The 72,089-nt window shown below is 38.0% G+C and overlaps 2 protein-coding genes across 2 annotated transcripts; one reads left to right on the top strand and one right to left on the bottom strand.

Annotated features, from left to right (window-relative positions):
• The first annotated feature begins 16,531 nt into the window (after nt 1–16,531).
• LOC306880274 (ankyrin repeat domain-containing protein 6-like) lies at nt 16,532–46,162 on the top strand. Its single transcript, XM_079433715.1, has 16 exons — nt 16,532–16,714; nt 24,100–24,366; nt 28,534–28,632; nt 32,974–33,072; nt 33,672–33,770; nt 34,209–34,307; nt 34,934–35,032; nt 35,126–35,224; nt 36,076–36,153; nt 36,658–36,756; nt 37,521–37,628; nt 37,778–37,939; nt 38,616–38,768; nt 42,029–42,142; nt 42,299–42,602; nt 43,964–46,162. Exons 2-16 carry the CDS (start codon nt 24,241–24,243, stop codon nt 44,437–44,439), a joined length of 2,214 nt encoding a protein of 737 aa, XP_079289841.1. The 5' UTR covers nt 16,532–16,714; nt 24,100–24,240; the 3' UTR covers nt 44,440–46,162.
• Nucleotides 46,163–48,848: 2,686 nt separating this feature from the next.
• Nucleotides 48,849–70,855, bottom strand: LOC306880543 (serine/threonine-protein kinase LATS1-like). The gene is made up of 8 exons (XM_079434138.1): nt 70,694–70,855; nt 69,864–70,299; nt 64,646–64,796; nt 58,080–59,476; nt 53,942–54,524; nt 52,709–52,891; nt 51,368–51,474; nt 48,849–51,078 (listed from the first exon to the last, which is right to left on the bottom strand). Exons 2-8 carry the CDS (start codon nt 70,206–70,208, stop codon nt 50,587–50,589), a joined length of 3,258 nt encoding a protein of 1,085 aa, XP_079290264.1. The 5' UTR covers nt 70,209–70,299; nt 70,694–70,855; the 3' UTR covers nt 48,849–50,586.
• Nucleotides 70,856–72,089: the final 1,234 nt, after the last annotated feature.

The raw sequence follows: 72,089 nt of genomic DNA, 5'->3' as shown, positions 1-72,089 counted from the left end.
TTAGTTTTTGGATCTGTTTTTAGTTGTTGTAATACCACAATTGATTGCGTCTGTTGTCCTCATTTGTAAGTCACTTTGGATAAAAGCGTCTACTAAATGACTAAATAATAATAATAATAATAATACTTAAAAAAAGCATGCAAACCGACTGCCTTAAAAAAAAGCATGCAAATCGATTGCCTTAAAAAAACTAAGTAAGGTGAAATAGGAATAGTAAGTTGTACTGACAAATGCTTACTATAGTTTACTTACATGAGAGTTCTAGTAACTAAAAAAAGAAGTGTAGGGCGTACTTGATCCTTTAATTTAGGTTTACTCATGACTTAGTATAGCTACTCACTGACTCCCAGAGTGCATTTCAGCAGAATAAATTATGCAATTGCTTTGTTTTACAGTTGTTTTTATTTGCCAATTTTATTTGCTGTCTTGTGTCAGTAGTAGCACAAAAAAATTGTAAATAAAATGGTTATTGTTACAATTAATAAAAATAAATGGAATTGAATTTTTACCATTGTTATGATTCGCATGCTGAATGTTGAAGTCCGTGTGTGACTTGAGCTTATTACCCCAATTATTTAAAGATGATATCAACCCCATTAAAAGCTTCTCAAGGTGTTTATGAAAAACAAAGAAACCGCAAAAGATCATTAATAAAAACACACAAAAAATACACTAATGACATAATTAGAAGATAGGTCGCCTTCTAAAAGCAATCTATTTATTACTTTTCTTCCCTTGAAATCAAATAACTCTGATTTCATGTTGCATTGCTGCATTAATAGGAAGACAATTTTAATAATATAAACAAAGTTCCAAGTGTGGGTGGTATCATAAGTTCATACCCCACTTTGCTGACATTGCTGCTCCATTGAACCACCTTAAAAAGAAAGGAGTTAAGTGGGATTGGACTCCAGAATGTCAAGGTAGCATGAATGCACTTAAACAAGCACTGCAAAACTCACCTGTGCTCATCCAACCAGACCTCAAAAAAGCCTTCCAAGTGCACACGGATGCGAGTGATATAGGACTGGGTGCTATCCTCACACAACACTCTGTGGAAGGAGAACAGGTGGTGGCGTATGCTTCACGGATTTTAACAGGGGCAGAAAGAAATGATAGTATGTCGGAAAAAGAATGTCTAGCTGTGGTTTGGGCTGTTGAAAAGTGGAGGCATTACCTCTTTAGCCCGGAGGACACGGCGTCCATGATTTCCAACAAGAATGTCAAATTTGGACTCGTCTGACCATAGAACACTTTTCCACTTTGAAACAGTCCATTTTAAATGAGCCTTGGCCCACAGGACACGACGGCGCTTCTGGACATGTTCACATTCCTTTTTGCATGATAGAGCTTTAGTTGAGAAAGATTGTGTTAACCAACAGTGGTTTCTGGAAGTATTCCTGGGCCCATTTAGTAATGGCAATGACAGAATCATGCCGATGAGTGGTGCAGTGTCGTCTGAGGGCCTGAAGACTACAGGCATCCAACAAAGATCTTCGGCCTTGTCCCTTACCCACAGAGATTTCTCCAGTTTCTTTGAAACTTTTGATGATATTATGCACTGTAGATGATGAGATTAGCAAAGCCTTAGCAATTTGACGTTGCGGAACGTTGTTTTTAACATATTCCACAATCTTTTTACGCACTCTTTCACAGATTTAAGAGCCTCTGCCCATATTTACTTGTGAGAGACTCTGCCTCTCTAAGATATCCTTTTTACAGCTATTCATGTTACAGACCTGATGTCAATTAACTTAATTAGTTGCTAGATGCTCTCCCAGCTGAATCTTTTCAAAATGTCTTGCTTTTTCAGCCCTTTGTTGCGCCCGTGCCAACTGTTTTTGAAACCTGTAGCAGGCATCAAATTTGAAATGAGCTCATTTAGTGGATAAGTGTAAAATTTCTCAGTTTAAACATTTGTTATGTTCTCAATGTTCTATTGTGAATAAAATATTGGTGAGTTTAAACGCTTGCGCGGTGCATTATGGGATTGAACGCGGCGAAGAGAAAGTATTAAGAGCGGCAAAAAGTTTGGGCATTCCTCAACGGGCGACAACCAATCGCTGTGGAAAGAAGATGAAACGCAAACAGGGTGTAAACATTGTTTTAAGAAGCCTGCTCTGCCCTAAATTTGACACGCCCCAAAGCAGTGGCGTTGTAGCATTGCCAGCGGCACTGAGCGCAGGTTTGACGCGGTAGTGGAAACGCACCATAAAACACCTCATTTACAGTGGCATTGACAGACAGAGAAACATTATCATACATTAAATAGTGTGGCCTTGCATTCCCACCGTCTCCTCTATTATGAGGTAAAACAAAAAAACAAAAATGAGCAATAGAGAATGAGGAGTTACCTCACATTCTCATTCTCTATTCTGGCTCCACCTGTCCTGTCAGGATGGCAGCTGTCATCTTGCACCGTTGCTCAGCGACAGGAGCGATATAATCGGGAACCTCTGATGGAGCAATTAGGAAATCCTGCGAAGGCGGAGCATCCTACAAAGTGTGCGCACTTAACTTTGGGATACAGCTTCTTTCCAGTTTTATCCATCCAGCATTTTGGTGCATTACCAAAATGCTCTGCTCCGGAGTGTGGATCAGATAATAGGTTATAATAAAACTTTGTCTATTCCCTTTCCTACACTTATATAGCATTCACTTAATCCCCTCAAATAAACGTTCACATAAATTTTTTAATATTAATGTCTATCTTAACTCTGAATCCTGTATTTGGAATAACCCAAAGTTACATATTAATAAACATTCCCTTCTATGGAAAGATTGGATAGAAAAAGGAATTATTACATTAGCAAATCTATATGACAGGGATAGTATGACGTCATTTGAAAGGTTGGTTGGTGAATATAATTTGCCCAGAAATAATTTCTGGAAGTATTTACAAATGCGTCACCTGTTAGTTACTGTCATAGGGAAAGGAATAGAACCTCAGCAGTCAAACCTTATCTGTCGGATTACGAAAATAATGGGTTTGGGACATGAAGCTGCGAGTTTTTATGCAATGTTATTCCAACAGACAGTTACTATATCTTATGCAACAATGCTAACTTGGTCGACAGACTTGAATATTGATGTCACATATAAAGAGTGGGATCGCATCTGTGAAAACATTAAGAGGGTTTCAAGAGATATTCAAATTAGATTAATCCAGTTTAAGATTCTTAATCGCTTTTATTGGACTCCGACCCGGCTGTTTAGGCTGAAGCTGAGGGATAATGCAGACTGCTGGAAGTGCTGCAGCTCGGTAGGGACCTTTTTTCATCTGATTTGGGAATGTCCCATGATTCAGAACTATTGGTTAAAGATTCATGATTGCATTGAAAATATTACCCGGTCTAGTTTGGAGTTCTGTCCGAGGCTGTATGTTTTAAATGATCCACTAATTACATCGAACTGTGGAGCAGCTGACTTTATCCAGACCAGTATAATGGTTGGAAAACAAATAATAATGAGAAATTGGAAGAACCCAGGGGAACCCTCTTTTCAAGAGTGGAGTATGGAATTGGCAAAAGTGGCATCATATGAAAAAATCTCTTTCAACATTAATGACAAGGTGGAAAAATATGTGGCTAAATGGGGAAAATATGTGCAATATATTGCTATTAGACGAGAGCATGGTGCTTGTTGTTGAAAAATGTACATTTGATTATTAATTTTTTATTATTTATTTATTTTATTTTTTCGTTTTTGGTTGTTATTTTATTTTATGTATTTTTTTTTTTGTTTGTTTGTTTTGTTGCTTTTGATTATTTTTGACTATTTTATTTTATTAGACATTACTATGGGATACATGTTAAGATTCAAATTGTAAAGTTGACTATAATGTTGACTATAATGTATCAGTGATGTTCAAAAACTCAATAAAATACTAATTATAAAAAAAATAATAATAATAAACGTTCACTCTCACACACACACACACAAAACAAACTTTAATTATGCATTAAATCCTGTTGAAAACTCCCGCCTCCCTTAAAAAAGACATCAATATTCTACTCTGTGTCCTATTTACTGTGCTTAATAACCCTTTTATTGTGATCTCCTGCACCCCAATCTCCCTCAGCTTATTCTTCATTTCCTGCCTCTCTGTTTCAGATCTCCTACAAGTCATAATTATGGGCTCCACTGACTCCTCTTCTAGACACCCCTCACACAACCCTGCCTGGTGCTTCCCTATCATCTTTAGTGTAGGACACAGCTTCTTCTTCTTATTATTCATTTTTTTATTGGCAGCTCGCAATCACACATTGAGCATTACCGCCATCTACTGTAGCAATGGATCAGAGACTTGAGTTCCCTTTTCTCCAGACCTTTCAGGACTCTAGCTTTCGATGTTGCTGCGTGTTCAGCTCCTCCATTTACAGCCCAAGTCCCTCCCAGCCCAGAGAAGAAGAATAACTATAATCATCATAATATTAATAATAATAATCTATATTCTATGAATTAACCGAGTTCTTTTTAGAAATTGTATTAAACAATCACCTCCAACTGGATTCAAAATCTCTTTTAACGTTAACTGCTGCTCACCATTCTTTTGAAGTTCATCGATTAGCTTTCTTCTCTCCTCCGTATATCCATTACACTGAATAAGTACATGTTCTACAGTTTCTCTGACTCCACACCAATCACACAGTCCTGTTGGATGTTTCCCTATTATGTGCAATGTTGACTTAAGTCCTGTATGTCCTAACCTTAGTCTTGAAAGAACACAATCTTCCTTCCTTCTCCCTCTCGAATTCCTTCCTCTACCTACCATTGGTTGTACTGAATATAGATGTCTGCCTTTTAACTCATTATCCCAAAACAATTGCCAATTTTTATTTATCCCCTTTTTAATTATTGACTTAAGTTCAGCTTTACTATACAGAATTTGCATATCTATTTTTTCCTTTGTCATTACTTGTTTAGCTAATTGATCTGCTTCCTCATTCCCTGCCACTCCTGCATGTGCCGGAACCCACAAGAACTGAACCATCCTATTCATCTGCTGCAACATATATAATACCTGCAGGATCTCCAAAACAATATCTTGTCTAGTTTCAGACTTTTGAGCTTCCAGGCATAATAAAGCTGAACTTGAATCGGAGCATAGTAATGTTTTGTTTATCCCCGTTTCATATATTTGATTCATTGCTAGCAAAATTGCTAGCAACTCTCCTGTAAACACTGACAGATGATTTGAAATTATTTTCCCTCCTGACACTTTCATCCTTGGAATAACATACGCTACTCCCACCTGACCATTCTGTGGATTCTTAGATGCATCTGTAAAAACTTGAACATACTGTTCATAATTAATCCCAATGTATTGTTTTGTGAATTCTGCCTCTAGCAACTGCTGATCTGTATCTTGTCTTGCTTCCAATAAGAATAAATCAATTTTTGGTTGTGGTAAAATCCATAAAGGTATCGTTGGTAAAATTACCGTTGGAATAACTCCCGTACTAACTCTTCAATGATCCAACCAAAACTATTAACTTTCCTTTTTCCATGCTCCCATCAAGTCTCAAGTAAACCTTTTATTGGATGATTATCCTGTTGGCCTTTTAAGCTTGCCCAATACGTCCATATCAGTTGTTTCCTCCTCAGGTGAACCGGCATTTCCCCCATCTCCACCTGTAATGCTGGAACTGGGGAAGAAGGATAAGCTCCACAACAAATTCTCAAAGCTTGTGATTGAATTCTTTTTAATTTTCTTAACTGTGACTTAGATGCTGAACCATATACCATACATCCATAGTCTAGTATTGCTCTAATCATTGTTGAAAAAATTGTTTTTAATGCCAATCTGTCAGCTCCCCACTCACGTCCAGAAATACACCTCATTACATTCAAAATCTTTTTACATTTTTCCTCCATCTTACTTATGTGATTATTCCATGTAACCTTTGTGTCAAACCACATACCTAGAAACCTTATCACTTTAACTTGTTCTAACTCTTTGTTATATGATTTTAGCTTTAAAAATATACTTATTTTATTTGTAAAGAAAATATATTTAGTTTTATCTACAGAAAATTTAAAACCCCATTTTATAAGACCATTTTTCAACATTTATTAAAACTGTTTGCATTTTATTAACAATATACTCAGCATTCCTACCTCTAAGCCACAAAGCTCCATCATCTGCAAACAAAGATTTATTTATATTTTCCCCTATTGTTGCAAATACATCATTAATCATAATTATAAATAACAAGGGACTTATGACACTTCCTTGTGGAGTACCATTCTCAATATTTCCTTGAAATATAATCTCCAACCTTTACTTTAATATTTCTTTCAATTAAAAACTCTTTAATCCAATTATATATTCTTCCACCTATTCCTATTTGATCTAATTTGATTAGCAAACCCTCTTTCCATAACATATCATAGGCTTTCTCAACATCAAAGAAAACTGCTATTATTGTTTCTTTATTGATTAAAGCTTTCCTAATATCTGATTCTAATTTGATAACTGAATCCATTGTTCCTCTTCCACATCTAAAACCACTTTGATATGGAGGGAAAAAGTAATTTTTCTCCATATTATACATCAATCGGTCAGTAATAATTTTTTCCATTAATTTACATAAATGTGAAGTTAACGCTATTGGTCTATAGTTTAGAGGCTTACTTGGATCTTTACCCGGTTTCTTAATAGGGATAATTAACGCTTCTTTCCAACCCTGGGGTAAAACCCCTTTCCTTCCATACCCTGTTATAAAATTCCAGAATTATACTCAGCGATTCATCACTTAACTTTTTTAACATAATATAGCTAATTTCGTCTTGTCCTTGGTTGAAGCCTTAGTGTTTTTCAATGCTCGCTTTAGCTCCGAAATTGAAAACAGAACATCTAATGGGCTATTTGTAGCTCTCTTTATTTCCCTTATATATGGATGCTCTATTAACACTTTCTCTCTTATATCCTTACTTTCCTTCGTCAGGTTATCTGAGCTATTAACTTTTGAAAATTCTTTCCTGAACATTTCTCCTTTGTCTTTATCACTTACTGCGATTTCTTCTCCAATATTTAATACTGGATAATTATATTCCCTCCTAATTCCACTCATCTTTTTAATCATATTCCACACTTCCTCAACTGGAGTATTTTTCCCAATTTTTTCACAAAACATTCTCCAATACTCTTTCTTCTCTTCCTTTATTATCTTCCTAGTTTCTGCCTGTGTTTTCTTATATATCATCATATTTTGCCAGTTGTGAGTCCTCTTCAGTTTTTTGAATGCCTTCCTTTTCCTTCTAACTGCTATTGAACATTTCTCATTCCACCATGGAACTATTTTTCCCACTCTTTTTCCTGTACTTTTTGGAATGCATTCACTTGCTCCATTAATTAGTTTGCACTACCTTGTTGATACTACCTCTGTATATATCCGCTCAATTCCTATATCTTCATTCACCTTTATCCAATTCAATCCTTCCTCACACAAGATTTTGAATTTTTCCCAATCAGCTTTCTCAAACTTCCATTTTCCTGTATTTCCTTGATTAACATTTCTTACCTCATTATTTACAATAGAACTAATTATAGGAAAATGATCACTCCCAATTGTACAATTCCTTAAAACCTCCCAATTTATTATTCCACCCAGCGAATTTGAAACAAATGTTAAATCTATTGCAGATTCCCTACCTGTATTTACATCCAAACGCGTGTAACTTCCATCATTTATGCAAACCAAGTTTTTCCTTTCTATCACCTCTTCAATAATTAATCCATTTGTATCTGTTGATAATCCACCCCATAAAGTATTATGAGCATTAAAATCACCGCACCATATTACTCTTTCTCCACTTAATCCTTTTATTTCTTCCATATTATTTTGTGCCAGTCTTTTACACGGATTATAAAAGTTAATTATGACAAAATTCTTCAATCCAGACCATATTTCTACAACTATATACTCCATAGTCACCCCTTTCTCCAAAACTCTATAAGGCATTCCTTCTTTTATAAACGTAACACATCCTCCACCTTTACCATCTTCCCAATCTCTTCTCACACTTACATACCCCTTTAACACAAAATCTAACCTAGAATTTAGCCATGACTCTTGTATACATATAACCTCTGTTTTTTCCTTCATTTGACTTAAATATCCTTTAAACTCTTGACCATTTGCACAAAGGCTATTCAATTTCATAAAATTGCAAAACACAACACACAATTCTTTATGTAACACACAAAAATCTAACTGGAAATATCTTGATTTCCTTTTTCAAACACAACCAATCAAAATGCCACACTATATTCATTAGTGCCTCACACTAACTCCTCACATGTGCTTTACTGAACACCAACCAATCATGACTTCAAACAGGCCTATAAACACACATCTACACAACTACGAATGCTTGATGTATTTATTTTCTTTCGTACTTTATGATACTGTATTCACAACCACAAATGCTAACAGTAAAAAAGCTTACAGTTTGCTTTCAATCTTGCTTTCGTGCTTACTGTGAATTTTTTAGCATCTCTCTGCATATACTTTCAGTCTTGTACAGAAATGTACATTGGAGCTCATGAAAGAGCTTTAGGTTTTGAATAAAGGTGTGTATATGAATGTGTATAAAATATAATATTATGGCAAAGGTGTTTGCGATGTAAGACAATTGTTTGCTTTTGAGATGTGTTTGTGATATTTTGAATGCAGTGCGTCATTTGGCAAATGATAAGATGCATTTTGGATTTGAGTGTAAATTTTGAAAAGAAAAAAAGGCAAAGTTTTAAAAATGTGTGTAAGCAGTTGAAAAAAGTAATGAAGTGTTTTGTTAGTTTTAGTGCAAGAGTTTTGAAAAAGCGACTTTAGTATTGAGAAATGTGTCCTAGCGATTGTTTAAAAAAAAAAAAAAACCCTGTAATGCAATGACTTGTGTTTGATGATGTTTGATGATATTTGTCTTTATTTGCTTTGATTTATGGAGTAATGTGAATGATGCATTTTATATAGCGCTTTGTGTATTGCTGTACACCCATAGCGCTTTACAATTATGTGGGGGGGTCTCTCCGCAACCAACACCAGCTACAGGTGGAGAGGAGGTACTCAACATTGTACCGTGACGGCAGCCACGGTACAATGGAGCCAGTGCGCTCACCACACACCAGCTACAGGTGGAGAGGAGAGAGAGTCATAGAGCCAATCAAGTGTATGGGGATTATTAGGAGGCCATGATTGACAAGGGCTAGTAGAGGGAATTTGGCCAGGACACCGGGGTTACACCCCTACTCTTTACGAGAAGTGCCATGGGATTTTTAATGACCACAGAGAGTCAGGACCTCGGTTTAACGTCTCATCCGAAAGACGGTGCTTTTTGACAGTATAGTGTCCCCGTCACTATACCGGGGCGTTAGGACCCACACAGACCACAGGGTGAGCACCCCCTGCTGGCCTCACTAACACCTCTACCAACAGCAACCTAGTTTTCACCGGAGGTCTCCAGTCCAGGTACTGACCAGGCTCAACCCTGCTTAGCTTCAGTGGGCAACCTTATATTAAAATAACACAGAGCAATAACATATATTTTTACATCTATGCAAATTAATATACTATATTTGCAACTTAAGTAATAATAAAATAAAGAGACAGTTATTTAACAAGACGTTAAGGATTACTACAGTCTTACAACTGTACAGTCTTACAGTTACAACTGGCCCTTTGAGGGCAGCCATAATGTTGAAATGACAAAAAAATATATATGTATGTTTGCTTTCACTGGCTGCAGGGTACAAGTCTCTGTTCAGATAAAGGGCTGCACCTTCTTGTAACCCAATGACTATTGATGCACTTGACTCATCTGTAACATTAAATGCGGAAACTTTGTTTGTTCCGTAGACTGTAAAAAAAAAAGAAAGAAAAACATTTTCTGCTCCCCTAGTGTTAGCTGTCTTACTGAGCCATTCTGTGTTTTTCTGTTTAGTTCCAGTATTGTTCTGCATTTATAACTCTCCTAGTTTTAGCTGCGATACGGAACCCTCTTGGTTGTCTTAGTCTTGCCTTGCCTTGTGGGTTTTCTAGTGCTCCGATTCTTGCCCGTGTTTTCCCCTTGCCTTGCCATTCGGACTCTGTTTTGCACCTCTTTTGGACCGCTGCTCGTTTACCTGGATTGTCTCTCGGCTCAGTAAGACAGCTAACACTAGGGGAGTGATAAACGCAGAACAATACTCGGCAGAGAGGAAGAGGAAGTCCATGGTTTAAGTAGGGTGTGTAATTGTGTGATAATTCTCAGGTGTGAGCGTGATTAGTGGAATCAGCTGTGTGTGTTGTCAGTGCAATGGATGATGGGAAATGCAGTCCAGTGTGATGTGTGGAGTGAGAGTCAATATGATGGAGAGGCGAGTGGCAGTCTTGTGGCAGTCGGACGGAAGGCCACGAACCGGATTCGTGACAACGTGTCACTGTAGAAAAGTGAAGCCAAAACATCTCAGTTTGCCATCTCAGTTTTACAAAACATCCCGCTGCCGTCTTGTGAAAATTACGTCCTTTGGAGCCAGAGTCTGCATAGTAATTATCCATCGTTTCATCACAATTTCACAATCCAGTTAGGCACATAAACCATAACTCTTCAAAAACTCCTTGGAGCCATGATTGATGATCAGCTGACTTTCTCAGACCACATTGCTAAAACTGCCCGGTCCTGCAGATTTGCTTTATTTAACATCAAGAAGATCAGGCCCTTTCTTTCGGAACATGCTTCACAACTCCTTGTTCAGGCTCTTGTTCTGTCCAGGCTAGACTATTGCAATGATCTCTTGGCAGGTCTTCCAGCCAATTCTATCAAACCTTTACAATTAATCCAGAACGCGGCAGCAAGATACATTTTTAATGAGCCGAAAAGAATGCACGTCACACCTTTGTTTATCAGTTTGCACTGGCTACCAATAGCTGCTCGCATAAAATTCAAGGCATTAATGTTGGCCTACAAAACCACCTCTGGCACTGCACCCCTTTACCTAAATTCATTACTTTAGACCTATGTGCCTATAGAAGCTTGTGTGTGAGTGAACGGCTATCTGAAGGGTGCTTACATTCCATCATGATTAACATTTGTATTAACATTATTATTTGATATTTATCAGTTCATTATGACATAATAACCTTTATTCTTTATTTCTTAGTGTCTGCATATCTTTATTTTATTACCGGGTTGATGTTTACTTGTTTGGTCTTATCTTGACTTCACAGTGCTATATGTTAAATGTAAATTTGCGTTGTTCCCCTCTAGTTTGACCTCATTTTGTTTTGTATGTAAGTTGGTTCTCTGTTTAGGTTCAAATAAAAACCCATTTGCAGTTGTTTGCTTTTGTCTCCTAACCCTCGGTCACTCACATAAGAAAACAGGCCAAAGGATGCCCATTTCCTGTAGTAGTGGACAATGGATTAAGGCAATTAGCCTCCCACTACAGGTTTGAATTGTGCTGATTTGTGTCTTTATTCCAGGAACACATATGTACTTGAGAATGTGAGCATCTAGGAAAGATGGATGTGCTCATTTCACATTTTTTTTATGGAATTATTGTCCAGGAACATTGAAGAGGTTGCCTTGAAGAGGCCAAGAATGAGCATATTTTGCAAAAGAACTACTGGAGAGGACATATTTCAGGTGATAAACTGCTTTTTCCAGGACAATCTGGATTGAAAAGTGTACCATTATTATGCACTGGTGGCAGGCAGACTGCAATGTACTATTTGGGTTTGCAATGAAAGTAATCCCAAGCATATGGAAACTAATATTATAAAATTCATCAAGGTCATGCCTTTCCATATCACAGACTCTTTCAAATCATCTGTTAGGATGGTGAATCACAGGAAGACAAGTGTCTGGTTCACACTAATATTTGATGGCAACATTATTGAGAAACTGCTTGAAATTCTCACTCAGGTAAGTGTCTTTCTAAAGGAGCACCTGCACTCTCTTGTGGCTCTGCTGGAGGACACACACTGGGTGTTTTGACCAATCTGAAAAACTGAATTAATCACTCCAAGGTAAACATATACAAATTTTGAACATGTATAACAAGGTGTAAGAATATGGGATAGGAGATAAGGATGGAAATGTGCTTCCCTTTGCTTGATGCTTATGTTTATCTTACCAACACTGACACAGACAGAGGGCATGAAAGTGGTGAACACACATATCCAAACTCAAAAGTGACCTGAACTCACACTTCAGTGACACTAAGACAAGATCTGCTAAAATGGAGTTGGTGAGGAACCCTTTGAGTGATTGATAGCAGCATAACCCTTCTAAACTGCAGGAACATCTGATGGGTGTGATGCGCAGGAGTCAATTATGTGTATTTTTTCAAATCTTTCACCCACAACATTGATTGTTTTGAGTGAATCATTGTAATAATGATCACTTAAAATAACTAAATACAATACAATTAAATAATATAATATAATTACGCATTTTATACAATTCTCGAGTATTTTGCTGAATGAAAATGGCAGATATCTATACTGTTACTCACTGATTATCTTCATATCTTTATTGGGGGGGGGGGGGGGGGGGGGGGGTTACTATATCTGTCATCACATCAATTTAATAATTTAACAATATGATAATTTTGATAGCCTGACTAAATATCTGTTAATACATCACAACATTGTCACAAGATAAGAGATAGGGTCAATATCCTAACACGGTTACTCAGAATGATGTGCATTGTGCCTGCTCCAATCATTTTAATAAACATGTAATCATTTGCTGGATATACCACAAGCTATTTTAACATTTTATTAAGCACGGCAAATGAAAGATAGATATCTACAATTGAACTGGAAATAAATGATTAAGATTAATTGTTTTCAAAGAAGATGCTTCATTCGCAAGAATTTGTGAATTTGTGGATGAAGGAAATTTATATTCTTGAACAGCTAGCCACATTAAAAAGTAAACGAATCAAATGTTGAATCTGTAAATTCTAAAATGCACTACTTATTCTTTTTCCACTTCATTTAGGCTAATTATCATTATAATCTTATTGTGACTCCGTATAGGGATATAATGCTGTAAATACAAATAGACTAAAAATACTCAGACTTGAGGAAAAAATGGCAAAAAAATATATTTTAGAATATATAGTTGAGAATATATATATATATATATATTCTCATCTTAATGGGTTAGAAGTAAGTAGGTTGCAGGCAGAGTTGGGTATAACGCGTTTTATTTAATTTCTTTATTTTTAAAATGTGTATAGGTAGTATTTATCAAATTTTAGCTTTTAGTTTTGGATCTGTTTTCAGTTATTTTAATACTACAATTGATTGCTTCTGTTGTCCTCATTTGTAAGTCGCTTTGGATAAAAGCATCTGCTAAATGACTAAATAATAATAATAATAATAATAATACTGTCAGGATCATGGACCTGCTTTTGTTGTGTTTTTGCTCCCCATGTGTTCTGTGACCCAGTTTCTCCCTCATGTTAATTGTTAATTGGATCCCAGGTGTGTCTCCTTAGTTCCCTCGTCATCCTGTCTTTAAAAGCCCCAGTCCTTTGAGTTAGTGTTTGTCGGATCTTGAATTGTCTTCCCTGCCTGTGATGTGTTATCTTCTGGCTATTAAAGACTTGCGTGTGAATTCCTCGTCTCCTGGCTTCCGTGTTCCATGCTTCCCGAGAATTGTGACAATTACTCAGTAACGCGTTACTGTAATCTAATTACTTTTCCTGGTAACGCAGTAAAGTAATGAGTTACATTTTAAATTTATGTAATTTGATTACAGTTACTTATGTCAATAAAATTACATTAGTTACAAATGCAGTGTATAAAAAAAAAAAAAAAAGTAAAAATCATGTTTTGCGCGTCAGTATGCCCTTTAATAAATCACTGGATAATGCGAGCTTACAACATTTAGATGCAATGAAAGCTTGCCTATCATATTTCAAAATGTTGCACTCGACATATTTTAGCATTATTGTTTGGGAAAAGTTCAACAAGTGAACGTGTTCAAGTTTATGTCACAGTAACACTAATAAAGTAAAAAATAAATGACTCATCGGAATGAGATCAACCGCTGGATTAAACCGCGTCGGCATCACAATTCAAGGTTTATTCCTCACAGCGCGTCTTCTTCCAAAAATGAAAAGTAGCCGAGATGAACTTGAGCCTTTCTACAGAGGTGAGGTGAACGTTTACATGTTCGAGTGTCTCAAGCTTCGCGTGGATGATTATCTGATTGATCAGGGATTGATCAGGGCTCAGACGGGAAAGACCTCGTGTTGGTTTCATACAAATTATTTTGTCAGAGAATATTTGTTTTCGACATGACTGACTTCATTTAATAATAGACACTTCAAGCTTTCTTTAGATATACTGTATTTCTCATGTCATTTTCCTTCATTCTAGTGACTCGTTTCAGGAAGATATTCACGGAGACTGGGAATGCAGAAAGCACACACTATTTGTTTTCTTTATTTTACAAAACCAAAAAAAACGAAACAAAAAAATACAGTTTTGTTGCTATTGGGAGTGAATCAGGGTACACAAATTATAGGCCTACTTATGTATTTTTTTCAGTCAATATGAAATTAATGAAAGAGCTATGAGTTTCTCTTTGTAGTGTATTGTTTAGGTTTCATAACTTGAAAAGTAAAGTAAACTTGAAAGTAGGGGTATGACTCAGAGGAAATGACATCATTGGACTGAGGTGAAGCTGACACTGATGAAGTTCTGTATTTGATCTGATTTGATTTTAAGCTTGTTTTTGTATGTTTTTTTGAGGAGGACGAGCTAAAGCGTCAGGCCCTGTCACGCTAAAACATCCCAGAAAATAATGAAAATGTTTTAAATCCAAAACATATCTAAAAAGGTTACTGAAATTGATTGCATGTTAACGGTTTTTATGCCAGCAGGCTGAGTAATAGCAGTTTAAAGTGGCCTTACAAATGAATGGCATTCTTCTTTTTTATTACCTTTATTACATATAATATGTATTTAAAGCATGACATTGTAAAACACCATTTGAATAAATAGACATTACACTGTAACTTTGAAGCTTTTTATGCTCATCGACAATTTTTTTTTAAATTTTGTACCTTTTTTACCTCGGCCTATATAGATATATAGATATAATTGTCATCCACATTAGCTTTGAGTTGATGACTGTAATTATTCCAATTAATACAGGTGGCAGTTACATGGCTCCAGCAATGTCGTGAACGACTAAATGCAGACCCTGAGAAAAAGGAAAAACATCTTCAAAAAGGAAGGGAGAGGTGGAGGCAGAAAAATTAAAGAAGGAAAAGTATTAATAAGTTCAATGAGCGAGACCAAATTATGGAGAGAGCAACAGAAAAAATCTAGAGAAAGGCCACAGTTCCAGGGCCAGGGCCTTCAAGGATAGAAAGGGCTGCCATCACAGTATCACAGCATGGTAATAACAGAGTGATACCATGGTAATAGCTACATTATTACCTAGGAAATGACATGCAATTTCTGCTATTACCATGTAATTTCCTAAGTAATAATGTACTTATTATTATAGTATAACCCTGTTGTTACTGAGCCGTACTATAATGTGGCACCACAGTTACTTTACATTGTTCTATTCAGTTATTGTCTACTGATTACATTTGCTGTATTATAGTAAACGTACTTCATATATTATGAAGTTATATTTCCATAGAAGTAGTGTAACCTTTTAATGACTGTTAACAGGTTGTGTGACAGTAACTTTACCAGTCTAATATTACATTAACATTAATATTATAATAATCATTTAAAATAGGAATGCTTATCAAAACTTTTTCTGCATCAAAGAAATCCAAAAAGTCAGTGCTGTCACACAGGAAATTATGATATAAAAATGTACTATTTGAGGAAATATTGATGAATTAATCTCTTTGACTGTGAGGATGAAGGTGGGGGTAAATATACACTCCTATGTTTTTGTAAAAATCTCTATATGAGTGCCTGGCAGGTATTCTGTGATTTTTCTGTACTACAGTTGACCGAAAAGTTGCTTATATTTCTTATAGGAATTACAAAACCATGTTAAATACAATCAGGGACATGTGACCAATGAGAAAATGCTATTTGTATCAAATAAATTTATTAGGTAACCATTCTAACATATACAAATTTGTCTGTGACAGGGCCTGTCATTTTAGGGGTGAAATGCGTATAAAAATTTATTTTATTCAATCATAAAAACATGCTGAGATGGCACATATGCGTTTCTCATAGTTTAACATGTCCTCCATATGACTCAATGTTCAGATTTAATAATAATAATAAAAAAAATGCACGTGAAAATGCACGTTTCTGGTAGATTGTAGCTTGTAGTGGATTACTTTTTTTTTTGTACCTTACCCAACACTGGTTGCGGGTAAACTGACTTATTAATGACAGCATGCCGCTTGGATCACGAGCTCAGAAATCCCTCAATTCATACGTTATGTGGTTGGAAGCTGCATCAAAGGTGACCTCTCTGCGTCACTGTCGCCTGATTAATATTCATATAAGCCAAGCCAAGTAGTGCACATGCTCAGTGAGGTTGTAGTGAAGTCTCATGAAGAACAGGTCCTCCTCCTCTTCCTCTCTTCAGTGCGCAGATCGGATCATGTTCATCAAGCGCTCTTCTTTTCTCGCGCGCCACTCTGCGGAGTTTGGCCTGTTTCGGGGGAAATCTTTATAGCAGCTTGTTCAAGGAAAAGTTCACGTGAATGTTCTCTGTGTGTGAGGTAGGTTTTAACGAGTATTAACAGAGTTTGTTTCGTTTTTGTTTCTGTGTTCAGCGCTGTTTAGTCCCTGTAATGGGATCATTCATTGCTCTCCTCTCTCACAAGCTTTGGAATAACAATCGGTCTGCCATGCTGTGGTTGCTGGGACAATCCTTCACAAGAATGTGCTGGACAGAGCATTCACACACACACACACACACACACACACACACACACACACACAGCGCGCGTTTACCTAATTATCTAAATGGAGACGTTAGGATATATATATTTATCCTGCTGAATAATAGAAACAATCACAGAATTAGTAATGGTTTTACTGGTTATGATGGGAATTGTATTGGTTTTATTGGTGGCTTGTTAATGCCACTAAATCCTAATGGAATATGTCCCCAAACACACTACGGGAAACCATTTTTTAATGGTTAAAAGTTGATGTTTTGTAATGTTTATAATGGTATTTGTAGTGGAAACCATTAGAATGTATGTGATGGTTTCTATTGTTTATTTTTCTTCAGCAGGGTAGCTAGTTCTATCTTTCTAGTTATCTATCAAATGATGACTTTTCCAAAAATAGGTTTTGGTTTTGTCAGATTTTAAGGTCTTCTTGGTACAATTATGCCCCCAAAGTATAGCTAATGATACAACCAGGACATTCACTGTGTAATTTACTATTGTGACCAGCGTTTCTGCCAAAACACTGTACTTGCTGTACCAAAATAATATACTTTTTCACAGCTTTGTATTAGCCACTAAGCCTATTTATTTATAAATCTAATTTATTTTAGATTTATTATGATTTATTTAGATTTATTTATTTTGAGAGGCTACATTATTTTACATATCTAATCTGAAGCATTATTAACGGGTGTTCGGTTATTTATGTGCATGAGTTTATTTCTGTGAGCTCAGTTAAGCACAGTTCATCCTCGCTGATACTGTATTGAGACATTTAGTGACTGTAATGTCTGAAATCATTTGAAGCAGCTCTATATTGCTTTTAAAATGCATCTTTATCACTATCAGATTGGTTTCTGTTGTTGGTCTCAAACCCTTTGTCTGATGGAGGGGTTTCTGGCTCAGATGTGTGTGATATCATTCAGACTTTCTATGTCTAGATTTTTTCTGGTATTGGTCATCCGATGTACAGATCATATAACAACTTCGGTCATATCTGAAACCCATTAAGTGAAGTGGTTTATAGATAATGCGTTGTAAAACTCACACAAATCTATGTTTTATTAAGTGGCAGAACTTGAAATCAATTTGATTGAGTTTCATAACAATATTGATAGTTCTTATTTAAAGAGTAATTTAAATGCAAAATGCTGTCTCACCATAGAAATCATGGTCAGATGTTAAATATGTTGCATAAATGAAATGAATTATTTTTTAACTTTAAATGAGGACGGAATGTGCTTGTCATAAAAATGTCAAAATATATTCCTATTTATTGACAATGAAATGTGAGTTTGACATGATCTTGACAGGTTTCGTGAGATTCACCCTTTATTTTGGATCAAACTCTGTATCATTTAATAGATCTGCTCTGAGCGTGTGCTCCAGACATATTCTGGCAAGAACATTTAGCAGAGATCCACCTCAAATCCTTTGAATAGAGCTGAAATATGAAACTCTTGCTGTACGTCGCCACAAGGAGAAAGGATTACGACGAACCGTCATAGGGATAAGGTTTCAAAGAGGGAAATAATCAAGTCCTCTTAGGAAAAGATTGCTAGTATAGCAGTCTATATGTTTTTACAAAAGCACTTAAATTAAATACTTGGCTCAAGTAGCACAACTACTTCCTCATTTTTCTAATTATGGCTCAGGCGTTTGCAGTATAGCAATGTCCAGCTGCCTTTTCTTTAATGATGTAACTAACCAGAAGGCAACAGTTCAAAGAGAGAGTGGGCAGTTTCTTAGCCCTTTTCCTCACTCTGGAGATGTAAAAATCTTGGAGGTTGGGCAGGGGGGCACAAATATTCCTCTCAGCACAGTCCTGACTGTCTGCTGTAGTCTCTTGATGTCTGATTTGGTAGCTGAACCAAACCAGACAGTCCTGGTCCAACTCCTCTCCCTAGTCCAACCAGTTCTTTTCCTCGTCCAACTCTCCCTCCTCCAAACATTTTCTTTCTTTTTATGCTTCTCTGTGTTGTTCTGTATTGTTTTGAACAAAACCAATCCAGAGAGTTTTATTGTGCATGGCCATGTACGGAAAGACTTGCTCTTTTAAGCTGCTTTTGTTGCAGAAGTAGAGGCTTTCCACTATATTTAAAGTTTGGAAGTTTGCTGTGCTTAAGCATTTGTAAAAAACATAAGAAAGATCCATGATTATTGGTATGGGTTAAGCTTGTGTGAAGAAAACATTTAAGCATTTTAGAAACGTGTTAATTGACTGAATATTGTGTGAAAACAACATGAATTGTGTTAATGGTATGGTCACAACAGACGGATGTTATGCTAATTGTGTCTAGAATTTTGAAAATGTGACTCCAGATTGGACAAAGGGATGTTAGCAATTGAAAAAAAACTGTAAAAACCAAAAAAAAAAGTCATTTTCATTACTTGACAAATTAAATGGTAACTGAAATAAAATAAAATATAAAATATTTTATTTCAGCTAGTTGCCAATAACAGTTCTCCTTCTAATTGAGTTGATGCACTAAAATAACTAAAACTAAAATAAAAATTATTTTATATATATATATATATATTGTGGCGGGAGGAGCAAACGACAGACACAGTGGGTGTGGCGTCAAGCCTCGGAGAGGTTTTTATTAAACAATAAAAAGGGAAATAAAGTGTCCAAAAGGGGAAAAGTGTCCAAATAAACAGGGAACCAGGTGTCCTCATTGTGCCGCGGGGCTTGTGAAGGAAGGCAGTGTTCGACAGGGAAGGGTCCAGGGAAGGGGCGGAGTCCGGTGGCCGCACACGCTCCCCTCTTGGGGCCGGGCGAGCGAGTGGCGGCGGCGTTTCTTGCGCGGCGACGTCCATCTCCTGAGCCTCCGGCGCTTCTGGGGGATTCGACGGCCCGGCATCCTGGCCCGTCAGCAGTCTCGCGGGTGCGGCAGTCCTCCTCGACGCACCCTTCCTGGACCCACGAGGACACCAGCGTGCATGCACGGGGAAGAGACCGGTCTCCCGAGGAGAGGCGCGCTCGGCGTTTAAACAGCGGCGGTGATGAGGCTCCATTCACATCAGGTGCGCCTCATCACACGCCGCCAGCCCTGCGTGTTCAGCGCCCCTCCTCTCTCACACACCCACTCCCGTCGGGAGCCTGGTGAAGGGCGGCGAATACGGGACGGGGTGGTGATGGACAGGGGGAGGCAGCCGACTCGTCACAATATATATATATTTTAAATGAAGAGTTAATTTGTTAATAAACGCCACTTTCAAAAAAAATGAGCTGATTGCTGTGCATTATTGTCCACATATAGCACGATCTGAACCCTAAACACATTTTGAAAAGAAACGCTAGCTGAGAGGAGTCCCGTCAAAGCTGACTAAAAGTGATCAAGGACGGATAATTTCGACGAACCTGTGATATCTTCTTCAGGGCGAAAAATAAAAATAAAGGCTGAAATGTTTTCATGGATCCTTGCGAAAGCAGCACGTTACAGTGGTGAGGGAAAAGCTCCGTGTATTGCGTATAATCACATCCATACAGTCTATGATCACAACGTTTGTCAGGCATCTACATTGTCATCGGAGGAGATTACAAAGATTAAACCAGTGGGTTTTTTAACTCTAACACATGAAATGTGGAGTTACCTGCTTTTGCCAAAAAACAACTGTTGGAGTTATCTGCTTTTGCTATAAAACAAACTTTTAATATGTAAAAAACAACAACAACATACTTTCTATTAACTTTAGTTTTGTAAATTGCCTGTATTTGTTTAGTTATTACTTAATCAAAACAACCCAACTGCAGTTTGACTGATATTACTTGGAGTTATCGGTTTTTGCAAACTAATTTTCATATATATATATATATATATATATAGAGAGAGAGAGATTTTAATTTATTTTATTAAAAATATAGAAATAAAAACTGATACAAAGTACAGATAAAATCTAATAATAATATCTCAATGTTATTAAAATAGCTATGGCTTAAACTGTTTTTTTTTTTTTTTTTATCCAAAAAGACAATATAATATAACATGTCAATCTTTAGAGTTAAATGGTTTTCGGGGGTTTTAGTTGTTGCACACCAGAAAATGATGTCATGAAAATTAAATTTCATAAGTGCACTTTTATGCCCTGAACCTTTCTCTGTATAACTCATGTTTCTCTCACACAGGACCATAACTAAATTAACTTGCAGCCAGATGCGTGTCTGATTTTTCTGTTCACATTATGATCAGTAATCTGATTAGCTGTATTGTCATGTTGGTGATGTGAAGATGAGCGAGGGCTCTGGGGATTGTTAATGGACAAACTGAGCATCAGGGCTTGTACAAATGCTGAAGAGATATTTACCGTTAGAGATGCCATATGCCATTTATATTCCATGAAATTTACAGATGATGTACATTGTAAGTTGTGATAAAATTACTTTTTACATATAAGATCAAAAGGTTGAACAATGCAGATTAATTTTCACAGCCTTCTTATTTTTGGCCATGACTGTAGAATTTAGTGTTTGATAACTTTATTAAATATTATTTTCTACTTGCTGTAGGGTACAGGTAAATATGACATTTAATGGGTTTGTGTGAAGATTAAGTTCACTTACATTAGTTATTTTTTTAAAGGCTAATAAATGTTAAATCGATAGCTCTCAATTATACTGTAATATTTTATTGTATTATAGTCAATGGTTATATATTAGGGGGGAAAAAGTCAGAGGCTTCAGTTGTTATCAGTGATACTTGCCTTCAGTCATAAAAAAGATGGCATTACACAAATATAAAAAAATATATTTTCATGTTTCTACATTAATTTAAAGATTTAGAAAATTTTTGTCCTGCATTCTCCTGAAATGGTGGGAATGTGTTTCTATTGTTTTGGGTAAACTATGAGACAGCTGAGACCATTCTTCAGGTTGCGAAGAGGCCAGAGTTTAAAGCTCACTAATGTGTGGGACCATAAAACATGAAAAGAGAGAATCCAGAGAATCCTTTAAAGACACACAGGGAGGCTGGAGGGGATATGCCTACACATGCTCATGTCAGCTGTCCTCTGAATTACTACCATAGTGCATCTCTTTCAGTGGTCATCATCATAAATACTACATGTCTGAAACTGACTTTGAAGTTCTGGGGGGTTAGACTGGTTAGTGCAGTAGCTTTGCGCATTCTAAAGCACAATATTCACAACAAACCATTATACCAATCACATTCAAACAAAAAGTGTATAATAGCAGTAGTCATTCTCTTCACACTTGGGGAACTTCTAGCCTGTCATGCTAGTGTAGTCTGTATATAACATGCCATTACGCAGTGAGATTTAATTGACCGATGGTCATGCTGTTTGCAGTGAACATAACTGCTGTTTAAAAAGAAATGCCTCTAGTACGTACATTATTTTTATGATCTACGGGTTCACGTTTAACAGATGTGATATCACAGTGCCTCACACGGTTTTGGGGTTAGACTTTTTTTTTTTTTTGGTTGCTGGTTGGGTTTAAGAGGGAGAGCATAACTGAGTTTGCTTTTCCACTGTTTGTGTCTGTCATCAGACTCTTGTCTCTACGTGTGGTGCTGTGCTTTGATGCAAAACGCAATGCATTTTAAGGAATAAGATCATTAAATGTGTTTTCCCTGTCAAGTTGAAACTATGTAACTTTTGTCATAAGCTCACCTTTGGTCATATGCTGTGTACATCAAGAGAAAGTTGCAAGAAATTTCACGGGCATCGGAGGAAACACATTGCATCTGACCCTTAGCCAAACTAAACATGATCAGATGACATAACTCAAGTCTTTGCTAATAGGTATAAACGGGGTCAGTGTAAGCATGATACATTAGAAAAACAAGATTCCTAATCATTTGCACCAGATAAGTTTGAGCGGCACATTTCAGAGCCGATTGCAATGACTCACACTAGTGATACTATGCAGCAAATCTTGGCTCCATGATTGTTTATATCATTACAACATGTAAACTGTGTTTTTGTAGACTTTATTAAACTCTTTATATAATGTTAGATGTATATTATACCTTTATCCACATGCTTACAGTACACTCACATAAAGCTATATATCTCGACTACCTGACATTATTTTGTTGCACAATGTAACCATATTATCACCCAGCTCTTTATATAAAGTTTTGATATATAACTCTGTCCAATTTAATCCACATACTGTATACTCACGTACAGACATATATACTAGACAGCAAAACTCAACTGCTTGATTGCTTGTATCATCGCAACATTTACAGCTGTAATAGGCCAAATGTGACTAAAAGGCATGAAGATGTAAAGATATTAGAAATATTTAAATCATGATTTTCTGGAAAGCTGATTTAATAGAATGTGTATTGTGAAAAGCACTATGTAAATAAATTTGAGTCGACAATGCAATAGAGTTTTACAAAGAGACTGATATTGAAGGGTGGTGCTGTTAAAAACTATTTTAGTAACAGCAAGCATTGTGTAGCTTTTTACTCAATTCATATGCAAGGAGGGACTTTATACAGTTTTTGTTATGTAAAAGAACATTTAATTTGATTGGGTCATCAAAAATGGTCACGAAAACATAAATTATAATTGTTTTGGCATGAAATCCCATCAGTAGCATTATACAGTGGTGTCCAAAATTAAAAGAACATTAGTATTTTCAGCAGCTTCAGTCAGTTATTTCTATCTTTTGCTGTAGTGTGTCAGTAGGAAATATATGTTTACATCTCCAAACATTCATTTAGCCATTAAATGTAAAAATCATTTTACAGCATTTTTACACAAGTGTCTTACATTTTTTGACAGTACTGTAGCTTTGCAGGTAGGTTTCATAAAGCGTCTTGGAGACGTTGCCACAGTTCTTCTGGATTTAGTCCGTCTCAGTTTGTTCTGTTTCTTCTTGTCATTGCAGACAGACTGATGATGATCAGATCACATCTCTGCGTGGAGCACTGGCTGCTATCAGACAAAAATCTCACTGGATTATTACAATTAATGCTGTTATTACCATTTTTTGTTTAACTGGTGAAAATACTAGTGTTCTAATAATTTTGGCCACCACTGTAGGTGAAACACATGGAACAAAATCAAAATGATTAATAAATGTATGATATGACCCCTTCAGTGACAAATCAGCTGATGTAGCGCTGACAACCGCACAAACCTCCCTCTCTTCAGTGTCTAGTCACATCCGTTTACTCTGGAAAACTATGGCTGCTGTTATGACAGTTGTGCCATTTCCTGTTTCCCTACAGGCTTCTCCAAACGACATGAGGGTTAGATCCCTCCAAGAGCTGGACATCTATGGTTCCTCTCTCCTCGCATCCCAAGGCAGAGGGACTCATCCCTGTTTCTGATCCCAGTCATTCCCCCCTCCCCAAGTCTTTCCCTAATTCATGAGCCAGCAGGATGCATCATCTGTGCGAGCCCTCTCTGAGCGTCTCCTCATAGCCTCGCACAAGGGCCAAGCTGAACATGTGGTTCAGCTCATCAACAAAGGGGCCAAGGTAGCCATTACCAAGGTGAGTAACATGCTTTAGTAAACTTAGTAATATACTGGGTTCAGAAGTCTGAAAAGTTGTTGGTCCACCCTTATGGTAGAGCGAATTACATTTCTGTACAGGTTTTGGAGCTTATTTGCATAAAAATATTGCATTTCAAGAACGTGGTCTTGTCCCAAATCGCACATCTGCCAATCAGTTTCCTCAAATTAAATGAGTGTTGGTATTATTACTCACTTACTGTAAATTATACAGTATATTACAATAAAGATCTGTGGTTTTACAGTACAGTTGTAATTGGTGATTTACGGTACTCTTGTTAATTTACAGGCTTGCTGGCAACTCAAATTGTTTTACAGTGAGTTACTGTATTATTATTTAATTTTTTTTTACAGTGTACTAATTAACGACCTGTATGCAGGCTAATATACAACTAGCTAATAAGCAAATAGTAAATTGGCCCATAAAATAAAGTGTTACCGATAACTGATGCACTGTGTTTTTCAGAGGGAAGTGTGGTACTGTGTTCAGTGTATATGTTGCCGGCTTATGATCCGGTGTATTCAGTGTCTCAGAGCAGCTCGGATGTAAAGGAAGGAATTTAGGAATTTTTAAAATGCTTTCTTTGTGAAAGTTGTGTTGGAATGCAATGCATAGTGTTGACTTGAAGACATGTCATTGCCACTAATGTAGCGTGAAGTGTTGTTGTTATTACTGTTACTAGAGATTAAATTGTAGACAAACATAATCTCTGGTGTCAGCTGATCTTTAAATGGACATGAGCGCACAAACCGCTTTAGTCTTACTGTCACCTCTAATGTTATTATTTGAAGTATACTTTTAAATGCATATGATAAAGATTCATCATGAAACAACAACTTGAGACTGGAGATGATTTGATTTGATTTGATTACAAAATAATTGTAAATGTATTAATAAAACATTATATGCATATTTACTTTTGAGTTGAAAACATTATTTATAAAAAAAACAGTAAAATATTAGAGTTACTCCCCCCACTCCCACCCAAAATACCACACCCGTGAATACCTGGGGTGTCGCATTCAAAGTTTCAGGTGTTTCGTCTCACCACAGGGTTTTATCTGATATGTGAAAGCCCCCAGGCCTACCTGCAGAGACCTCCACAGATCATTCAAGCACAGACAACACATGGCCTTCTCACCAGAACAATGGCGAGACCAGAGCACCTGCTGAGCAGAGCTCAAGCCGTGAAGATAAGAGACATGGCAGGAAAAGAACGAGTGAGACTTCTGACAGCCCAAAAGGAAAAGAGATCAGACCACCACTTTGAGTCAGATTCTGATTTAATTCATATTCATATTCTGCTAAATCTTGTAAATATCATAAATAATGCAAATTCAGAATTCGGTTCTGTGAGTATAGAAAACAACCACTTTGACAATTAAGGTTAAATAAACTATCAATATAATTTGTCAGTATATTTTCAAGGAGGTGAACACCAGGTGGTACAGACATAACCAAGCACATACGTCTGGTCTCTTCCCCTGCATTGTTACATAATCACTCCCACTAGTGCTGCACAATATATCCGATTTCAGAATATAAAAGGTTTTGAGCGGTTTTACGCTCACAGGTGTGACACACAGTCTTTAATTACTGCGTATTGTTTGTTGCTGCCTTTATACATCCTGGATGAATTGGACACTTTCTCGGTCTCTTCTAGGCGCTTCGCTCATCATGTGAGGGGATTTTAACATTAATCTAGACTACTGTAACACCCTTTTTTCACCCTCCAGTACTGATGACCTCCTTCACGTGTGTGACGTCACTTCTTGATCTCATGGTGCTGTTAAAAAGGATCTTTGGAGGCCTAAGATTACCCTACTGCACCTCTTCACTTTTTTTTTTTTTTGTATGTCTGCAACTACATCTGACATGAATTCCACCCTGTAATCAACACTTAATGCCCTCTGCCCTGCAGTAATAAAGATGTCTTCAGTTTAACCTGCCTATGGCAGCTTACTAGGTCATTTGGTTATTGCTCTCATACTGTAGTATACTTTGAATTCGGTAAAAAAAAAAAAACCTCTGTGGTGTAAATTAAGTATTTCTATAATAGCCTATACCAGGCTTGTTTTGAAATATGCTCTGATCAAACCCAGACACTTAAACTTTACCTCTTTAACTTACCATTTTTTGCACAATAACATCAAAATGAGCTGGATCTGTTAGTATGGCACCTAACAAGATGGAAATAGCAAGTTAGCCATTGCTGTGGAGGGTTTGAGAACTAGATTGAGTATATGTCAGCTTGGAGTTCTTTTAAAATATTGATATAATCAAACTGATTTTTTGTAGGATATAATGTTTTAGATTGACAATCCAAATAATACCACAGAACATCACAGAATTCATCAAATTGAATGCTAATACTTGATGTGTGTGCTGTTATTTTTCCCATAAAATGACATCACTTCCATTAAGGAAGTGTTAATAATAAAATGCAATATACATTTTTTTAAAAATATGAAAAGAATTTTCCAAAGAAGTCATGTCTTGTTTAAATCATTTTTATTACATAAATGAACAAATCAAAGTAATGAAACTGCATCTGGAAACATGACAAGAAAGATCATCCACTAAAACCAAACCAAAGTAGTGAAATTTGCTATTTGTGAGTTTAATATTTTGTCCATTGTGTTAATATGGGGACTTGAAAATGTACTACAAAATAGGAATGACCTATTGGATAACATGCCATTTGTTTGGAAGAATAGGATAAGGACCAGGAAAATATCACAGAAGGCCTACGAGACATAATTGAGGCCAGGCAGCTAAACAATCTTTATCTCGGAGTTAAAGAAAAATAATAATAAAAAAACTCCTAATATCTCACTGGCAGCTTTAAATCAATGTTTTTATCTTTTATCTTGTGCATTATTGTTTTATATTGTGCGGAATATATGCTAACATTACAGAATTAAAACTGTCTACACAGTTATCTTTGCAGTATACATATAGGTCATTCTGTGTCTGTCTATTCAACCACATTTCAGAAACATCACCGGCTTAAATGTTTCATTTTGGTAATTTTTTTTTTTCTTTCACATGTATAATGATGAAAGCCAAAATATGAAATTTCACTGAGCATTCCACTGTTTTGTAGAGGGGGGTCAAAATGATCATGTTCACCTGAGATTCAAATTACAGGAGGGTAAAAAATGACCAGAAAGATTCCAGGGTCATTGTTACTTTTACACAGAGATATGTCTAGTAAAGGGAATTTGATTTCAGCAATCTTTGTTTCATTATATGGTAGTGCTGACCATTCATAAAGCACTTTTCACTTTACTCCAAAGTTTGCATGCCAGTACCTCAAGAAGTATTAAAGATATCTTAATGACCTTTTAGATTATTCCTTTTTGCATCTTCATTTTTAAGGCCCTACTTGGTTCAGTTCCAGAGATATTATCTCAATGTGGCTCCAAGAAGAGTAAATTGTTAAACTGTACACATTTTCAGTGGTCAAAAACCAAATGTGGGTCGCTTTGCATACGGATGATACGTCATTTCTTTTAAAGAGGAATATCTGAAGATCAAAAAATGTTGAAACTCGTGAACTTCTTGAGTTATTGGCCTGCAAACTTTGTAGAAAAAATACTATTAACAAAATCTAAAATTTGAGACGGAATGAGTAGTATGATAAAACAGCTTAATCATTTCACCCATAATATTTCTAAGAGAGGACATTTACATCATATTATATCTAATATCTGTACTGATGCATGTTCCATCAACACTATAAATACAGCAGCTACAACACACCTTGTGAAATAGGCAGCCTGGCATGAGTGTCGTCTGTTACATAACGTCTGTTACAGCTCTGTGATTATTTCTCTTTGTGACATGGTTTCTTGGCTGAAGTAGCATAAGGCTGGTCTTCTGGGAGATTAGTCAATGTGCTAAACGGAGAACGGATGTTTATCCTGCTGGTTATTTCATGTATTGCATTTTATTTAGTCTCACTCGTTATGTAAATGGATGATTTGGATTCATAACAGACATCTGCAGAGTTTACTCTGAGCTTTGTGTCACGGTCACACATGGTTCGGTCATGTGTTTTGTCCCACACACATTCACTGGCTCCCAGATCAATTCAGCCTGTGTTTGTTCCCATGCCTGATTGTGTGTGTTGTTTGCTCACAGAACGGCAGAACCCCTCTGCATTTGGCTGCCTATAAGGGCCACATTGCAGTTGTGAGGATTCTCCTGGCCGCTGGGTGTGACCTGGATATTCAGGATGATGTGAGTATAACATATTTGCCGTATTTTCACTTTTGAGCAGAAAGCACATAGATCTGCTCTCGTAAAAATAATCACATCATTGGTGTTTTAATTTTCTCTCATATTTTTCATTTTGTTTGGTTAGTCACATTTTCTTATAAATGTGGCCAGTGCCAAATATGACTCTTCACACAGTCCTCAAATGAACGATAACAAAGACGGTATGCTGTGATACAGAAGTAAATATACAGGCCACTTAAGTCAGTGTTTAGACATTCATTTGTAAGAGGATGTGCCGTGGACGGCAGCGAATGTGTGCACAGGCAATCAGAAGGACAAGAATGAGGAGAAAGAGAGCAAAATCTTGTAAATATTTATGATAGGACCCTCAGGTTTTGCTTGTATAGAGCTGTCACCGTAATACTTATGAATTCAACATCTCCCTGTCCCTTCACGGACTACCTAATTCTGATTTGACTGTTCAGACTGAGGTCGCACTGCAAAACATCAGAGCTGTACCTCATTTAGGACCACATATGAAAGTGGCACAAATCAGAATGAAAAAGATCAGACTCCATGTGGTTTGTGCTGTTCAAACAGAGTCACATATGAGGAAAAATGCAACACTTTAGAATAGGGACCAATTCTCACTATTGCTTATTAGCATGCCTATTATTAGTATTTATAACACACATATTCTGCATGACCATATTCTAAATCCCTAATCCTACAACTACCTTACCAACTATTACAGTTTTTTTACGATCGCTATGACAATTTTTTCAAGACTTCTTCCAATTTTTCTAAACTCTTAATGCACCAACACACAATTGACAAAATGATTAATTTCATGCTCAAAATCACACATTGCAAACTAAACTCCAACACTAATTTATAAAATACAATAATACACTAACTGACATATCACTGACATCACTGAATACAATAATGAAATGTGTTTAATCTTGTCATTTTACATTCTTGACACACTATTTTCCTATTTTGATATTGTGCAGTTGCTTTGACACAATTTGTATAAAAGCGCTATATAAAGGTGACTTGACTAACACAATACACTACATCTACTAAAACACTGCAAACATGTCTCAAAATCTAATTATTATTCCAAAAACACTAACACATGTTCTCTTCCAACAGGAACATTTAGTCAATCATAGCACAATATCATAAAAACACTAACATCAAATGGAATTAGAGAAGCTGCGTTATTTTAGGTGTCAGGGCTGACCTTAATAGACAGTATATTGTATTGATCATAGATTGTGTCATCTGATCTGCCCAGTCTTCTACATTTGGCCACATGTGCTCATCCACATCACACCTGATATCTTCTCTGGCAAGGCATCTTGGGAAGAATCTTTTGGTATGCCTTATCCACCCCTGGTATCGTTCAGCTGTGATGTCTTGGCATGTAGCATCCATTGCATCCAGGAGGGGCATTTGGTCCTGTGGACAATGGTCAAAACCCTTCCATCTCCAGGCTCAGAAAAACTCCTCAATGTGGTTGAGGAAAGAGGAGTAAGGTGCAAGAAAAAGAGACATCATTCTCGAATGGGTGTCAAACCAGGCTCTGACTGCACTGGGAATGGTGGAATGCCACATTATCCCATGTGATCACATATATTGGCAAGTGGTCTCCCACCTGTCCCATTTCTCTGGCACCAGTCTTTGGTACAGATCTTCTAAAATCTCACATTTATGCAGGAGTGCATTTTTTCACACAAGATCAGCCCAGAAAGGTCCTCTTTTACTGTATATCATATGGTCATGCGATTGAAAGAACCTCAACACCTGAGTGTGTTTCCTAAATGGGAATCAGCTGTAATTTACACTCACCTAAAGGATTATTAGGAACACCATACTAATACTGTGTTTGACCCCCTTTCGCCTTCAGAACTGCCTTAATTCTACGTGGCATTGATTCAACAAGGTGCTGAAAGCATTCTTTAGAAATGTTGGCCCATATTGATAGGATAGCATCTTGCAGTTGATGGAGATTTGTGGGATGCACATCCAGGCACGAAGCTCCCGTTCCACCACATCCCAAAGATGCTCTATTGGGTTGAGATCTGGTGACTGTGGGGGCCATTTTAGTACAGTGAACTCATTGTCATGTTCAAGAAACCAATTTGAAATGATTCAAGCTTTGTGACATGGTGCATTATCCTGCTGGAAGTAGCCATCAGAGGATGGGTACATGGTGGTCATAAAGGGATGGACATGGTCAGAAACAATGCTCAGGTAGGCCGTGGCATTTAAGCGATGCCCAATTGGCACTAAGGGGCCTAAAGTGTGCCAAGAAAACATCCCCCACACCATTACACCACCACCACCAGCCTGCACAGTGGTAACAAGGCATGATGGATCCATGTTCTCATTCTGTTTACGCCAAATTCTGACTCTACCATCTGAATGTCTCAACAGAAATCGAGACTCATCAGACCAGGCAACATTTTTCCAGTCTTCAACCGTCCAATTTTGGTGAGCTCGTGCAAATTGTAGCCTCTTTTTCCTATTTGTAGTGGAGATGAATGGTACCCGGTGGGGTCTTCTGCTGTTGTAGCCCATCCGCCTCAAGGTTGTGCGTGTTGTGGCTTCACAAATGCTTTGCTGCATACCTCGGTTGTAACGAGTGGTTATTTCAGTCAAAGTTGCTCTTCTATCAGCTTGAATCAGTCGGCCCATTCTCCTCTGACCTCTAGCATCAACAAGGCATTTTCGCCCACAGGACTGCCGCATACTGGATGTTTTTCCCTTTTCACACCATTCTTTGTAAACCCTAGAAATGGTTGTGCGTGAAAATCCCAGTAACTGAGCAGATTGTGAAATACTCAGACCGGCCCGTCTGGCACCAACAACCATGCCACGCTCAAAATTGCTTAAATCACCTTTCTTTCCCATTCTGACATTCAGTTTGGAGTTCAGGAGATTGTCTTGACCAGGACCACACCCCTAAATGCATTGAAGCAACTGCCATGTGATTGGTTGATTAGATAATTGCATTAATGAGAAATTGAACAGGTGTTCCTAATAATCCTTTAGGTGAGTGTATATATTTGCAAAACTTCAATCAGCTGTTTCTCATTAGCAATGGAATAAAATACAGGGGACATATTTGCGTTTCAATTCACAATATGAACAGCTTGTTCACTTTGACTTTAGCCTATAAGTTAGGTTTAGAAAATGATGTCTGATATCTGTTCTGACATACAGTGTGAAAGCATTTGAAAATTTCAGTAAAAATCCATTGTTTTGGTCTTGGTTGAGCTTGTGTGTTACAGAAGTTCAAGCATTTTAAATGTGTGTTAACTGTATGTATTTTGTGTCAAAGCAGCAAGAAATGTGTTAATTGTATAGCCTACACAGACGGATGTTGTGCTAACGGTGTTAAGAGTTTAGGAAAATTGTTATAGCGATCGTAAAAAAAAAACTGTAATAAGCAGCAAATTAGTAGCTTATTGAGGCAAAAGTCGTAATTAATAGTTAATAGTGAGAATTGGACCTTAAATAAAGTGTGACCGAAAAAATGTGATTTGAGCCAACTAAAGTGTCTTAAATGTTTGTGTACATATAAAGAATTATTCACAAAAAAAAGTCAGTTTAGTCACGAGTTACTCACCCGCATGTCTTTCCAAACCCATGTGACTTTATTCTATAGAACACAAAAGGAGAAGTTTTGAAGTAACTCAAGACAAGGCATAAAACGACCATAACTCATGCATTATATGTCAAGTCAGAAGACAAATGAGGAGCAGACCACATCACAGGTCTTTTGAAACTGATGCTTTTGCTGTTTTGTTCACCTTGTGTCTCGACCTTTAGGGCAGGTGATATTCCACAATACAAACTCAAATGTGTTTCCATAAACCTTATCTGTGTTTGGGCAACCATGCCATTTTTGTTGTTTATTTTGTTTTCTACACCAGAGAAAGGATCATGGTTTTACAGATGTCAGCGTAGTCCTTTAGTGCTCTACAGAAAACTGAAAACAGAGAAATGTTGATCTTAAACAGTGTTTCCTGCACTCTGTTCTGAATCTAGTGCTACAGCAAACAAGATCATGTTCATACAGCATCATTCTTTTCATTTCCAACTTGAAATGGATAATGATCTGTTGTTGTTTTATGACCAAAATCAGAAATCTGTAGGAAAGACTGGTCCAAAAAATATTTTTCTATCTTGTTTTATAATAGGAAATGTGAGCTCCCTTTGCACAATGGCAGAGGAGCCAGTGAGAGTAACACACACCTCCCTCTTAAAGTGCTGTAATACACACTGTGCAGCCAGAATCACCACAGACTGACAGATGTTTCAGTTATATTTATATTGTGTTGCTCTCAGGGTGACCAGACGGCCTTACACAGAGCAGCTGTGGTGGGAAACACTGATGTCATTTCAGCTCTCATTCAGGAAGGATGTGCACTAGATAGACAAGACAAGGTAACAATCTCTCATTCACTTATACTAGAAAAAGAGTTATTATTGCAGAAATTGCAATGATCTGTTTACAGAGACTTTCACTGCTGATATGTAAAGGATAATGTACAGTCATTGCTACTGAAAAATAAATTCTGATAGGACGATGTCTTGAAGTGTACTGTACATTATTATGCATTATTACACAGCTACTTGCCGAATAAATAAATGGACATTAAATACTGATTTAAGTGAAAAAGTGTCTATGTAAGAATCAGAACTATGTAAGAAATCAGTTGCCTTTCCCAGTTAAGCACTTTATTTATATATAAACTTTTTTCTTTATTTCTTTATTTATGTAGAAAGTATATCAATAACTGTAAACCATTTGGTCCCAAACCTGCTGTGTGATAGTCTAAGTTAGGCCTAATTTGCAGTCCTGTTACTATTTTTTTTTAAATTTACCCTTTTAAATTAAAATAAAAATGAAATTTGTGCATAAAACTCAAATAGTGAGCCTCCTAATGAACAGCCATTTTTTAAAATGTTTTCTTTATATATCACATTTGAAATTACAAATGTGAGTTGTGTTACAGCAGTTATATTTTCTGTGTTTTTCTCAGGATGGGAACACGGCATTACATGAGTCTGCGTGGCACGGCTTCAGTCAGGCTGTCAAACTGCTGGTGAAGGCCGGAGCCAACGTTCACGCTAAAAACAAGGTGAAAGCCACTGCCACAGCAAAAACAACCTCAACATACAATTATTTGCATGTATATAATTAATCTTACTAGTGTTTGGCTAATTTTAATACAATTGTAAATATGTGCAAATACACAAATAATGCACACATAATGTTGTTTGGAGGCACTTTTGGCTTATGAACGTTACATAATTGACCTCATGCAGCTTTGTTTTGTTGCAGTGGAGCACATGCAACTCCAATCCTGAAGCAATCAGTGCATCATTATGAAATAAACAATGTCAGTGTCAGTAATGTCACTGTGGCATCCTTCCATCAAAAGTTCTAGTCCTCATATGCAAAATCAGTACTTGGTCTTCATGGGTGCTGTGCAGTTATATGGTGAACGTGGAATGAGTCTGTCAACGTTCTGGTTGAGCATATATCAGGAGATCAGCTCATGTAATCTCTCTCTCAGGCAGGAAACACAGCTCTTCATCTGGCGTGTCAGAACGGTCATGCTCAAAGCTCCAAAGTCCTGCTGCTGGGCGGCTCTCGTCCCGACACTAAGAACAGCGTAAGTACCCTCAATCTCTTCTTTCTGCCTATTTGATTCATACAGTCAAACCAAAAATTATTCAGACACCAGATAGAATTGTTTTTTTTACTAGTGGGTTCAGCACACTATAGTTCAATTATGTTAGTGAGGATAGCAAAATAAAGTAAACTGTGACATATTATACCCAAACATTCTTCATACAGAGGACTATCAGTAAAAGTGATACAAATTTGGGAACAGAAATCATTCAAACACTTTGACCTGACCATGTTTTGCTTAAGTGTTTCTTTCTTTAATTGCCAATATGAACTTTTTACACCACATACTGAACAAAATTAAGCATTGCTTGGTAATTGGTTGAGCTAAATTGGTATTATCTAAATGTGTATTTAAATTTAACAGCTGACAGCTATTCAGACGAATTCATCACATACATTTCTATCAAAGTTATCTGGCATTATCAAGATGAATTTGTTCTGACACAGTTTAACTCTGAGTTCTTGTCACTGTTATAATGTGAGAAATGTTAAAGGTGTGTGAATCAGTTTGGGTTTAATTGTATGTCTCTCTCTTTTCTTTCTCTGTGTGTTTGTCATTTTAAAAAACACATGGAACAAATGTGCTCTTTAAATAAACTTGTTTAGGTTGGTGACACGTGTCTGCATGTGTCTGCTCGATATAACCATGTGAGTGTGATCCGAGCGCTCCTGAGTGCCATCTGCTCAGTGACTGAAAGAAATCATGTAAGGACTTCAAATATTGTTGAAACTGTAATTATGTCCATCATGTAGATGTTTCTGATTCATCCCTAATTCGGATTCTCCTCCGATGTTCAGGCAGGAGACACAGCGTTACACATCGCAGCTGCTCTGAATCACAGGAAGACTGTACGCATGTTACTGGAGGCTGGGGCCGACAGCCGCATCAAAAACAATGTGAGCACCTTCAGAAATATTGCATGAGCTTAGATACACTATATTGCCAACAGTATTGGGTCACCCCCTTCTAATGAGCAGGTTTGACTACTTTAGTCATTTCCATGAGTACAAATCTTAATGTTTAAGCAAATAATGATATTGTGTGCCTCTACATTTACAGTTTGGACAGGACCCTTTTCTATTCTAACATGACAATGCCTCTGTGTATAAGACACGGTTCAAAAATAAATGTTTGATTTAGTCAGTGTGGAAGAACTGGTAACTCTTTATTTTAAGGTGTCCTTGTTACAAGTAACCCTAAACCAAACCCTAATCCTAACCCTTACCATATAGTAAGTACATGTAGATAATTAATATTACTCCGTACTTCAGTGTATAATCACACTGTAACAAGGACACCTAAAAATAAAGTGCAACCGAAGACCTTGACAGGTCAACAGAAACCTCTGGTGTGACTTTAAATGCAGGCCTTGAGCCAAAAACTCATCACCAAACACCAATGACTTGCACATGGGTAAAGTTATTTTAGACACTTCCAAAACTGTGCAACAGAGATAGAAATACAGATGTTAAATACATGAATTATGTTTCCATCTTTGTTGCCACAGTTTTGGAAGTGCCTGTTCTAAATAAGTGAGTGTCCCAATACTTTTGTCCATATAGTGTATGATGCATTGATACAGTTTCACCAAATGTCTCTGAGTGTAATTGATAATAGCTGAATCTTCCTGGGCAAGTTCGTTAAATTGTCTGGATGTTTATTGCTGCTATTGGCATGTAGCAGAAATTACCCATTTATCTGTGTGAGTATGCACATGATTCTTCTGTCTGTATGTTATTGGGTGAAGACGGGAGAGACGGCCCTCGATCAGGCTCGTGAAAATAATAATCCTGAAGTGGCGCTGCTGCTCACCAAAGCTCCACAGGTAAGAAAACACACACATGCTTATGAGCAATTCACAAGAAGAGGTCCTTCATTTTATCTTTTACATTTTTATTATATGCTTAACAACAAAAACATTCAAATTATTCCAACTGACCAAATATCAGATACTGTACATATCACATTTGCAAATGACTCAAATCGTTATGCAAAAAAATAAAATCTTAATGTGGTCTTTGGGTCTACACGCATGCAGCTAAAAATGTGCCAGATTAACAAATCATAATTGGATGACAGTTTAAAGGGATAGTTTTTCCAAATTGAAAACTATCATCATTTACTAATTTTTGTCATTCCAAATCTGCATGACTTTTTTCTCCAGAACAGTGGAAAATTAAAAGAAAAAGAAAAAAATCATAATTTTGGGTAAATGTTGACTGAATTTTCAATTTGCATTAACCATTAACGTGACAAATTACATTCTTCAGCTTTAAATTCAGCTGAGTGAAGAGTTAAGACAAGCAACTTGTGACTTCTGTACATGTAGAGCTTCACTCGAGGACGCACTGTGAGGAAGAGGAGGGACAAGATGAAGACTGAGGGTCGAGCGCAGTCAGTGCCGCGTGATGAGATGCTGCCGAGAAAGGTACAGGAGCAAACCTACACTCTCTCCTGTCTCTCAGACACAGTCAGAACCCAATGAGCATCTGTACGAGAGGCAGATGACGTTCAAACATGCTGCGTGTTATTCAAGCTATAATTAATGGAAGGGGGGTTAATTATTGAACATTTATACTCCCACAATAAAAAGACGCATCAGATGTGAAATAACATTTTCAATAATTAAAGTTCTGATTGCACCATAGTCATTACGTCTATCGTACGACATTTTTCTCTTTTCATTCAAGTCTTGTGTGTAGAACTACTTCCTTACAGCAATACTGCAGTATACTCCAGTGTTACTAGCTTGAAAATGTTTATGAAGTGAAATTATTCACAGAGTTGTACACATTATTGCCTTTTGTGTATTTAATAAAGCTGACATTAAATAAAAATACAACTTAATTGTTTTCATCCATGTGTGCAATTCATTTTTATAATTTAGTTTAACCTTATGTTTAATCAAAACAGTGAAAACATCAGATGTCTCACTCACATCTCAACATCCAGTCATTTTTTTCAATAAGCCATTCGCACACTCGCATGTGCAATATGTAAGAAAAGATCTGTCGGTACTTTCCTTTCATTGTGACTTTAAATATTTCCTTAATTTCATTAGGCCTTTGGCTAACAATAAACGAACAGTACTCTCAGATCTGCATAACACATTTCATCATGTTTATATCCACTCGCTCCGTAGATTTTGCAGGTCTTTGTCAATGATGTGACTTTACTCGTGTGTTTGTGCAGGACAGTGCATCTCCTGCAAATGACACTCATGGCAGTGACAGTTCTCTCCGCCAGAATGACACAGAGGCTCGTGCCAACAGAAACAGTGAGAAGAAAGTCAAAGAGAGGGTTCGTCATGCATGTATTTTTTAGTTTAGGGAATGATGTATAATATGGGAATTATAATATATTTTGCATGTACATAAACTAACAATTTCTGCCTCCAGCGACTTGTGTCAGAGAGCTCTTATGGATTGTGTGCTGTGTGTTTTTTGCAGCTGTCACCATCAGATGCACTCATTCGAAGACAAAACAAACTCAGTGATCATAAGAAGAGTAAAACAGAGAGTTCATCAGCTCTTCCTCCTCCTCCTCCTCATAACTACAAAGCGTTCCAGCTCTATACTCTCTACAGAGGCAAAGACGGCAAGATCATGCAGGCGAGGAACCAGTTTCACTATCAGATTAAACCGATTTATTTCTCAATTAGCACTCCATTGAAAATCACTTTAAGTAGTTAGGCTATCAACGAACCTGTCATGAATTAGACCTCTGTGGCTCTCTCCGATGGCCACCGGAGGGCACCCTCACCTGAGTTTTGACTTTCCCGGACTGCATTTCCCATGCACCCCCATTCAGAGACTAATCACCTTGATCTGAATCTGATTCATGACAGAACCTTTATATTTGTATGTTTGTGTTACTCGTGGGTTATTTAAAACATTTTTAGGGACATTTCTCCTATAAAGGACTATAAATCTACAACCATTTATTATTACATTACAATCAAATATCCTTTGAATAAGATACAATAATTAGTGAAACTGTACTTCACACTTTTTAAACTTAAAAAGCATTCAATTAGCTTGTTTATTATCTGTATAGTTTTCTAAAGAAAGAATCACTGTCCTCAATAGTGCTGTCATTTTCTAAAATAGTTTGTCTTTTTCATGGAAATGAAATGTGACATATCTCTGCATGGGCAGCAGAGTGCCTGTTCAAAGGTTAAAGATTACAGAAAAAAAAATTTTTATTAAAAGTAATTTGCTAAAGAGAACCTAGTAGAATCTTTTAAATGTATTATTGACTTATGTATGTGTGTTATTTCCATTTAAGGCCCCATTGAATGGCTGCAGGTGTGAACCTCTCATTAACAAACTGGAGAATCAGCTCATGGCCACTAAAGAGGAGATGCAGTCAGAGATCCACACTGTACAGGAGCTCATGAACAGCAAGATGGGACTAATGGAGCGCAAGAACAAACATCAGGTGCAAACAATCTAGACTTCACAAGACCTACCAGCATGCATGTCTGAGCTTCATCTGTGTCCTCATTAAAGGGATAGTTCACCCAAAAATTTAAATGTGATGTTTACCCCAAGTGCATCCAAGATGTAGGTGAATTTGTTTCTTCAGTAGAACACAAACTAAGCTTTTTGCAGTCTGTCAGTCATATAATGGCAGTCAATGGGACTCACGGCTTTGAAAGAAAAAGAAAAAACATACACAGACAAAACCTAATTAAACTCTGCGGCTCGTGATGATGCATTGAGGTCTACCGCCACCTATCGCTCAAATAGAGCATTGACACTATCTACAATCTCAATTAGGAGTGTCAATGGTCTACCCCGTTAAGTAAGAGTATAAGATACTTGTCAAAATCTTGTAACATCACAGTTTAAAAGCTAGCATTTGTTACAAGTTAGAAAATAAAAGGGAAAAAGAACCTGCATCTAGCCGCGATCTAAAAATAAATAAATATCAGAGACGATCGTTAAAACAACAGCATCCAGCAGTAGTCAAAATCTACGTTGTAGTCTATCATTACAATTTAGGAAAGTTAGCTAGCGTTTGTCACAAGTTAGAAAAGTTAAACAAAATAAAAAGAACCGAGCATCTCGCGCTGATCCAGCAGATACGTGCACACTCCGCGCGGTCAAAACATCCGGTCCCAGTCAAACCACACCTACAACCGCCACTACGCCGGAGGTGAGACCAGAGCAAAGATTTTGTTAAAATAATTAAACAAAGTAATGTTTTAACATTAGAACGAACGTTATTTTTAATCATCTTTAGCATTTCTTAATTAATAAAACCTTTCAGTATTCATCCTAAAGCTTTTCACTTTAAAATTAGGTTAGCCCAGTTTTTTCCTTTTAAACAAGCAATTCTAATCCACAGGAAAAATGTTGTTAGTTTTGTTTTATTTTAAGTAGCATAATTCCTTTTTACTCTTTGGTTTTTGTCAAGCTTAAGACTTCTGCCGTGCTATATAAGCCAGACTTTTTTTCCCTTTAAAAATTAGGTTACGCATGTTTTTCTAATCATACACCTCTAAGCCACAGGAAAATGTTGTTTTATTTTATTTTAGTTATTCGCACTTAATTAGTTTTATTTACGTACATAGCGTGCTATGTCGGTTAAAACGTGTACACACACATGCGTGTACAAACTGGAATGAAAGCAAATGTCTGGCGGGGTCTTTGGATTTTCAGCCGTAATTAGACGCCTAAACTTTTTACAACATTGCACGAAATGTAAATATTTTGTTTCACGCAGTGCGACGAAATGAGAATGGCGCGGCGTGTCTGGACGTATGATAAATGACCATATCAGATCAAGAGGGCTGTTGTAAAACATCTAAAGTTTCTGGGGGGGGGGGGTCTAATGAGTTTTTGAGGGGGGCTGGCATCGTAAACTTTGTTAGAATGTTAGGTAAAAAGTTGATTGATCAAAACAGATTATCTTTCTAAGATGTTCAGCGATCAAAGGACATCCATGTTAATCATTTTATGACACACACCTGCATGTGTGAACTCTGTCAAAGGTTTAGGCAGGAGTTCACTAACTGGTCAAAGAATGTGTGACCTATTGAACCTTTTTTATGACACATCTGATGAAGTTAAAAATGAGGTAAAGTTGAGAATTGAGTATTTATAATCTACTCGAATGTGGCTTCAAACTGATGTTCAGGATGAGATGAGACAGATAAAGAAATCGATAACAACAAACTTAAATAAATAGAGGCCCCAAAGATGATTGTTTTAATAAGATGGTCCATCTTGTTTAATTTAGTTCATTTTACCTAGTTTTGTTGTTTCTTTTTTCACTCATATATTTTTCAGCCCTCAACACAAACATACACTGCAAATGCAAACAAGTACACACACACACACACACACACACACACACAGCCCTACAGTTAAATATTTAGACTTTTATGATGTCATACAAACCTTTTACAAATAAAAACTTAGAATCACACTGGGTATCTCTACAAGATGATGAAAAGCAGTATGATCAGCAGTACCATCGTCCCCTGACCTCAACCCTGAGTTTCTCTCCTTTTATGCCCATAGCAGCCAATGACACAGAGGTATTCTTTGCAGCATGAGATGGTGCATTGTCATGCATGAAGAGGATTTTGCTACGGAAGGCACTGTTTTTCATTTTGTACCATGGAAGAAAGTGGTCAGCCAGAAAACTCTATATAATTTGCCGAGGTCATTTTCACACCTTCAGGGACCCTAAAGGGGCCTACCAGCCCTCTCCCCATGATTCCGGCCCAAAACATGACTCCGCCACCTCCTTGCTGACGTCACAGCCTTGTTGGGACATGGTGGCCATCCACCAACCATCCACTACTCCATCCATCTGGACCATCCAGGGTTGCACGGCACTCATCAGTAAACAAGACTGTTTGAAAATTAGTCTTCATGCATGTGTGGGCCCACTGCAACCGTTTCTGCTTGAGCATTGGTTAGGGGTGGCCGAATAGTAGGTTTAAGCACAACTGCAAGCCTCTGGAGGATCCTACACCTTGAGGTTTGCGGGACTTCAGAGGTACCAGCAGCTTCAAATACCTGTTTGCTGCTTTATGGTATTTTAGCAGCTGCTCTTAAGCCGATGAATTTGTCTGGCAGAAACCTTCCTCATTCTGCCTTTATCTGCACGAACCCGTCTGTGCTCTGAATCAGACACAAATCTCTTCACAGTACGATGATCATGCTTAAGTTTTCGTGACATATCTAATGTTTTCATACCTTGTCCAAGGCATTGCACTATTTGATGCTTTTCGGCAGCAGAGCGATCCTTTTTCTTTCCCATATTGCTTGAAACCTGTGGCCTGCTTAATAATGTGGAAAGTCCTTCTTAAGTAGTTTTCCTTTAATTGGGATCACCTGGCAAACTAATTATCACCGGTGTCTGAGATGGATTTCAATGATCCAAAGAGCACTGAGACACAATACCATCCATGAGTTTAATTGAAAAATAAATGCTTAAATCCAATTTGCATTATAATTTGGAACGCAGTGTATATACAAAAGGGAAAATTCAACCAAAACCAATAATCGATTTAAATTCAGCAGCTCATAATTTCAATTGCTAATAGCCAATCCTTATGCTGCTTGTACCTATGATTTATCTGTTTGAACTTTTATTGAACATTTCATTAAATGTTTTATGTACTTGTGGTGTTTTTTTATTTTTATTTTGTGGTTGACTATTGTGTCTGTTTGCAATTTCAGATCAGAGCTCTAGATAAGATCACTTTAGAGAGAGTGTCTGCTGAGAGGATTGAATGTTTACAGCGCATTGACAAGCGAGCCATACACGAACGCTTGGAAGGAGAAAAAAGACAGGTAATACCCACCAATAAATGTACATGCAAATAATCATATCGGCATAAGCCCTATTTTACATGCATGTGAAACAGATTGCTTTTTTCCTCTAGATGTGAAAGGAATAATATCTGGTTTTTAGTGGTCATGGGCTAATCTTTGAATTTCTGTAAGCAGGCATCAGTGGTCAGCGATCTCAAGAACTGGTGCCTTTCGAAGATCCAAAGTTTGGAGACGCGTCTTTCTGGTGATCGCAGCAACACTAAGTTACAGCGCGCCTCGTCCCTCACTGACACGCTTTCAGATTGTGATCGCCGTTCCCACACAGCTGTACCGCATACATCTGGTGCCAAAGCCTGTTACTCTCCATCAACAAACCAACCAGAGGAGAAAGATGGACGAGAGACTGTAGCAGCGAGCACGAGTCCTGAGGCTGGATCAGCCGGTTACTATGTGATTGAGGTGGACCGCGTCTCACCGGGTATGACGGATGAATGAACAGCCTCACACACATTCAGCTGTGTTTCTTTCTCTTACACACGCACACACACAAATGAGCAAAACAGATTTTCTGGCTCATCTCACATACAGACAGCACTGCATGCAGCATTAATGGTCTTCCTGTGTTTGTTCTCATTTAGATAAAAGCTTATGTAAGTGTTATATAAAATATGTGTTATGTTCGGTTATTATAAGTAAAATATACAAAACAAAATGTCTTTAAACACATATGGAGGGATATAGCAGACAAACCTGTGAAAAACACCAAGACATCAATGCAGGGGTTTAGAGATGTGTTTTTAGCATCTAGACATTCAGTGGAAGATTCCTCTCCAAGCGCTTCTTCAAAAATAGGTTAAAGTCTTTTTTTCACCATTAGTTAAGTAAAGGATAATTCACGACTAGGTGTTTTAATGCATTTTGTAGAGCTAAAGAACATCCAGATGCACAGCAGCTTGTAAGATCTAGCATTCTGACCACTTTGAAGGAATAGTTAACCCCAAAAAAATTAAATTTGCTGAACATTTACTCACCCTCAGGCCATTCAAGATGTAGATGAGTTTGTTTCTTCATCAGATTTGGAGAAATGCAGCATTGCATCACTTGCTCAGCAATGGATGCTCTGCAGTGAATGGGTGCCGTCAGAATGAGTCCAAACAGCTGATAAAAACATCACAATAATCCACACCACTCCAGTCCATCAGTTAACATCTTGTGAGGTGAAGGCTGCATGTTTTTAAGACACACATCATTAAGGCATTTTTGCTTTCAAACCATTGCTTTCGGCTAAAATACGAGTGCATAATCCATAATAATGGTTCCTCCAGTGAAGAAGTGCGTCCCCTGATGTCCTCTCACATCAAAATCCAGTTTTGGCCTGTTTTGTCTTGTAAATGGTGCTTAATCTGTGCATATGTCTCTCCTGATTCAGACCAGAACACCTTTTCTCTAGAGAAAGTAATATTGTAGATCGAGGAGTATTTTAGCCAAAAACAATGGTTTAAACGTCTTACTGATGGATGTGTTTAGTTGTGTGGATTATTGTGATGTTTTTATCAGCTGTTTGGACTTTCATTCTGACGGCACCCATTCACTGCAGAGCATCCATTGCTGAGGAAGAGATGCAATGCTGCATTTCTCCAAACTAATGATAACATTTATTTGAATTATTTAGAGAGCGAAAGTGTGTGTGTGCAACATAATCTCATTGCTGAGAAATAAATGTTGCAATTAAGTAGCAAAGCTTATTAAATCAGTCCAAGAAGTTAGTCAATGGTACGCATCAGGTGCTTGTGTCAGTGTGTATGCTGCAAACCTTCTGAAGCTGTTCTGTCTTTTCAGATAAGCAGTCAGCACAGAATCAATCTGCTCCCCAGTCTCCTTGTATAGTCCGCCCTAAGCAACGATCCCGGGCCTGTAGTGACCCTCACCGAGCGCAAGATAAGCCTCAGGACTTGAGTCTGGAGCTGAGACCTGTCCCCGATCAGTGCTGCGAGCACAGGAACCTCAAAAGACGCACCCAACAAAGAGCAAAGACCAAACAAAACGCTCAAACCATGACGAGTTTAGGAGACCCACACCCCGCCGAGACTTCCTTCGCCCAGGAGCGGGAGAACATGCACGCGCTGGAGGTTACGCAGTACTTTTTCGAGGCTGTGACTCTGCAGATGGAGCGCTGGTATGAACGCAAGATTGAAGAAGCACGCTGGCAGGCCAACCAGAGAGCCCAGGCCGACAGAGCCGCTCTGCTGGACAAAATAAGCCACCTTGAGGAAGAACTCGGACTGCTGAGAACTAACAGCCAGGAGGAGAGCTAGTACAGAAGATAACACTGGTGTAGCAGACACTGGAACGTCCGCATGGATGAGTGAAGTTGATAGAGCAGCTAACACATGAAGATAACACTGCAGCAGCAAATGTCAGGAGAAGTAGCACCTAAACAGATTTAAAGCCGACACATACTCTTTGCAAGTGCTTAAAACTACACAAGTTTGATTTCCTTTGCCATCACTCAATTCATAATAGAGGGCATACGCATTCTTAACACTACTATAGTGGGCATTGGCACAAACTGTCTGCTGAGGCTTGTCGCCGCCACAGTAACACAAGAATGCACTTCATGTACATGCTTTCAAAGCCCTGTTCAAGAATTTGTGTCTGTGCTTGCGTTGGGTTATGTGTCTGGCTTGCCAAAGATCTGTTCAAACTCAAGGTTTTAACCTCTTTGATAATGCACCACAAATATAAGTCTGTTTTATTGTAAAAGGATCATTAAAATGTGTATTCTTAATTAAGAACAAGGCACGAACACATTTATTCCAGTACTAGTACTCAAATTTGCTGAAAGTGTCTAAATTTTGCCAGAGGTTTGCCAGATCGTATAAAACCAGTGAACACTGACAAATAAAAGTAACAGAATCCATCGCAGCAAACACTGTGATATAAGCAAGTATTAGTTTCTTTTGATAAGTCTTTGTATATGGTCTGTATTGCACAAAATGAAAATGTCTTAACCTGTGAGGTTTAATTTGATGTAGTTTGCAGGGAAAGTATAAGTGTTTGGAACAGATTTGCATGTGGGAATGTTTAATTTGGTAGGTAATTAATCACGCTGTTGGTGTTGTGTAGAGGTTAAAGTCACTGAGCTATAGCTCTGATCTGGTATGAAAGGCCCACTTTTCACCGTCCAATCAAACACAAATGTCATTTTATATAGATTTTTAAGTTTTAAGATGCTGGTTCATTCTCCGCTTGAACGACACTGAACCTCACACTGCTCCATGAAGACTGACCTATAATTGTTTTAAGTATTGTTGAAATGATCAAAATGTAAATAATCATGGTTTCAAACTGACGTCTTTGCCAGTGACTATTGATGTTGAACTACAGTGCCTTGCAAATGTATTCATACCCCTTCCTTTTTTTCACATTTTATGTTGCTGCCTTATGTTAAACTTCTTTAAATGACTTATTTGGTTTTTGCACTGATGTGCATTATCAGCTGTTGGACCTTTTATTAAGATGTGTGTGTTCAATTGAATTTGCCACAGGTTACCTTCACTCAAAGCCTAGTAAAACCTACAAGCAATATGAATGCTCCTGAGCTAAGTTCCAACTGTCCCAGATAAGGGTATGAGTACTTATGCAACGGAATCATTTAAGTCTTTTATGTTTAATAAATTTGCAAAGATGTTAAAAACCTTTTGTTTTTTTGCTTTACCATTGTAGTGTATGGAGTGTAGATTGATGGGGAAAAAGTAATTTAAAGCAGTTTAACATAAAACGTGAAAAAAAAACTTTTGCAAGGCACTGTATGTAATCAAATTGTTGTCTTGACAAATGTTAACAACTAATATGTGATGACCATGTTTTGTTTTTTGTTTTATATACATGTACAAATACTAGAATAATTGTTTACAGCTGCTTCAAAGGGAACATTATTATTTACTATATCATACAGCTGTGTGATCTGTCACAAATTCATGTCTAATAAACTACATCTGTGTAATTTTGTGAATAATAAAAAAGAATCCATTTAGTAGCTCTGTCTGGAAACAGAATTATTTGATTTGATCAGCCATAAATGACTGTTTTTGTCTATATATGCACTTCACATATCATCACAACAGTGACATTTGTATTGTTTCATATATAAACTGTTTCATTGTTGTAGTTTGATCATATATTGCATATTTAGCTGAGAGTGCACGATTAAGTCCATTACTTGCCTTTGAGTACTTATAAAAAAAAAAGCTCAATGGCAAACATTTAGCAGATTTTCCATCAACAAATGCAGTTATAAATAAGCTCTCTCCCCTTGTGTCGTGGTTCTTCACTTTCAGGAGACGGTAATGTCCTCGAGGCATCTGTTCATCAGGTTGTTCGTGGGACATGGCCAGTTTGCACAGATTTACAGTTGTTCCACATTTTTCTGCAGGTTATAATAGCTTTGAGGTGCAGGATACTTCTTATCATGCCTTGACAGGTATTTTTCACGGTTTTGGATCTGTGTGGAACGTTTCTTGGTGTTCATAATGTAGCGTTTGCAAAATAATGCAGAAACTAAATGCATATGTCAGCCACAGGAGTATTTGTTGTGACGTTATGTGAGATTTCAACTACACACCAAGTAATTATGACTCGGAGAAGTGAATGTATTTGGATTTTATTCATATTTGGCAAAGTAAAAGAATGAGCACTCATAAATATGCTTTTATTGATGCATAAACACACATCTATAGAGCACAACAAATATGGTAAGCAAAAGCTCAAATTGCTTCATTAACGCACAAAATAATGAGGTTTGTTCTTGTGTATAACGAGAAATTAGTTTGCCATATTTCATGCCCTCTATGTATGCGAGTTGATCAATGTTTATATGCAAAAGAAAGCCTAATTTAAATCTGTTCATCATATAAAGTGTGTTGTGCCTCTTCAGAAGACTATGAACAACCTGATTCATATAGAAGTCGTTTTATACTTAAATGGTGAATGTTTTGGATGTGTGTACTTGTAATAAAGAAAAAAGGAGATTATTACAAACATCTTGGTACTTCGATGAATCAAAGGTCAGATGAGTGAAAGTCTTGTGTGTCTGGAATGACATGAGGGTGAGTAACTGATGACAGAATTTTCATTTCTGCAAAGCAGTGCGGTGACTATCAAAAGGAGCAGGGAAAGTGTGATTTACTGCCTTCTACTGCGGCAGAGTAAGATCACCTACAAGAAACAAACTGCTCAGAGACTCACTGACCTCCAAAAAAAGATCTACCGTTTGTTGTCAATCCCATAGCAATGCATGAAGCACAGCTCACTTTTAATCCAAGCTGAGTTCAGCTGGTGAAAATGCCCCAAAATTGCATAACTCGTATGAAACTGATTGTGCCGATTCCTATTGAAATGACTGGATTTTGCCAGTTCAATTTCTCTGCAATTAAAATATAAGGTCATTTTTTTTCTTCTTCTTCATGCACTTCTGTAGAGTGCTGGGTTTTGGGATGAGGGCATATCTATAGTTCACCAAAAAACTTGCTGAAATTTGTTGAAAATGTACTCATCCTCAGGTCACCCAAAATGTAGATGAGTTTGTTTCTTCATCAGGTTTGTAGAAATGTGTCTCTGCATCAGTGTCTCAGCAATGGATGCTCTGCAGTGAATGGGTGCCGTCAGAATGAGTCCAAACATCTGATAAAAACATCACAATAATCCACACCACTCCAGTCCATCAGTTAACATCTGGAGAAGACAAAAGCTGAAACAAATCCATCATTAAGGAGTTTTTAACCTTAAAACCATTGCTTAAGGCTAAAATACGAAGTCCATACTGTGATGTTTTATCAGCTGTTTGGACTCTCATTCTTTCATCTCTCTATCTATCTTTCTATCTTAGTAAAGGCAAAGACTATAGAATACCTTAAAGAGACATATTTGGCAGCCCTCTCTATAATCCAGATATATGAAAAATGCATGATATTGTTGTAACATGCAGCAAGTGACGAGTACTTTCCAGGCGTTCATGCATCTCCTTTAATGTTACTTGGCAGCCAACATGTTTTCATCTTGTTTTTCTGTCATCTTTTGACAGGTGTCCTGTTCTCTGGAATGTGTTTGTACCCTTCTGACATCACTTGTTTATGATGGCCTTCCCTATATTGCAAATACTTATGTACTTGAGTAATTTGTTCATTTCAAACAGAGTACCATGTCTTATAAAAGGGTGTGCATATTTATGCAACCAGGTAATTGTAGATTTGTATTTTTCTATACAAATCTAATAACTAAAACTTCCAATTGGTTTCTTACACAATTTGTGCTGGTTTCAGTAATTCAACAGAAAAAGATCTGACTGATTTGATTTGATGTCGCATACATGATAGGCCAATTATGCTGGAGGATCTCCTCACACTCGCATTCTACATCTCATCTCAAAAAACCTTTCTGGACTGGTACCAATTTATTATTAATGCATTATTATTAGTGGTTAAGCTTAATATAGAATTTAAGCAACATAATATATTTTGCTTATTAACAAGTACTACATTTAAGCTTTTTTATTCTATTAATTTTACTCAAGTTCTAAGCTTATATTCAAATTGTTTTTTTCAAAACATTCTATCCTTTTTTTGTTAAAATAATTAGTTATGAAACAGCTTTTTATCTAAAAATGATCCTATTCTACAAATGATCCACTGTGTTCTCAAGCATGCAGGAATCACTTTCCTATAAGCATAACAGAATATCAGACAATATTTATTATTTGAATGTGTGTCTACTATTTACACACACAAAACTGAAGGTTTCAATGGTGCGTGTGTGTGTATATAATTATATATAAAGTGAGCTATTAGGAGTCAAATTCTTAGCCGAGATTTTATCATATCATTCCATCATTGCCATAAACCAATCTTTACATACTACAAATAATAATAACGTGCACTGATAAATCAGTTATTATTAGCACAGCAACATTCCATTAAAATGTCAATTTTGATTTCATAGTGACTTTACACACATTTGTGTCCTGCATTTTTAAAAGAATATGTGTGTATAATTACACACAAACACCAGACACTGAAGTATGTGTGTGCTGAAGACCTTTTATTTATTACCACCCCGTCCTTTCTCCCATTCAAGGCAAATTTACACTCAATGGAGCTACGGATGCTTTTCCTGGGAATAAGTCCACCAGCTTAATCAAGAAAAGGATTTCCTTATTACATTGAGATGCACAGGATATTAGAGATATTTCAGAAAAATAAAAAACTAAAACAATGACGCCAGGAGACCGTTCTTGCAGAAGAACAGAAGGCTTTGGTAGTGACATATGTAACAAGGAGAGAAACCACAGCAGGGGTTCTCAAAAGTGTTTTGCTCAGTATCTGTAGTGATATGAACTGTAGTGTTTTGACATCATATCCTGTGGAACAGAACAGGATCTAGCCCATGGTTTCTTTCCTAAACCTTTGGGACTACGAAAAAAGGGATAAAAAAGTACAAGGCTAATTTACACTGCATAACTTATATATACAATTTCTGTGTGTATAAATAAAAAATACACAGAGCAACAATTTACAATGGTTTTTTTCCTAGGAACTTATATAATGAACGGTCGGCTAAATTTACCAGCGCACACGATGATCTCCCTCGTAGTTTTGGTGAAAGAAAGCGTCAAATCAAAGTCCATGTGCAGTCTAGTGCCCTGTGCCGCTCAGGATGAGAAACACATCCACACGATCATAAATAAAGACATCATTTCAGGAACAAAATTCAACTTGTTTCAGCTACCATTAAAAAAGTTTTAAATAAAATAAATTAAAGAGGAGTAAAAATACAGAGCTCCACTGCATCGTCAGATTCTCGGTTGTTTAAACGGCACCAGACAAGTGCATCCTGAAGGAAAAATAATAAATACAGCACAAAGTGTCAAGAGTCAGACTCCACCAGAGATAGAAGAGAGAAAACAAACTCACAAACATATAAAAACACTCACATTCTACACAGGTCCGTCTCGTGAAAATATACCCCGATGTCACCCACAAATCAAAAGAAAGAAGAAATGATATAGTAAGCCTGTGTTTAGAGCAGTTAAAATTAAAGACATTTTCCCTCAAAATTCCTGTTACGGTCAAATGTTTTACTTCTGAATTTGTCATTTTCATTGTTCTAAATGGCAATTTGCTTTACTGTAATCACTTTAATTACATTAAAAAATGACTATAATGCAAAGTCATGCATTATTTCTTCACATCAGCATAAAGCCAGCGAGAAAAAAAATACTACCATGATGTATAATTGTCTATTATTAAATATATTTGTTTGCATTACAGTAATGAGAAATTGAGGTTTGAAATTGACTTGTCATCAAATGCTTATATGAATGGTCCTGGCTTTATTTATGCTCATGCAAAATATCATTTCTGGTTGGTTTCTTTTGATTTCTGGGTTAGTTTCCCCCACACACGCATTCACACTAAACAGACTAAATCCCGCCCCAAGCCCTTCGACGGGTTGACCGGCTCGTCCTCCTCCCCATCATAATCCTCGCACTCGATGGGCTTGGGACAGCTGTACGGGTGGCCGTTATCGTCGAAGAAGCGGCGGAAGGTGAACTCGTAGAAGGCGTGCTCCGGGTGCTTGCCGTTCTTGAACCAGCGGTTGAGTGTGTCGTTGTGGTTGCCGTCAGCATCGTCGCTCCAGAGTTTGTCGGGGTCAACAGGGTCAAAGTTGGAGGTGTCAGTACAGTGTGTGATTTTGGGGATGTATGGCGCATGGTGTTGCTGCCGCAGGTCTGTGGAGAAGTCGATGCTTTTGAAGAAGGGGTGGGCTTTAATCTCATTGGCTCCGTTTTTCCCAAGCCGGTCTTCCGGGGCACGACAGAGCTTCAGGATCAGGTCGGTGGCCTCCGGACTCAGCTTGGCCTGCAGGGGAATGTGTAGGGCCGTCTGCCAGTTTATCACCTGAGACGGACACAAACACACAGCAAGATGATTCAACTCTGTGTGTAGCTAACATAGAGCTGATAACTGCACCGACTCACAGCATCTGTTGATTTACTTGGCCCAGTGTCAACTCTGCTCATTAATGCTGCATACAGTCATGGCCAAATTGTTAGAACACTTGGCATATTTAAAAAAAGTCAGTATTTTCAGATCTGTCAGGTGTTCTAATCAATTTGGCCACCACTGTTTGTGTTCCAACATGAGACCAAACACATATCCACCTGTAAGGACCAACATATATTCTCACCTTCATCTGGGTCTCAAGAGGAGCTGTTGCCAGAAAAGGAGGTTGACCGACTACCATCTCATAGAGGATAACACCCACACTCCACCAATCACAGAGCTGGGTGTAACCTAGCATTAGGAAAACAAGTAAATAAATAAATAAAATAAAACAATCCTACCAATTTAATGAATTTATAGGGTTAAAAAATCTCAGGATTACAGCTGTGGAAAGTTCTGTTGTACCTTACAACACAGTTTAAACTGCAAACGAGCAACGTGACTCAGAAACTAGTTCAAAACTTGATCACTCAGAACAATAGTACATGTGCCACCATTATAAATCAACAAAACCAATTGTACCACAAGCCCAGTGTTGCCAAGTGAATTGGACTACTTTAACACTGTTGCCGCGGGTTGTTATTAATGTCCACGACCCTAATAACGTGAGATTTAGAATGCGAATTGTACCAGGGGAACTCCACCAAAATACATGTATTTTACCCCCCGAAATACGATTTTTACCAGGGGACCCCCCTCAAAGCACGACTAGGCTAGTTTTGAGTGGCAATTGGGCGGATTTTGTTCCAAAAACCTGGCAACCCAGTACAAGCCTTTTGCAAAAATGGACATAATTCCAGTTTTAAATATATTTTTGCAAATAAACCAGTTACTGTAATCTGATTTCAGGAATTTGAAATGCTGCAATTGATTTCCACCCAATTGCTCTGCTGCCCCATAAATGAGAGTACAAAACACAGCAAGACACGGAGCAAACATGAGAGCGGTTTCTGCACAAAACACACTCAATGTGGTACATTCAAATTTACTTGTGAGCACATCACAGTCTACATCTGAGTGTGTGTAAGCTTTTTATATCTACTCTAGTACTGCAAAGGTGAATCAGCACTGTTTAGATACACATATTCCATAACACAAATAACAGCATTAATACAAATAAAGACGAGACCATAATGAATACTGATAATTAAAAAAAATGGACAGACGTATAACTGTGCCTTCATTCTTCCTGCTCAAGTGTACTAATCTGATGAGACTGTTTTGTACTTTGATATTGTCTTTTGTTTTGCGACTACAGATGAACATCCTTCAAATGTTGAAATGCTCATTTGATTATTTGATTTGTTTCAATGTATGGAAAACAAGATGCAATGAGCATGAATGATGTCTCATCACAAACATCTTCTGAAGACTGAAAGTCATGCAGGTTTTGAATGACGTGGGCGAGAATATTTATTTGTGTGTGAACAATTTCTTGCATGAGACGTATTTCTTTGTCAAGCAATCTTTGAAAAGTGCTTGATAAATGAAGTTTATGTGCTACTACACACACACACTGACATACCTGTGCGCAGCAGAACCTCAGGTGCGATGTAATTGGGAGTGCCCACCAATGAGTGTGCCAAGCAGCGCTGATGTTGTCTAGCGGCTCTGCGCTCCAGTGGCTTCAAACGGTCTCCACAGCGACAGTTAGCACTGTCTTCCCACTCCTTACTGAAGTCCATACTGTCCTGACGCACATGATCACCTGACAAGACACAGAAAACACCTTACCCTAGTTAAACCAAAGTCCTTTATCAATTCTCCAATATGTTTCATTCAACAGTACATTCAGGATCCATTCATTTTAAAGGGAGTGTTACAAGCTGTTTGTGCATAGAAACATATAAAGTGGGGCAATTCCAACTTTGCAAGGACAGTCTGGCGCTTCTGAGACGCAGCCTGCAAGTACATTTTCTTATTTAAAGAATTTGCCACTGACGATTCAAACACGAGTTTTGAGCAGTGTAGAGTAATGCTTGTTGTTTGTCCTTTCTCCGATCACAAATGCAGACACGGTAATGCAACACGACGCATAAAAAGACAGTATAAGTCATTATAATCAGTAATTATGTCCCCACTGGATGCTAAAAATGCCTCGTTTGTAATGGGTTTTATTATTTTTGTATCGTCGCGCTGGGCCGGGACACGGCATCACAATACGGTGAGGGGCGTAACATTTCCGTCTCACGCTTGAGGTATTCGGCCAATCAGAATGCAGTGGATAGCTGGCCAATCAGAGCACACCTCGCTTCTCAGAACGATGAGCTTTGTAAAAATCAACGCGTTTCAGAAAGGCAGAGCATAGATAAATGTACAGTATGTGGAAAATAATGTTTTTAACCTTATAAACACATTGCATAAACACCGCATAAACACATTGCATTACACCAAATAATGTTCTTTTTAGCAAACGTCATATGACCCCTTTAACAAAGTTACATTGATGTGATGGTGAAAAGTGACGACAACTTCCCACCAAAACTCACTGTTGAGGAGGCTTTTTGACCAAGAAGTTGGAAGTTTGAGCATCTTCACAAATCCAAATTTTGTCAGTTCTTTTTCAAATATATATACTTGAAAACTTCATAACATTACCGCTAATGCAATAAACAAATTATATGCCCAATGCATTAACATACTGCATTAACTGCTGACAAAATTTTATAAAAGTAGCTATTTGTCTATAATATCACAAAATAATGGGGTCAATTTAGCATAAATATATTTTGGTCTTTGAATGGTTTGCTAGGCTCACCGCTTTGGTAGTATTTGGAGTCGTGAGTCCATCGGAAGCCAGTGCACAGGCCAAAGTCTGTCAGTTTAATGTGTCCATCACGATCAATTAGGATGTTGTCAGGCTTGATGTCTCGATGGATGAAACCCATTTTGTGGACGCTTTCCACAGCACAGGTGAGCTCTGCGATGTAAAACTGAGCCAAGTCCTCTTGGAAAATGCCCATTCTGATCAAAAGACTCATCATGTCCCCACCAGGGATGTAGTCCATCACAAAATACAAGTTATCTTTATCCTGAAACGAGTAGTACAAGCGGACGACCCACTCATTATCAGCTTCAGCGAGAATATCCCGCTCAGCTTTTACATGGGCCACCTGGTTCCGCAACAGGACATCTTTTTTACGGAGGGTCTTCATGGCATACAGCGCTCCCGTGTCCACTTTCCGAGCCAAACACACTTCTCCAAAAGCCCCGATTCCCAAAGTTTTTATCTTCTCGAACATGGATTTGTCCATTTTGGCGCGCTTGAGGCGGATGTAGTTGGATTCTTTCTGGGACAGCATCATGCGCATCTGCTCCTGTGCGTCATTTGAAAGTCCCACCTAAACACACGACACGTTGAGATACCAGCCCTAACAAAACAGACACTTACACACAGGCCTAAAAACAAACGCGCTTGCACAACACACAAAGACACAGATTAAATGAACTTCTGAAATTACAAGCCATTCAATTATGTAATATTCACAACTTTGGCAGGCAGCAGCATCCAGCACTGAAAAACAGCAACGCATGCAATGAACGGTTTCCTACAGTGATCAAAACTACCTCAGTACTGCTCTTTATTATAATACTTTGTCATAGATTGTGCTAGCACAACTAGGAAATGCAAATGTCCTTGAAATGTCAAACTGAATTTGCAATGTTGCTAGAATTTCAACTGTAATACATTTCCCTCATGCTTCAGCATGACTGATACGCAGTGTCACTTGCCGGCTGCCTGGATTTCATTTCATGTGCATTTTAATACACAAGTATGCTCTTATCACCTCTCCTCTGGCAGAACCTTAACCTGAAATCTTATTAGCTGAAATTGGGTTGAATTTTACTGAAATGTTATGATCATAACACTAAACTTGAACACATCAAATCAAAGCCAGTAGCCAAGTAGCCAGACACCAATGGACCTTAATCACAGATGCAACAATGAAATACAAGGTTTGAGGTGGGTTTTCAAGAAATGTACACCCACAGAACACTTCAGATTTAGATTATGTATCATACAGTTAATCTCAAAAAATTTGAATATCGTAAAAAACTGATTTTTTTTGTAATTGATTTCAAAAAGTGAAACTTTCATATATATTTTATATTCATTACATGTAAAGTAAGACATTTCAAAAGTTTTTTTGTTTTAATTTTGATGATTAGAGCTCACAGCTCATGAAAGTCAAACATCCAGTATCTCAAACTATTAGAATATTTCCTAAAATCAATCAAACAAAGGATTTGCAAAACAGAAAAGTTCAAGTTCTTTAAAGTATGTTCATTTATGAACTCAATACTTGGTCGGGGCTCCTCTAGCACAAATTCCAGCATCAGTGAGGAACGGCATGGAAGCGATCAGCCGGTGGCTCTGCTGAGGCACTATTGAGCCTTCAGCTCGTCTGGATTGTTGGATCGACTGTTTCTCATCTTTCTCTTGAAAATATCCCATAGATTCCACATAGGGTTCAGGTCAGGCATGTTGGCTGGCCAATCAAGCACAGTAATATCATGGTCAGCAAAGCACTTGGAAGTGGTTTTGGCAGTGTGGACAGGTGCTAAAGTCCTGCTGGAAAAGCAAATCAGCATCTCCATAAAGCTTGTCAGCAGATGGAAGCATAAAGTGATCCAAAATCTCCTGGTAGACGGCTGCATTGACTCTGGACTTGATAAAACACAATGGATCAACAGCAACAGACATCACAGCACCCCAAATCATCACTGACTGTGGAAACTTCACACTGGACTTCAAGCAGCTTGGGTTCTGTGCCTCTCCAGTCTTCCTCCAGACATTAAATTTACTTTCATCTGAAAAGAGGACTTTGGAGCACTGAGCAACAGTCCAGTTCTTTTTCTCCACAGCCCAGGTAAGACGCTTCTGATGTTGTCTCTGGTTCAGAAGTGGCTTGGTAGCTCTTTTCCTGAAGACGTCTGAGCGTGGAGACTCTTGATGCACTGACTCCAGCTTCAGTCCACTCCTTGTGAAGCTCTCCCAAGTGTTTGAATCGGCTTTGCTTGACAGTATTCTCAAGCTTGTGGTCATCCCTGTTGCTTGTGCACCTTTTCCTACCCAATTTCTTCCTTCCAGTCAACTTTACATTTAATATGCTTTGATACAGCACTCTGTAATAATGGGGAAGTCAGCAGTGTTCCCCATTATTGTGGTTTCAAAGAACAAGAGATACCCTGAATTTATAATGTAGAGATGGTCGTTTATATTTTGAGATACTGGATTTTGACTTTCATGAGCTGTAAGCTCTAATCATCAAAATTAAAACAAAAAAACTTTTGAAATGTCTTACTTTACATGTTATGAATGTAAAATATATATGAAAGCTTCATTTTTTGAAATAAGTTTTTTTGAAAATGCAGTTTTTCACGATATTCTAATTTTTTTTAGATGTACCTGTACAATAAATTCTACCCAGTCACCTACTGTACATTTCTGTTATAAATATTTTGTCTAAACTAATCCTACTTTATCTACCAGTAAAAGTGTAGTAACTCTGCTCCATTCATACATATCAATACACACCACACAACAATCAGCGCAGAAAATGTGAAAAGACAGGACAAACCCTTCATGTGCATAGATGTGAACTTACAGAGTTGCAGGAAACTCTTAAGATCTTAGCTTTGTCCTAAAACCCAGTGAGCTGCCTTGCAATCTATTGTCTAGATAGCTTTCCTAATCATCACAGAACTTCTTAAGTAGCCAATCTGAAATGCTCTTCGTATGCAGCAACTCCGTGTGTTGTACAGATAGCACTCATCACATAACGAGCACAGGAGACTTGCCTTGATTTTAAGTAAGGATTGGTTAGCAAATGGCAAACCCAACAACACAATAGTCTGGTTAATATAAAAAAACAAAACAACTGTGCATTAATATTAAGGAAAAAACTGTTAACATGAACTCGCCACATTGCATTCTGGGATTCTCTGCAACCTAAAATTTTGGCTGTACACTTTAGCCAAAGAGAGGTATTACGCTGCCTGATTTTCAGAACAGCCTTTGCAACGTACCTATGACACCTTAAAATGCTGTCTTGGTTGGCAGCTCACTAGGCTTTAGAACGGAGCTCATAAGAATATTTGAGGAACATACACATGCTGTCCAACTGACAGGGTCTTACGTTACCACACTTGAGAGAAGATTACTCCAGAAGAAACCTTTAAACTATGAAAGCCAGCTGATCACACATAGAAAAGAAAGTAGGCTTACGGAGGAGATCCACAGACTGAAAGATATAGAAGACAGACAGACAAAAGGGAGCATAAAAGGGCAGGAAAGAATGGAAGAAAGATGGGAAAAGTTAAGTCGATAGGAAATTAAAGCCTTAGTTCACCCAAAAATGAAAATTCTGTAATTAATTACTCACCCTCGTGTCGTTCCAAACACGCAAGACCTTCGTTCATCTTTGGAACACAAATTAAGATATTTTTGATGAAATTTGAGAGCTCTCTGACCCTACATAGACAGCAACACAACTGAAATGTTCCCAGGGGAGAAGAACTATTGAATAAAGTCGTTATTTTTGTTTTCTTTGTGCACAAAAAGTATTCTCGTAGATTCACAAACTTGAAATTGAGCCACTGATGTCACATAGATCTATGTTTTACCGATGTCCTCACTCATGTCCTCATTTCTGGGACTGGGAACATTGCAGTTGCTTTGCTGTCTATGCAGGATCAGAGAGTTCTCAGATTTAATCAAAAGTATCTTAATTTGTGTTCCGAAGATGAACGAAAGTCTTACGTGTTTGGAACGACATGTGGCTGAGTAATTAATTAAAGAATTTACATTTTTGGGTGAACTAACCCTGTAACAGCAGAGCAGAGAAGCAAAGAACATCATAAGAGGTTGTGTCAGTGAAGAAATGCATGCTAACCCTCTGCATCTCGCTCTCCAACTGCTTCTTCCTTCGGATCCTCTGCTGGTGGTTCTTCAGGATGTTCTCCACATGCTGCTCCATGAAGAACTTGAAAGCCTGTGGGGAGTACATGGAAACTCTGCTTTCCCCCTTGCGCTCCTCGTCACGTTTACAACGCCGCACCGGCACGGGAGACGTCGTGATCTGTTTCTTCTCGCGCTCCTCGGAGCCCTCAGTGCAGGTACTGTCAGTGTCATTGTCGTTGTCCACCCTGTCGTCTTCTTTGTTGCTGGGTTTTAGGCCGGGGTTGGGGTCGTACCCCGGTGGAGGCTGCTGCTGTAGCAGGTGTTTAGGGTAAGGAGGAGGTGGGCCTTGGTAGCTCGGGACTTCGGGGGCAGCTGTGGAAGCAGACGGATCTTGATAAGCAGAGGGCTGAGGCTGCTGCATCCATGGTGGGTGCGTAGGGGCCACAGCCGTGTGCAGCTCGGGCTTCTGCACTCGCATACTCTTTACCGGCTGCAAAATGGGGGCCTGTGTAATGGTGGTGACGGTTGTGCCGGAGGGTTGAGAGCTGGGCACAGACGGGCACTGACGTCCACTGGGCTGGGCATTGGTGAAGGAGTTGGAGCGCCCTGGAACGCTGTGGGGCCATGATGAAGGAACGTCCTGATTGGTGCTGTGACCGGGGGAAGTCTGAGGCTGCTGCACAGGAGGTCTGACCTGGGGTAGTACCCCAAGGTTGTACATATCAAGGTTGTGGCTATTGCGGTTGGGCACCAGCATGCTTGGGGGAAGGTTGGCTCCGTTTGAGGGTGAAGCAAGAGCGCTGGATTGCATCTGCTGGGCCGTGGGACTCTGTCTGTTAGTCTGGTGCATGGGATATGGAGGTGGTGGTGGCTGGCGGCTACTGCTATTAATGCCCACATACTCGCTTTGTATGCTGCCATTCTGGGGCCAGGATGGAGGGAAAGTGAGCTTGTTGCCCCCGGAGTTTTGCATGATGATGGGTTGCCGACCCACAGGCACCGGACTGATCCCTCGCTGCGCCTGGGACGGAGGGTTAATATAACCATCGGGTCGGGGCCCCTGAGGCACAGGAGAGAGCCGAGGCACCAGGTAATCCAAGTTCCCAGAATACCGTTTGGTTGAGGGATTGGAGTCCCATGAGGAGGGAGGAGGAGTGATGCTACGCACCTGCCGTGGGAGGGGAGTATTCACTCTTTGACCGCTGGCTGCAGTGACAAGATTTTGAGGAAAGGTAGCAGGCCGTGAGAGGTCGCTTTGAGGTCCAGGGCTACTGGGACGGTAAATCATGCCATCAGTCATTAAAGCACTGTGTCGCTGTGGGGCCAGAGATTCCTTTGAACCCTTCCAGCTTTGGCGCCGTAACACTGTCGGAGGAATTTGGGATGGACCTAGAGAGGAAACATCCATACATCAACAACAGGAACCTGAGAAGACTTTTACAAGTCCTCTTAACAATCCTGTTTATTTAGATTTTAGGCGAACTATCCCTTTAAGGAAAAAAAAAAAAACTCAAGCTAAAGCTTTACAGGGAACCCTGCCAGTTGGTACATTATTATAATATTAAAGTTTAAAATTAAGAAGTCCAAACTATTAAATTAAATTGCCATTTCTTTTTAGATAAAACATATGCCACTGAGTTATAAACAAATATTTAAATTCCAGTAGGCAGCATTTATATTTAATGATATTAAGTCTCATTTAAAAGGTGGCTGTCAGAAAATTATTTTCATGACATTTATTTAAACATACTTTAAATAAGACAGCAGAAACAGATTAAGTAAAAAATATAATGATATGTAATAGAGTTTTTTTTTTTTCTAGCTAAGTAACAAGCAATTAACACTGAATGGCTTTTGTGAGGTAAATACAATGTGACATTTGTTTTACTGACATTTCCCTAAATTGAAAATACTGATGGAGTTATTAAAAATTTTGTACGTTGTATTGTATCTTCCAACATACCTTGTTCAGCCATGTATATTTTGGGCAGTAAAGAGGAAAAGATAGTCTTTCACGTTCAAGCACATTTCTTTGTGTCACATAATTACTATGCATCATACTGTTCTTTTCATGAAATATCTGCTTATGTTAATGCTGATGTAATGGTGTTAATTCTGAGTTTATGATAACACGGTATCCTCTACTTCAGAGGTGCTCAGTTCCCCTCCTGGAACTCTACCATAGCTAATCAACAGCTATGTCCAGAATATTTTTAGCATACCTGGAATACCTAGATAACCTACATAAGTTGGCAAAGTGACAGCACACTAAATACTTAATTCTACAATGCAATGCTCTCAAACTTTCATTACCAGTGTGATGGCACATTTTTGATCAGACTGCCAAAAGTTTTAAATATTGCCAGTGCTAAAGATGCCTCTGTTTAATTAGGCTGGTTTAAGGTCAAGTGCACCAGACAATAGGGCTGCCCGATACTGGAAAAAAATTACATTGCGATATTTTTTTCCCAACGATATATATTCCAATATTGAGAGCCATCAATCCAGGCTAAAGTCAATAATTACCATTCCATGATATTAATAATTCCACTAATAAGCAAGCTTCATTACAAGTGACAAAAAGGTCACTTAATATTTTATTCCAAAATTAGAACATTTCTGTAAACACAAAAGCAGAACACATTTTTAAATAAAACAGCAGCTTTACACCAACCCCCCTGATTGGTTTACAACAATATAACTTAAAATAAATATATTTTTTATAAAACAACTTATAAGCATTTTGGTTCACAATCTTTTAAGTCAACTTTTCTTAGCCAAAGTGCCAAAGTAAAACAGTGTTGGTGTTGGTCATCATAATCATGGCTAAATATATGAAATAAACAAAATGAAATAAAACTTTAATATATTTTGTATTAAATCTTCTAAACAGATTAGAGAACATATTCCTGTAAACAGAAAAGCTGAACACATTTAAACAGCAGCTTTACAACACCAACCCCCCCTGATTGGTTCATAACATAACTTAAAATAAATATATTTTTTATAAAACAACTCATAAGCATTTTGGTTCACAGTCTTTTGTTTTTAAGTCAACTTTTCGTAGCAAAAGTGCCAAAGTAAAACAGTGTTGGTCATCATCATAATCACGGCTAAACAAAATGAAATAAAACTTCTAAACTGAGTATTCTTTAGCATGATCATGATCATGCATGCTTATGTATGCTGTATGCTTTGCTTACTCAAGGTTTTTAGCTAAGAACACAAGTCTATCAACCTTTGCAGGCTTGAGACAGGTTCGTTGGCAAGTGACGATGTTGCCACTAGTACTGAAATTCTCTCTGACGGCGAGCTTGTCGCAGGAATACACAGGTATTTGCGGGCAAGTCTAGCGAGATGAGGAAAGCTTAGTTTGTGTACTTTCCACCATGCAAGTGGATCCTCCTCTTTGTCTATTGGAGGTGTTAGCAGGTAAGTGTTTAACTCTGCTTCCACAGCATCCTTTAGGGTCAGAGAGGAATCACCCTTTGCTGCAGTTTCACTCTGTTTAAAGAAGCTTCCCAATGACTTCTTTGCTTTCTTTGCGTGGGGTGCACTGGTAACGTTGGGCTCCACGTCATGCAGCTTGATTTCTCCTGGCATTCAATCATCTGTGATGCCACTCTGGCCTTAACTTGGGTCTTCTTGTCTGCACTGATGAAGTCCATCTTGAACCGGGGGTCCAAAAAAGATGCCATATCTAGCAGCTTCTGAGTATCATCATCTTCGTATTTCTCGTTGAGGTAGTCCAGCATCTTCTTCTTTATGTTCTTGGTCAGGTCTGTGTCTTCCTCTCGCATTTCCAGTAGTGAAGTGTTGAAGAGCTGAAGAACTGGCTTTACAAAGGAGACACTGACGTATTCATCCCCTGAAAGTGCATCAGTGAAATCCAGCATTGGGCCCAGTGACTTGCTTACAGATTCCAGGACATCTATATCTTGCCAGGTTGGAATTAGATGCCGCAGCTTCTTGTCTGCAGACAGGACCTGAGTTAAAGCCTGCTGCTGCTCTAATATCCTGCTGATCATCATCTGTCTGGAACCCCATCTTGTTTGGCATTCTGAGATGAGACAATGTGATGGTAGATTGAGTTCCTTCTGGACTTCTGCCAGGGCATCGCTGGCCTTCCAGCTGTGAGAGAAGTGGCTCACCAGCTTCTTGCAGACTCCTACAGCACGATCAATGCGGCCATCCTTTTTCACTGCATTTTCTAAGCGGAGAAAACAAACAAAACATTGCGAACTTTAATTATTGAAGCACACTGTTTTATTTCAAACAATAAATGAAGAGCTCTTTTCCAAAACGCGATAAACGCCAATAATAATTTCCTTGTTTAAAATGTAGGGTCCAAGATGCAGTTTCTTTCCAAACCCCAATAAGCGCCAAACTTATTTTTAGCCTAAACGCGAATTTGGTGAATGTTCTACGCAATCCAACGTGGCTGCGCTCTTAACAGATGTTTGTTTGTTCATTAGGCTATAATTCCTCAAAATAAGTAAAAAAAAAATCTTATTCTCTCTCTCTCGAAGTTTTCGGTGCTGATGCAGTGACGCGTTCATGTAAACGGCACCTAAAAGCTGTCACAGAGAACCAGCAAAAGTAATGATTAGGACTATGTAAAATATTGCAATGAGACATTTTAATTGTTTATTAATAAAAAGTGTTTTCTGTGTTGGCTGCAAAGATAGAGTTGACGATACTGACTCGTGATCTTCGCAGTAGTGAAAGCGCCGGAGAAATGCACATTTCATACGAATTACATAGTTTTATTTTGTTTTGAATGGTTCTGTTTAAAAGGCGAGTAGGCTACCTTATAGGCTGAGTTTCGGTTCATGGATGATAGCCGGCGCCTCCGTGTCCTGATTATCTATTGTCTGCTATTACTTTTTATTTATTAAAAGGAAATTGGATAATGAAACACTGATTGAAATTAAGATACAATTAATACAAAACGAAATTAGCTTTAAATAAAGGCTTTGTGCTTTCTGTTTGAGGTCTCTGTGAAAGTTTTAGTGCCGCTTTCAGAGCGGTCGCGTCCGTTAAGGAGAACTGGAGAACTGTCACGTAACATTGTTTTTTCCTCATAAATGCGAACATGAAAAATAAAAGACAAAAGACTTTTAAAAAAAGACAACCATCAATTTTTGGGAAAAATGGATGGATTTATAGCGTTTTGAAAAAAAAAATTTACTTTGAATTTATCAACAACAATATAGTTGTTTGATTTAATAATCATTATTCAACATGTTCAGACTGAGCAAAAAAAAACACATTTTAACAGGATAAATTGAATATTCACAAAATGTGTGGGTCTAGGTAAAAATTAAAATTTTCCCTGAAAACTATTGAAATGGAGTTATCGCGTTTTGGAAAAGAGCTCCTCAAATGTGCTCATAAAACTATTTTTTGCCACTGATTCAGTAATAAGTTGTTTAAAATTAAATGTTTAGTGTCTGTATTTTTTTCTTACGTTTTAAAGCTCTACGTAGGCTACACACATGCAACAAATTCATTTTACAAGTTTTCTCAGGTTCAGGACAGGTAAAACAGCGGAGTAAAAATGTATATTTATTTAGGATAAAGATCATGGTCATTACTCACCAACTGCAAGATGCAGTCTGTGGCCGAAGCACTGTAGCCTGGTCCACTTGTTCAGATCGGCAGCTTTCGCCATGTTCGCTGCATTATCTGTTGTTATACAGACTTGACGTGTCTCATCTAAGCCCCAAGCGGACACCGCTTCTCTCAGAGCCTCTGCGATATTCTCGGCTGTATGACTTTCCGGGAAAAATGCCGTCTGCAAACAGCGACTTTTTAGCTCGAAGTCCTCTGTGATGAAATGGACCGTCAGACTCATGTAGGGCTCCGTTGTCCTACAACCACAAGTCTGTTGTAGTTGCATAGTATTCCACGTGCGACAGTTCTGCTTCAATCTTAGATTTGCATTTTTCAAGTCAAGTCACTTTTATTTATATAGCGCTTTTAACAATGTAAATTGTGTCAAAGCAACTGCACAATATCCAAAAAAAAAAGTTGGCCACAACTTTATGACACTCCATGCAAAGTACCTCATTTTGGTCAACATCCTCCTTTTTGTAGCCGAAATAGTCCCAAATAGATGATTTCGACTTTCGATCCTCTTCGTCGCGCATTTTTAGCAGTGAATGTTGCCTGTGAGCGTGAGCGGTGAGCAGCGGCACAGCGAACCAATCACTGTGCAGGCACGCGGAACGTGCATGTCACCCCAGCAACAAGCCATACAACAAACTCGTGTTTACTGTGTGCTACCCTGGTGCTACCGTTCTCTTGGGCTTCTACCCTTCACATCGCATGTTCCGGCGATGTGACTATCGCTCACGCGCACATCGCGATGTCGATGTCAAAACAGAATATCGTTCAGCCCTCCCCAGACAACAACTATTAATATCTATTATCGTTTGACCCCATAATATCTTGCTGCTACCCCAAAACAATTCCAGCAATTAATATACACACGTTGTTGCTATCAAAAGGAATGAATATGTCAAATTATGGAAGTGGTTCTTGTAGTATACCTACCTGCTTGTTTTATGGCCGTGTTGACAGGGCGTGCTGCAGCGGCTGTTATCTGCTCCCTCGCAGGCTCCTGGAAGTTCATCCTACTGATGTACTCTATGGCTGCCTCCAGGCTATGACTGTTCGTCTGCTTCAGAGCACGAACCACCATCTCCTGTATGAACGCACACATATATGTATTAATTTACTGCTACGGAGCATCAATAGAATATGTTGATACTAAAACGGATGTTTGACGATAAATCATGATAAAATTCCCCATTACGGTTTCATTTTTTAATTATCTTTAAAACCATATTCCATTACCGTGATTTGAACAACTCATGATAAATAAATACTGTCCTGCATAAAGCAGAGTTTTAAGTAACAGTCTCACGTGCGCACAGTACGCAGAGTATGCGATATTGACAAAAAATAATATCTCAATATTTTCTGGGATTTTTGATATTTTGCGGAGTGTGTTATTGTGCTGGTATCTTAAGGACTGCTGTGGACAGCTGACTGCTAAAGTTTTGATATTCTTCATATTCTGTGTGGTGGTGTGTTCACACTGAAATGAATCTTTTCCAATAAGTTTAAACTGATTTTTACCTTTTATGGGTATTTTACTTTTATAAAGCCATTTTTCTAAGCGTGCATTACATTTTGAGTCAAATTCCTACATTTAATGAATGAATTAGAATATTAAGACATTTGGGCTGTTACCAGGCAAATTAAATCAGTATCAATAAAATTGATCTTTGCAGTGCAGAGGAAACTGCATCTGAAGTGGCACTTAGATGTATTTACACACTACTGTTTAGTGCAGAACATGAATGCAATTAACCTGAAGTTACAAATGCATAAATAATGTTTTGATATATTAAACAAAACGTTGAATACTGATGTTTGAAATGATTAAAATAATAAAAAGAAACTTTAAATGTGAAATTAAAACCGCCTGCAGGTGGCAGCAAGTCACTGTAAATAAGTGAGTCATTGCGATCTGAATCATTTAAACAGTTGATTCATTCAGGAACGAAACACCGTCATGTTGCTCAGAGCTGCAAAACAGTGCTGTGGCTGTGTTTTGAATTATTTTTGTTGTCGAAATTGACCAAAAACAGGCCATGTGGTGTATAAAACGGAAGTCTCTTAATTAACTTCTTGTTTTTTGAATTGTTGTAAAAAATAAAAAATCAATTACATTTGTAATCATGGTAATGTTTGGAGAAAAAAAGGCACTCTTTGTGTGATATTGATTAACTATATGAAATTATATAGATATATAAATTGTGTCCCCATATCTGTAATTTTGCGATCATTCTAAATGCATTTTATTAGACTGAATCATGCCGTGATTGTGATGCACACTCGCACTAGTCTAGACTTCATGTAATGTATGCGTGCGCGCTCTGTAAGGGTGTTTTGAATGTTTTTTGCAAAATACTCGATAATGTCAAATCGCACATCATTAAAACAACAATTATGATATTATCGCAGACGATATATATCGCACACACCTAACGCAGAGTAGTTAGTTTTGAGTGACACTAGGGCAGAAAAGCTGGGAGGTTTTAAAAGAATGCTAAGGGAATTCTACAAATAAAAGTAAATAACTAAAAATATAATAAAATACCTAAAAACATAATACTATTATCGTTAGAAATTGCAACAATATAAAATAGAAATAAATACATTTAAAAATTTTATTAAAACAATAAATAAACAATTATCTCCTGGCCAGAGGAGAACTGCCCCCCGACTGATCCTGGTTTCTCCCAAGGTTTTTTTCTCCATTCTGTCACAGAGGGAGTTTTGGTTCCTTGCCGCTGTCGCCTCTGGCTTGCCGTAACTGAAAATTGAGTGTTTAATCTTATTTTTATACATTACTGACTCTATCCTCCAGTTTGATACTGTTAAGTGCTTTGACACAATCTCTATTGTTAAAAGCGCTATATAAATAAAGGTGACTTGAAAAATAAATACAGTGGTGTGAAAAAGTGTTGGCCCCCTTCCTGATTTGTACTTTTTTTGCATGTTTGTCTCACTTCAATGTTTCAGATCATCAAACAAATTTAAATATTAATCAAAGATAACACAAGTAAACAAACATGCAGTTTTTGAATGAAGTTTTTTATTATGAAGGAAAAAAAAAAATCCAAACCCACATGGCCCTGTGTGAAAAAGAGCTTGCCCCCTAAACCTAATAACTGGTTGGGCCACCCTTAGCAGCAACAACTGCAATCAAGCGTTTGTGATAACATGCAATGAGTCTGTTACAGCGCTGTGGAGGAGTTTTGGCCACTCATCTTGGCAGAATTGTTGTAATTCAGCCACATTGGAGGGTTTTCGAGCATGAACCGCCTTTTTAAGGTCATGCCACAGCATCTCAATAGGATTCAGGTCAGGACTTTGACTAGGCCACTCCAAAGTCTTCATTTTGTTTTTCTTCAGCCATTCAGAGGTGGATTTGCTGGTGTGTTTTGGATCATTGTCCTGCTGCAGAACCCAAGTTGGCTTCAGCTTGAGGTCACCCACAGATGGCCGGACATTGTCCTTCAGGATGTTTTGGTAGACAGCTGAATTCATGCTTCATTTATCACAGCAAGTCTTCCAGGTCCTGAAGCAGCAAAACAGCCCCAGACCATCACACTACCACCACCATATTTTACTGTTGGTATGATGTTCTTTTTCTGAAATGCTGTGTTACTTTTACGCCAGATGTAATGGGACACACACCTTCCAAAAAGTTCAACTTTTGTCTCGTCAGTCCACAGAGTATTTTCCCAAAAGTCTTGAGCATCATCAAGATGTTTTCTGTCAAAACTGAGACGAGCCTTTGTTCTTTTTGCTCAGCAGTGGTTTTCGTCTTGGATCTCTGCCATGCAGGCCATTTTTGCCCCGTCTCTTTCTTATGGTGGAGTCATGAACACTGACCTTAACTGAGGCAACTGAGGCCTGCAGTTCTTTAAATGTTGTCGTGGGGTCTTTTGTGACCTCTTGGATGAGTCGTCGCTGCACTCTTGGGGTAATTTTGGTCGGGCGGCCACTCCTGGGAAGGTTCACCACTGTTCCATGTCTTCTCCATTTGTGGATAACGGCTCTCACTGTGGTTCGCTGGAGTCCCAAAGCTTTAGAAATGGCTTTATAACCTTTTCCAGATTGATAGATCTCAGTTACTTTTTCTTTCTCATTTGTTCCTGAATTTCTTTGGATCTCAACATGATGTGTCGCTTTTGAGGATCTTTTGGTCTACTTCACTTTGTCAGACAGGTCCTATTTAAGTGATTTCTTGATTGCGAACAGGTGTGGCAGTAATCAGGCCTGAGTGTGACTAGAGAAACTGAACTCAGGTGTGATAAACCACAGTTATGTTTTAATAGGGGGCAGAACACTTTGCTGGATGTTGAGTCCATGTTCACTCAATGAGATCAGTTCACTAATAGATGATTGTCACTGTAAATATGTAACAATCAACTACTGATCATTTTCTCTGGGCTTTTGAGTTGCAGCAAATATGCTCGAGGAACACATGCTTACAACAGCCAGAGAAAAAAAATAAATAAAATAAACTCAAGGGTCAAGAGCCCAACTAAAGCAGACACTGATCTCTAACATGGTTACTTCAAATGAAAATAAATCAACATCTAAACCTTAGTTAATTCTCAATAAGATCTTCTGTAGATGTCTGACAGAAATAAAGTCAGTCTGGTTATTAATAAGTGGAGCTGGTGATGCTGTTTGTGGGGTTGTTTAGATCTTGAGATTTAATGTATTTTATTTCAGTTAGTTGTTGTTCTTGTGTTTCTCTTTTCTTCAGTGATTCTGTTTGTTAACAGCAGGTGTTCATCACTAATGCTCAATCAGCACTTAATTAATCACTTAATTACTTAGTGAACTCAACTGAAATAAGTTCAGAGCACTCATAATTGTTAGTTTTACAAAACTTAAATGGTTTAAGGTAATAAGTTTCATCAAACAGTTTGAGTCACCCTAACTTGTTGGGTTTTACAGTGCACAGGGCCATGTGGGTTTGGATTTTGTTTTCCCTTCATAAAAAAAAACCCTTCATTTAAATTTGTTTGATTATCTGAAACATTAAAGTGTGACAAACATGCAAAAAAAAACAAAAAGTCAGGAAGGGGGCCAACACTTTTCCACACCACTGTATATGAATGAATTAATTAAATTAATGTACCTCTGAAGGCTCTGACTGTCTTTAGAAACATTTCGATGGCATTTTGTTTTCATCTTTGATGAAATCCATGTAATACCTAAAGGAGGTGTTCTTCATCGCAATACTGCTTTGTCCACGGAGTTTACGGGAAACAGCTGTAATTCAGTTTTTCCATAAGAGCCACCTGCTGTCAGAGAGTGGATTTACAGAGACTTATATTTACATTCAGTCTGTGTGCAGTTTCTGTCTGGCCAAAAACGGACCGAATTTGCATGCCCTGCTGTAAATTTTGATCGGTTGATGAAAAACAAGCTCATGGGGATTCTAGTTTTCTAGAATTATTTATGGAGCAGATAAAACACATTTATTAATCAATTATCATTTTGACTTAACCCTTTTCTTTATTTAAAGGCTGAAATGTGAGGTTTACCTTATGAAACTTTTTCAAAGCTTTATTTGAACATTTACATTAGATATATAAACATGCTATTAAACTGTTGTCAGTCAAGTTGTCATTTTAAATCCGAACATCATTGGTCATGTTATTGTTTTAGTGATTATGCAAACAAAAAGTCATTTTATTTGTTGTTTGTTGATTTTTAAATATACAACTTTGTGAAGTGATGTGTGCCAATACTTTTTGATCATCTCCAGCACATTTTAACAATACTGTGATAGTTCTGATAACCGTGATAATTTTGGTCACTATACTCAATTTTTATATGCAGCATCCCTAGTTACAATGGTTTGCCTGTTTTGTTTTGACAACCTTTATGCACATCCACCACATGAAAAAAAAGCTGAGTAATTAATCTTATTGAAGAAGAAAACAACTAAATATGTACATCACACCCAGTGTTAGCGAGCATTTGAGTATAACACGTTGAGGTCGATTCTTCAACCAGAGCTGGTCCGGCAACATACCATTTCTGTCGTTCCTCAAATAAGCAAAATTATAAAGTGACAGTAGAGAACATTCCTGGCACAAGTGATTAATATGACGCATTTGGCGGGGAGAGTACACAAACATCTCTTCCTACCAAACTCCACAAGGTGCATTACCTCATCAAAGCCAGCATCCTGTAGCTCTTGCAGCATGTGTCTGTTGATGTCAACACTGGAGCTAGTTTCATTTGCAAATGGCATGAGTGACCTGCGGATCTCCTGCAGTGCTCTGTGATGGTGGGGGTTCCTGGGGTTGTTGCTGCGTCCTTGTTGTCTGGGATCGTCCGGCAGTCCCTTCCCGGCGCTCACGTCGGTTTTGAGAATGTCTGGCGGCCGGGAGAGGTTCCGCAAGCTCTCTCGGATCTCCTGCAGCATTTGTTGACTATTGCCACTATAGTTGCTCGCAGGGAACGTCTTGGGTCGCATCTGTCTGTATCCTTCGGGTTTCCCGCCCCTCTTCATGTAAAAACATATGTTAAGTGCCAAGGTGGTGATGAAGAGACTTCTGGCTGGAAGAGCGAAACTGTCTGGATCTCAATGTTTCACCTGCACACTAAAGAGATGCATAAGGGTTATACAGAAGCATTGTCATAAACATTAATTTTACTTAAACTGCTAAACTAAAGCTTGTAACAAAACATCCAGAAACGCCGCATGTGCCTACAGTGCTGTCTAGATAACGTTAGGCATCTCTATAGGTTTAGAAACACAGTCGTAGTGTCCAATCGATTCACGCACTGCTAACTCAGACCTGAAACAACTCAAATGTGCAGAAGTATTTCCACATAACGCCCTTAAAAACTTTAAACATTATTCCTACTGCATAGTAAACATTTTAAAGCGGATAAATCATTTATGAATCGGTACAACAGGTGACCGAGGCCTAGAGATGTGGCGATAGCATAGTGCTATCATACACATTTTAAAAACGAATTCCATTCACTTACCATTTAATGAAGGTGTTTGTACATGTATAGACCCCTGTGAGCTCTTAAATGCTGAATACCCCCTCTGCCGTGTCTGACAGAGGCATGTATTTGTTGACGGACAGTCTGCTTCTCTCTTTACTGTATTTACTGTCGTCTTGAGTTTAAACGGCTGTCATGCGCGTCACAGGAGCCCGGATGTAGTGAAGTCCCTCCCCCAGAGGAGAATGCTCCAGGCCAGAGGCCCTTCTGTGTGAATGCAGGTCAGCGTCAGCTGCTTTTCTGTGTGGACACAGTTTGTTACATAATAAATTGACCTCTTAACCATGGTTTGCAGAAGATGTTCATTTTAGAGTAAGCTGTATTTGTTTACTACGATAAAATGATAAAAACACACTTTTTGCAGCAGGTGGTATTGAATGCTGCTGCAGTATGTGTCCCGGAGCCCTCATCTATGTTCATTCTCAGTAAACTGTGCCTTTTTTTTTTTGGTCCCCATGAGTAAACAAGGTTACAAATCTAGATTTTTTACTTTTTTTTATTATCTAAAACTGTATAAAGTTTTGTGTGAGATGCAGAGATAGGGTTCGGGGATGCAGTTTGTACCATATAAAAACTATTACACCAATCAATGGAACATGGAAACGCAATATGTGTGTGTTTTGTCACTTCGGTTCAAAAGGTTATGAAATTTCAATACTTTTCTTCAGGCCCAAAGACTATCAGGACATATCCCCTCTATTTTAATTTAATTGTTCAGCAAATACAGGATTTTCAACAGCCCATTCAAGTTGTTTAGGTTCTTAAATATGTAGTCACAACATTGTAAAGTAGCACTAGTTCATCAATAATATTGTGCTAATGTTTGGTGTTTATAATACAACAGCTGTGGGAGTGACTGTACATTTTCTCTTCTAACTGCTGTTATCAATCTCTCTTTTTAAAGTTGTTTAACACTATTGTGGAGTTTTTCTATTGCTATTTGAGTAAATGGGAACAGAAATATATATATAACTGAAAAATATTATTGCAATTTATAATAAAAGTTGAATTCTGCAAGCAGGATTGACTGTTCCAGTGTATTTTGTAACTGGTAGTGAACTGTTACTCTGTGTAAAATCCTGCGACAGTCATTAACAAAAAGCCACGTGTGTGGTGGTGTCCGATCAGAGTATGTACTCGTGATGGAGAAGTGGAGCGAGTGAAAACCACGACGCTTCGACTTTTAAAAAAAATCCGCTCCTTGCTCCAGTCAAAATCAGACCGCTCCACTCGTGCTCCGCTCCGCTCACATACTCTGATTGCGAGTAACTGTTGCTGTCATGACAGATCTATTTCAGAACCAGCCGCTATCAAAATAATCTGGCTACGGGTGCGGGACAGATATTATTGCTGGAGGGCCACCTGCTGCCGACCA

This window comes from Barbus barbus (assembly GCF_936440315.1).
Source record: "Barbus barbus genome assembly, chromosome: 14".
Lineage (NCBI taxonomy): Eukaryota > Metazoa > Chordata > Actinopteri > Cypriniformes > Cyprinidae > Barbus > Barbus barbus.
This window is presented reverse-complemented; position numbering and strand designations above follow the sequence as displayed.

Excerpts from the sequence above, each read along its gene's own strand:
- LOC306880274 (XM_079433715.1), top strand. The coding sequence starts at position 24,241 with ATGAGCCAGCAGGATGCATCATCTGTGCGAGCCCTCTCTGAGCGTCTC. Across the intron at positions 35,225-36,075 it reads ACAGCCGCATCAAAAACAAT|ACGGGAGAGACGGCCCTCGA; the intron begins GTGAGCACCTTC and ends TATTGGGTGAAG. Across the intron at positions 36,154-36,657 it reads TGCTCACCAAAGCTCCACAG|AGCTTCACTCGAGGACGCAC; the intron begins GTAAGAAAACAC and ends CTGTACATGTAG.
- LOC306880543 (XM_079434138.1), bottom strand. The coding sequence starts at position 70,208 with ATGAAGAGGGGCGGGAAACCCGAAGGATACAGACAGATGCGACCCAAG. Across the intron at positions 52,892-53,941 it reads CTCCAAATACTACCAAAGCG|GTGATCATGTGCGTCAGGAC; the intron begins GTGAGCCTAGCA and ends GTGTCTTGTCAG. Across the intron at positions 51,079-51,367 it reads CTCTTGAGACCCAGATGAAG|GTGATAAACTGGCAGACGGC; the intron begins GTGAGAATATAT and ends TGTCCGTCTCAG.